Genomic DNA, 72,089 nt, shown 5'->3' on the forward strand with positions numbered 1-72,089 from the left:
ACAATCTAATCTTACACCTAGATGAGCTGGAGAAAGAACAGAAAAAAAGCCTACACCAAGCAGGAGAAGAGAAATAAGAAAGAATAGAGTAGAAATCAATGAAATGGAAACCAAAAGAACAATAGAACAAATCAATGAAATTAGGAGCTGGTTCTTTGAAAGAATTAATAAGATTGATAACCCCCAGCTGTACTCATCAAAAAGAAAAGGGAGAGGACCCAAATAAATAAAATCTTGAATGAAAAAGCAGAAATCACAACCAACACCAAAGAAATAGAATTATAAGAATGTATTATGAGCAATTATATGGCAACAAATTAGGCAACCTGGAAGAAATGGATGTATTCCTAGAGACATATAAACTACCAATACTGAAACAGGAAGAAATAGAAAACCTGAACAGACCCATAGCCAGCAAAGAAATTGAATGAGCAATCAAAAATCTCCCAACAGGGGCGCCTGGGTGGCACAGTGGTTAAGCGTCTGCCTTTGGCTCAGGGCGTGATCCTGGCATTATGGGATCGAGCCCCACATCAGGCTCCTCTGCTATGAGCCTGCTTCTTCCTTTCCCACTCCCCCTGCTTGTGTTCCCTCTCTCACTGGCTGTCTCTATCTCTGTCAAATAAATAAATAAAATCTTTAAAAAAAAAATTCTCCCAACAAACAAGAGCCAGGGCTGGATGGCTTCCCGGGGGAATGCTTCCATACATTGAAAGAAGAATTAATAGCTATTCTTCTGAAACTGTTTAAAAAAATAGAAATGGAAGGAAAACTTCCAAAGTCTGTCTATGAGGCCAACATTACCTTGGTATAAAAATCAGAGAAAGACCCCACCAAAAAGGAGAATTACAGACTGGTACCTCTGATGAACATGGTTGCCAAAATACTCACCAAGATTCTAGCCAATAGGATCCAAAAGTACATCAAAAGGATTGTTCACCACGACAAGGTGGGGTTTATTCTTGTACTGCAAGTCTGGTTCAGCATCTCCAAGTCAATTAATGTAATACACTACAAAAACAAAGGAAAGGACAAGAACCATATGATCTTCTCAATAGATGCAGAAAAAAGCAGTTGACAAAGTACATCCTTTTTTGATTAAAACTTTTCACAGTGTAGGGATAGAGGGAACATGACTAAATATCATAAAAACCATCAATGAAAAGCCCACAGTGAATGTTATTCTCAATGGTGAAAAACTAGAGCTTTTCCACTAAGGTCAGGAATATGGCTGGAATGTCTACTATCACCACTGCTATTCAACATAGTAGTAGAAGTCCTAGCCTCAGCAGACAATAAAAAGGCATCCAAGTTGGCAAAGAAGGAGTCAAAGTGTCACTCTTTGCAGATGATATCATATTCTGTGTCAAAAACCTAAAAGACTTCATCACCAAATTGCTAGAACTCATGCAGGAATTCAGCAAAGTGATGGGATATAAAATCAATGCACAGAAATCAGTTGTATCTCAATACACTAACAAAGAGACAGAAGAAGGAGAAATTACTCATTCAATCCCATTTACAACTGCACCCAAAACCATAAGATACCTAGGAACAAACCTAACCAAAGAGGTAAAGGATCTGTTTTCAGAATACTATAGAACATCATGAAAGAAATTGAGGAAGACAGAATGAAATGGAAAAACATTCCATGCTCACGGATCAGATTTAAAATGTCTATGCTGCCTAGAGCATTCTACACATTCAATGCAATCCCTGTCAAAATACCATCAACTTTTTTCACAGAGCTGGAACAAGTAATCCTAAAATTTGAATGGCACCAGAAAAGACCCTGAATAGTCAAAGGAATGTTGAAAAAGAAAGCCACAGCTGGTGGTGTCACAATTCCGGACTTCAAGCTCTATTATAAAGCTACAGTCATCAAGACAGTATGGTACTGGCTCAAAAACAGACACATAGATCACATAGATAGAGAACCCAGAAATGGACCCTTAACTCTATGCTCTGCTAATCTTTGACAAAGCAAGAAGGAATAGCCAAAGGAAAAAAGACAGTCTCTTCCACAAACGGTGTTCAGAAAATGGGACAGCCACATGCAGAAGAATGAAACTGAACCATTTCTCTTATGAAATAGAAATATAAATACAGGATTTGTGGAAGAGGGATCCTATTGCACACATGAACAAGTGGCTGCCTTGCTGTTGAGCCCTCATTAGATCTTCCTGAGAAGTTATCTAACCTCATTGGTGAATGGGTCCTTCCCTGTGATCAGTTTTTGGAGCATGTCTACCAAGCAGTTCGGTCTATCGATGGTGGCTCCAGTGTGGAGAGCCATCACTCAGTCTGAAAAGTAGCTGTATAGAGGCTGATTGATTGAAGAGGAAAATATAAATCCACTCAGTGTGTTAAGAGTCCTGTTTTTTTTTTTTTAATTTAAAGATTTTATTTATTTATTTGACAGAGAGAGAGACAGCCAGCGAGAGAGAGAACGCAAGCAGGGGGAGTGGGAGAGGAAGAAGCAGGCTCCCAGCGGAGGAGCCCAATGTGGGGCTCAATCCCAGGACTCTGGGATCACGCCCTGAGCTGAAGGCAGAAACTTAACAACTGAGCCACCCAGGTGTCCCAAGAGTGTTGTTTCTTGTGGTACCATAAGAACTGGATTATAGCTATAGTGATACAGTATGGCTTTTCTTAGGTTTGGGCAATAGTCAATGGACTGGCAGCGCAGTCTGCAGCAGGGACTTGGATGACTGGAAGATGTGGGAAACCTAGGGTTATATCAAATAAAGGGTCTGAGTGAAAATTAATTCAATAGCAAGAAGTAGTTGCTGCTAGAAAGGGAGCCATTCTATCAATAATAATGTAACTCTTATTTGGTTTAATATTGGTTTAATTGGTAGGATTAATTTGATTTCAGCAAAATCTGTAATACTGATATTGACGATCACATGTATTAGGAAATTGAATCAACATTTCCCATGATGTTCATCCAAGGAAATCTGATTGGTTAGAGGAGGAACTAGAATTAGTTAACAATTAGTTAATTGATACACTAAGTCTACGTATTCATACTTTGCATACAAATTTAATTTCAGTAGTTAGAGGAGATTAAATAGTTCTCTAACTGGTGCTTGATTGTGAATAAGGCTGTGGTGGAATATTTGGTTAACTGAAATGCTTCTTTCTTTATTTTTTTATAATAATTTTTATTATGTTATGTTAGTCACCATACAGTACATCTTTAGTTTTTGATGTAGTGTTCCATGACTAAAATGCTTCTTTAAACAATATACATCTCTTATTTGATGCTAAAAGATATTAGCACTTTGCACTTGATCTATTGTTTTACCTGTTCTATAAATCGTGCAAAACATGCAGGAGAAGGAATGATTATGAGTGTTTAGTCTTGACCAAGAGTGAGAGGGTGGACTGTTTAGGAAAGAGTTATTTTGCTACTCAATAGGAAAGTCTTATCTCTGGTTATGCAGGGCTTTGATCATTGGCTAGGATAATACCAGTGGGATTTTTGGTGTATTTTTTAAAGTCCTAAACTCCCTTGATGCCCCCAAAATCATTTTTTTACTGATGGTCTTTACTTCACATAATTGACTTGACCGGAGGGACACAAACAACTCATAGAAAACTTCTTCCTTGATCTCCCCTGAAACCAAGACTTATCTCTTTTTTTTATACTTTTTTAAAATGTTTTTTTATTATATTATGTTAGTCACCATACAGTACATCCCTGGTTTCTGATGTAAAGTTCGATGATTCATTAGTTGTGTATAACACCCAGTGCACCATGCTATAAGTGCCCTCCTTACTACCCATTACCAGTCTATCCCATTCCCCCACCCCCCTCCCCTCTGAAGCCCTCAGTTTGTTTCTCATAGTCCATAGCAAGACTTATCTCTTGCTGGTCTTGGTGGTTCAACTGGAGATGAAGCTTGCTTGTCTATGTGAACAAGGACTCTTGGGATATTGTTTGGACATCTCTTGTATCTTCAGTGCTTACCTGTACTCTGTTTCTCATTTCACAGTATCATTGGTCTTCAAACAAAAGCATTATGTGATTAAGCTTTGTGATTTTTTGTGAGTTCTTTCCAGCATTTAAACTTGTAAATCTTTATAGTTGATGTCTCCACTAGAACTATTTTTAGGGCTAGTTTGAATCAAATTAGGTGAACAGTGATGCAATTCCACAATTTTAATCTTTACCATTTCACAAAAATTTTCCCTTGTGTTGCCCGACACAGATCATCATTATTTGTTTAAACTTATATGTACTGAGGGAAGCTAATATTGATGCCCAAGACACAGTATCTTCAGAATTAAACTGAAAATATGTATTTCTAATATATTTTAGGGTGGATCATAACTTCATCCCAACTGCAAGTGTAGCCCCAGTACCAAGTGCCAAGGTCAGTCCTTTGATTCTTTTCCTATCAGAGTTTAGGATATCTGCCTGGGTGTGTGCCCAAAGATGTGTTAACACAGCTTCTGTTATAGTCAGTCCTGTGGAAAAATGGAGAAATAGTATGGCTGAGCTGGAAAATCTGATGATACAGAAAGATTCTGGGACAAAAGTAGTAATAAATAGAAACTGGTAGAGGCACATATTAGTGGATCATGATTCCAGAGCAGAAGAAAATCATGCTATTTTCAAGGGACCACTTTGGAACAAGAGTTAGTACTATTACCATCTCTTTCATATGTCACTGATGAAAGACTGACTCTAGAAAAATCCTGTGGACTTGTTTTCTCCATAGTAGGGAATTTGTCCTCCTGCAGATTTTCAGGCTTTGCCAAAAAACTCCCAACTGGATAATTTGGAGAAAAAAAGTGAGGTTACACATTGATGACTCCATTCAGGATAGATGACTACAGGTATAGTTTGGCTTAGGTTATTTGTGGCTATATTTACCATGTGGTCATTTTTCAGATGACCTGAGAAACACTACCAATGAATCATACAGGAGATAGAATGTTGAATAATAGACCTTCTGTGTGGCCACAAATGGGTAAGATAAGTTGCTAATCGGACTGATATGATGGGAGGTAGATTCTTGCTGACTTCTAGAGCTGGCAGAGCCTGATTTGTTCCTTTGACTATACCAAATGTGGAAGTAGAATGAATATGCTTAAGGAAAACAGATATAAAACCTAGACAGGCTTCAGGAAGGCCAAATTGGGTTTCCTTTAATGGCCCAGTATTTCTGACTTTTCTCCTCTGGTGGTATGTAAATGACATTTTAAACAGAGGTAAGTTCCACCGATTGAGTCTTAAAGAAATAAGGACCTAAATTCCTGCCTCAAGAACACATAAATGAGTGAGTAGATCAGGACATTGTTCAGAGAAGGTGCCCAAGCAACATTGGCTGTCAACATCAGCATCCTCCTTATTTTTACATTATCCTATTTCATCCCAACTTTCTTGGGAACTACAGCTAGATCTTTAAAAGAAAGTTTGATATTTTAGACATACTGTTGCTTGCATATATGTAGAAGCTGGTCACTCAGGAAATTATGGCAAAACAAATGAAGGGGGGAAATCAGAGGGGGAGACAAACCATGAGAGGCTATGGATTCTGGGAAACAAACTGAGGGTTTCAGAGGGGAGAGAGATGGGGGGAGGGTTAGCCTGGTGATGGGTATTATGGAGAGCATGTATTGGTATTGCAATAAGCATTGAGTGTTATATGCAAACAATGGATCATGGAACACTACCTCAAAAACTAAGGAAGTACTGTATGGGGACTAACATAACATAATAATAAAAAAAAGTTTAAAAAATTATGCAAAAAAACAACCACCAAGAAAGAAAGAAAGAAAGAAAGAAAGAAATTACTATTGAAGTGTAATTGACATAAAATTTGTGAAGTTTTAGGTGTACAACATAGTGATTCAACAGTTCTCTTCATTATTCAGTGCTCACCAAGATAAGTGTAATCACCCACCTGTCACCATAAAACAGTATTACAATATTATTGATTATATTCCTTATGCTACACTTTTTAATCTCTTGACTTATTTATTTTATAACGAAGTTTGTACCTTTTAATCCCCTTTACCTATTTCACTCTTTTCCCCACGAGCACCTCTGGCAACCACCACTCTGTTACCTTACTTAAGAGTCTGTTTGTTTGTTTTGGCAAAATGTTTATTTTTAAAAGGCCTTCAGGTAGAGTGAGATCTAACCTGATATAAAGTCCTGAGAACATGAGAAATGTCAGCATCACATGATATTCAAATCCCTGGTTGTGAAATCACCTTCTGAAGACAAGTTTCTGAGCTCTTCCTCAGGAATCCCAAGCCCTGTACAGAAATAGGCCTGTTGGTGTCTGGCACTGGGGTTTCTCTTCTCCTCCTTCAAGAGGACCAGAATGGGATCCATCATTAGTGAGAGCTTTTGAAATAAGTTCTGCTCAGACATCTCACTGTTGCTCCAACCAGCTCCCCCATTTCTTACTACAGAGATGTTTATGGGCACTTGTATCTCAGACTGGGGAGTAGGTGGTGGGCTAGCTTTTAGTGTCCATAGATCTGCTCATAAGTTCCATTAGATTCTTGCCAAGATAGTAGTAACTCACCACTATGCTGCCCCTACTCATAAGCAGATGCCAATTATCACTTATTTTGAAGTAAAGTGAGGCTGGCACAGATTTTTGGTCCTCCTTGATCATGGTTAGTGAATGATGGTTAGTAGTGGTATTCTTGGGCTCCTCTTATCAGCAACTGTTGTCCCTTGTATACTTTCTGTGCTGGTGACATCTCTGAAGGCTGTAACCATGTCTGAGCAATTTCACTAATTTTTAGCTGATTCATTTTTTTCAATCTAAATAATTTAATTCTTACAATTTAAGAGAGTATGCAATGCTATTTCCATTTTACAGATTAAAAAAAAATCAGTATAGTATGAAGCTCAATAGTTACATTGACAAGGCTGATTAGTTCAGGACACAAGATGAAAAATCAAGCCTATTTGATCCAAAGCTCTTAATCTCTGGCTTCAAAGCATCTATTTCTAAATTTTCTAGAATTTCATTATATACATGTTATGATTTATTTTCTGTAATCCAGATCTGTGGTCAATGTTGTTCAATTTTGTGACATAGACTTGTTCTTACAGCACTGGTAATTTCCTGCCCCAGCTGTTCAGACTCTTCCTTTGTCCACCTCTAAAATACAACTTTAACATACAGATGTTTTCTGCCTTAACTCTACAGACTTGATCAATTATTTTTGTTTTGCATCAGCCAATTCTGCCTCTAACTCTTTCTGTAGACAATTTTATACTACAGGGAATAGTGGTGATGTAATTTTTAAATTGTACCTTTGTGTGCAAGTGTTCTCTTCTTGAGATTGTGGACAAGTAAAGATATTTTTATTTCTGTGGAGGGGGAATATCTATTAACCTCTCAAATTTAGGAAAATAAGAAAAACTTATTTGGGTGGAAGTACTTCTAGTATACTCACTGGATTTCTATATTTTTTTGCATATATAGTATTCTTCCTCTTTAAAAATAAAATTTCATTCTAGCTGTAGTGCAGGTGTAGAGTGTTGAAAATATTGCTGCTGAACTGTTTCATACACACAATCAGGGCAACATCATGACTTTTGTGGCACCTTCCTGCTTTGTCCTCATGAGTCCTTCTCCTCCATAAAAAAAAGTTAAAGATTATATTTTATGAATGAATTGGTATAATGATGACTATACTCCAAGTTGGATTTGGATTAGGATTATATTCATTTTCTCTTCTTATTTTAAAAGAAATTAACCATTTTGAAGGATCCTAAAGTTATTGTGGGCTCTGGGCACCGTGCCTACTGTGCCGTAAGGGGTACATTAACCCTTCCCACAGTATATATGCTGCTGAAGAAAAGTGATCCAGACAGGATAATTGACTGTCCCAAGTTTAATCAACTAAGAGGGGGAATAAATCTCTCTAGAGTATCACTAGATATTTTTGTGTAAATATTCTAATCCCAAGATTCATTTATCACCAGTTTTCATTATTTTCCCCCAGAGTTTCTTCATGACATTTTTCACTTCTGCATTTCTGAGGGTGTAGATTAAAGGGTTCAACATAGGAGTTACTAGGGTACAAAACACAGTCACAGCTTTGTCAGCAGGAAAGGAGGTCATGGGTCTCAGGTACAGGAATGAACAAGGTACAAAGAATAAGATGACAACAGTGATATGAGAAGCACAGGTAGACAGGGCTTTGCGACGCCCTTCAGAACTACGGTCCCTCAGAGAGCGCAGAATAACAATGTAGGAGGCAAGCAGCATAGAAAAAATGAGCAGACATAGTGACCCACTGTTGGCAGCAATCAGGGGCCCCAAAGTGTGAGTGTCTGTACAGGCTAGTTCCAGGAGAGAGATTAAGTCACACATAAAATGGTCAATGACATTGGGGCCACAGAATGGTAACTGCACCATGAACAAAACCTGGATCCCTCCATGAAGAAAGCCTAAAGTCACAGCCATTCCCACCAAGAAAGCACAGACAGGTCTGCTCATGATGGTCATGTAATGTAAGGGCTTACAGATGGCTACGTAGCGGTCATAGGCCATGGCAATTAATAAGATGATCTCAGCTCCAGCAAAGAAATGTTCAGCAAAGAGCTGAGTCATGCAGCCATTGAAGGATATGGTGTTCTTGTCAGAGATCAAGTCAAAGATCATTTTGGGTGCTATGGAAGAAGAGTAGAAACCATCTATAATGGACAAGTAGGACAGAAAAAAGTACATGGGAGAACCCAGGGCTGGGCTGATGAAGATGGTGACCGAGATGAGCAGGTTACCTGCCAGTGTGGTCAAATAGGTGATTAAAAACACAGCAGATAAGAATTTCTGCAGTTCTGGATTCTGAGTCAGGCCCAGCAGAATGAATTCTGTTACGTTGTTCATCCTTTCCATGGAGTCAGCTTGGGTTATGAGCACATGTTCCATCTGGAGAGGTCACAGAAATTCTGAGTAGTCTTTTTAATTCAACACTGAAATCTTCCATTACCACTTTAGTCCTGCATCTGGGTTTGATGGAACCACACGTTCTACTGAACTCTACCACTTTGGAGACAGTTATAAAAAAGAATAGATAGAGGTTAAATTTCTCTTATTCATCTAAATTGAATATTGACAGTATGCTACAAACACCAGAAGAAAAGCAAGGTGATATTATGACTGTTGACTTATGATTGATTTCCAAACTCTGGCTCTAAAACCTTACAGATGGCTTTCATTCACTCTTTTTAGGACAAATTTCATCAGTAACAATTATTTTGAAGTTATATTTGCCCACTGGCATGAACATTTATAAGTATATGAACACTATATTCTTCAAAATGTCAAATGTGTATAAGATAGGAAAGTGTCATCCTTAATATATCTATACCAGCAGTGTTCTCTGAGCTAGAATTCCTTTCTGTCAAATGAATGCACATAACACAGAGCTGCAGATGGAGTGATTCCCCTTTAGAATGCCAAGGAACTCTATTTATAACAGTTCTCTGAGGCACATTCACTGAACAGCCCTGGATGTTGTGTCTGACTCAACACGACTAATACACACTCACTCTTCTTACATCTTTGGATGCAGATAAGTAAGTGGTCCAAAATCCCCTGAAAACTCAATATTTCTTAAATGAATTTTCTGTGCAATTAGTATTTATCACATACAGAGTGATGCTCTGAAATAGATTTATAATCCTAGTCACATTTTGTAAATGGAATTAAATGAGACATGGAGTTTTCCTGAATATCTAATTGTTGAGACAGAAATGTTATCTAAGATAATATAAGTTTTTCTTTTGAAACTAAGTTTAATCAAATAAGTTTTCATTGACATGCAAATGGCTACCCAGTTTTCATTGCTTGGAGTTTTCATTGCTATTTGGTGGAAAAAATGAATATATACAAGAATATATACTTTTTTGAATGATCCGTACATGGATTTTCAATAGTGAGTACATGTTACACATGATGATAGGATATTTTATTCCTTCTCCCTCTCACTTTCTCCTTTCCCTATACCTGCTAAAAAACATAATGACATAATTTTCCTCGAAAGTTTCTAAACGCAGATTTCAGCATCATGACCTTTCATCTTCAGTTAAGTTTAGGAAAGTATCTTTTGTTTTCCAGAAAGCTCAGTCTCTTCAGTTGTTTCTTTTTTATCCATGGCTGATATAGGTGACAACTATGTGCTTCATTATCTTTAATAGATTTAATACACAAATTCTAACCTCAGTGTGGCAACATGGAAGTCATGAGAACAGGAACAAATTTGTAATAATCATGTATAGAAACCTACCGAAGCAATCTATTTCTGCATACATGTTAACCATGATTTTTAAAAAGTGACTTTAGTAATTTTCAACAGTATCATCTGTGGCAGCATTACAGATGACATTTTCTACTGATATTTTTATGTCATTGTGTTCAAATTCATTTTTAGAGAAAAAGTTTACCTTCAGTTCACAGAATCTAGCTATAAAAACTACTCTGTGAAAATAACTTTGGAAAATTAAGTTAATCTGTTTAAAATTTGTGGGAAAAGATTTAGTAATTACTGACCTGGATCTAGTTGGTTGTGGATTCCACTGTTTTTAGATTGCACCCAGTCATTTTTTTTTCCCACTAAGAGCATAGCCCTACAGCTACAAATATAGTTTGTGAACTAACAAGTGGGATACTGCAATTCTCCCTCAGACAGCTCTCCCAGCCTTGGTTGTTTTAATTTATTTTGGTTCCCATGATCAGTCTGAACTTACCCAGAAAATGAGCTGTTTTAGTTAGGAAACTTCAATACTCTAGGATTTAATTTCTACTCACTTTCTTGGCCTCCTATGAAAGTATAAACACATTTTCAAAATAGATACATTTTTCAGAGATCCAAAGCATATTTAATCTAAAGTAAAAATAATAGGAACAAAGAAAAAATTTCATCAGAAAGTTAGTACATGGAACTGTAACATATAGAAGTACAATCACTTGGATATTTTTTTTTTCAAATCCTGCCAAATTTATATTTCCCAACAAGTTGGGAGTGCCGTGAAGAGAATTCTTTTTATTCCTCCTTTAACCCGCTAAGCTTGAGAGCAGTATCTCCCGTATGAATCTTAAGCTTGTTGGTATATGCTCTGCCTCTGTCATTTAGTTAAATGTCCTGTAATTCTTTCTTCATAGATTGTAGAGAAATATTTAAGTAGACTTTCACGAAGTGCAGGATTTGCTAATGCATTGACCTCTTAAGTCCTCAGAGGATTAGTAATTGGTCCTGTTGGAATCTTTGCTGGAAGCCTCAGCCACAGTCTTTTGCTTACTTCCGCTTGGTACCCACAACCATCATTAGAGGTCAGTTTTAGAAATGCAGTTGAGCTTTGGTTAAACACGTGTGTCTGGCTATAGTTTATGGTGAGAGTTTGTTAAGATGAATTGGAAAGCTTCATGACAGGGCTTTGTTGTCTCCCCTTCCCTGTTGTTATCTCCCCTTCCATTCTGAAACAGCCTTGCTGGATAAAGTATTCTTGGCTGCATGTTCTTATTTAGTATCCTGAATCTATCTTGGCAGCCCTTTCTGCCTGCCAGGTGTCTGTGGATAGGTCTGATGTTATTCTGATGTTCCTCCCTCCATACATAATGAACCTCCTCTTCCTCGCTGTCTCAGGATAGCTTCTTTTTCTGGAAGATTTGCAAGCTTCAGTACTGTATGTTGGGGTGTTGATCTTTTTTAATTGATTTTGGAAGGGGTCCTCTCTCCCTCTTGGGCATGAATGCTTTTTTCCTTTCCCAGATTAGGGAAGTTCTCAGCTATGATTTGCTCAAATATACCTTCTAGCTTTATCTCTGTCTCTCCAGCCCCTCAGGGATCTCAATAATTCTGACATTGGTTTGTTTCAAGGCATCATTAAATTCTCAAAGCCTTTCTTCATGGACTGTTGTCTTTCTCTCTTTTCCTCACCTTCCTTCCTTTCCAACATCTTGTCCTCTGGATTTCTTATTCTTTCTTCTGCCTCATTTACCCTAGCTGTTAGACCATCCAATTTAGACTGCATCTCATTCATACCATTTTTTAGTTTGGCCTGATTAGATCTCATTTCTGCCCTTAGATATTCAGTACTATCATGTATGCTTTTTTCAAGCCTAGCTATTAACTTTATATTTGCTATCCTGAATTCCATCTCTGACATCTTACTTATAACCATATCGTAAAAAAGCCAAAATGAAACCAAACAATAAAAACGGGGTGGGGGGGGGAAGAGACTATGATCTCGCAGGTGAACAAAGCAGGTTGGCCCCCTTGTTGCTGATTGAGTTTTGGTCTGTATGTTAGAAGACACTACACCCAAAATTGCAAAGAAAACAAAACATTCATATATATATATGTATATATATATATATGAAAAAATAAAGGTTAAAAAGTGACCTAAGAACATAAGTTGGTAAAATAAGAATCTAGTTAAAATGGGGAAAAAGGTAAGAAAGAAAGAAAGAAAGAAAGAAAGAAAGAAAGAAAGAAAGAAAGAAAGAAAGAAAGAAAAGAAAATTTTAGACTGAAGAAACAGCTAGAGCTCAGTGTACTATTTTATTCTGGTATTGGAGTTTCACAGTCTCATGGGATCCATAAACTTGTCATTCATCTGTTCTTCCAGTCTATCTTCTGGGCGAGGGGGCCTGCTGTGCTTCTTCTCAGGTGTCTTTGCCTGGGCGGAGTTGCCCCACCCCTCCCCTTAACAGGAGGAGGGACTCAATGTAATCTGGTTGTCTACATGGCTTTTTTTCCCTGGTGGATTTTTGTGCCTCTTCAGAGGGTCAGAGCAAAAATGACCCTACCTGGATCTCTGGCCCAGAGCTGGAAGATCGAGGTCCCCCTTCTTCAATAAACCCTTCTGGTCAAACAGTCTCCACTTCTGTGTGGACCAAACTACCCAAATTCCTGCGGTTCACGCCCACTCCAGTCCTCCTGTGGGAGTCCCAGGGACCTGCGAGTGTCACTCTGCTTTGTATCTTTGAGGCTGCCAGCAGTTGTGGGCTTGCACACGTACCCTGCTCTGCTGCTGCCAGGTCATGGCTGCATGCCACCCTACTGTCTTTTCTGGGGCTTTCACTGCCTTGAGTGCTATTGCCCAGTTCTGGGGCACGGCTGTTTTCTCCCTCCCATGGGATGGTAAACAGCCTGTAGTTCCAGTCCTCTTCAGGGCGCTCAGGCAAATAGCAGTCTCTCTACAGGCCCAGCTCAGGGTTTATGGTGACTGGAGCTGAGAGTCCCTCCTGGGCTTGCTGAACATCACCAGTTTCCCCGCTCCACCGTTTGAGCACTGTATCAATTCAGGCACCCCAGTTCTTTCTGTCTCCTGGGATCCTGAGACCATAATGATCCACCAAGAATTCTGACCTTTTCATCCCCTGAACCCCTATCAGAAAGGGATTTTTCTCACTGGAGCAGATTTCTAAGGGTTCTGATTTTGTGCTCGGGTGCTCTATCACTTTCTGGTAGCCAGCTTATGGAGGCTCCCTCCCCCCTATATTTATCTACTGATATTTCCCCACAGATTCCCAACTCTACATCTCCTACCTTGCAAAAAGCAGTCATTTTTCTGCTTGTAGATTTCCAGATATATTTTCTTACATCTCAGGCTGAATTCCTGTATGTTCAGAATGGATTGATAGCTATCCAGCTAAATTCGAGGGACCAGATGAAATCAGGTCCCCTACTCTTCTGCTATCTTGCCTCTCTCCTTTGCTTTGTGGGTTCTTGTAAATCCTTTCAAATATGCAAACCTGTGAAATCTTTGCAGCTGATGACTCCACTAGAAGTAATTATAGGGTTAGTAGGATAAAATGAGATGAACAATGATGCAATTCCAGAATTTTATATCTTCAACATTTCATAACATTTTTCTTTTGTGTTGCCTGACCAAAAGAACATCATTATGTGTTTAAACATATGTGTATGGAGGGAAGCTACTATTGGTGCCCAAGACACAATATCCTTGGAATTAAATTTGAAAATATGTATTCGTAAGATATTTTAGGGTGGATCAAAACTGCATCTCATGTAGCCAATTTAGGGATAAGTACAAAGGTAGCCCAATTACCAAGGCACAAGATCAGTCCTTTGTTTCTTTTCCTATCATGCCCAAAGATGTGTTAACACAGCTCCTCTTATAGTCAGCCCTGTGGAAAAATACTATGGTGAGCTTTTAGGGTCCTGGAGATGATTTAAAATAAGAAGGCTCTGGCAAGCCATGTCTTAGGAACTTTTAGTAGCTATTTCATCCCTCACCCAATGAGAGTGGGGCAGTGTCCCATTCCAACACACCCCAACTCAGAGTGCCTTTGCTAAGGTTCTTATCACTGAATTTCTTCAGCCTCTTCCAAGTTTCCCCTATTTTCAGCATCTTTCCATCATCACATGGAGTCGGTAGAGTGGTCCATGGTGCTCATAGTGTTTAGACACACAATCCCTAGAGGTCTGCACATTGGAGAAATGGTTTTCTCAGGGTTCCATCAAGTGGCCTGTGTCTGGCACTTCAATCTGTATATCTTAAGGTTGAAAAATAGTAGTGATTGGAGGAGAAGTGTTATACTCAACTACATAAGAATATACATGTATTTAGAAGTTTGAAAGGATGTAAAACTGTGTGTATGTATGTTTATAATGGGCATGAAAATAGCTCTGCAAAAATGGACCGTGCTTCTATGAACTCTCATTTTCACCCAAGAGCAGAGAACTTAATTTAGTCAAGTCGTTTTTCTAATCTTCTGACTTCAGTTTTAAAACTGTTCTATCCAGGATGGAAACACTTTCTCTTGGGTGTGGCATCCTTTTACCCAAAAGGTAACTCCTCAAGGCTTAAGTACCCTGCGTCCTGAGCTGATGGGTAGGCCCACCTGTTCCTTGCCTCGCTTTTGTTATGTTCTAGTTCTTTGCTGTAGATGAAACTCATCTCATCTATCCCTCAGTATAAACCACGTACAGTGTTCCACTGAAAATTGTGAATGAGAGCCAGGAGGCACCAACTCAGCCTCATTATATGCGATAGTATGAATTAGTTGATGAGAGGTAACTTTATGTCTATTCCTTTCCCAGCAAGGATTGTCCAGCCCAGGCTTTCATTCACCTTCCTTTTGGCTCAGCCCCAAACCTTGGAGTCATGTTGACTCTTCTCTATCTCTCCTCCTTCCTCCCCCCTCATTTCATAGCTGATCCATGGCAAATCTTCTTAGCTGAACTTCAAAAGATGCCACATTGGGAAGTGCTCCAGTTGCAGACATGATGGAGTAAGTACAGTCTATCGTCTTCCTCCCATAGAGATGCAGCTATGATCTCTAGAGAGAATGCGCACAGAAGCCATCTGAACACTTTGAAGAGTGAATGATAGTAGGCAATTGGGAAGGAGTTCAGATTTGAAGGGTTAGCTTTTTCCTTCTCCTTCTCCTTCTCCTTCTCCTTCTCCTTCTCCTTCTCCTTCTTCTTCTGTATCACTTGTTCTGGACTTAAAAGCCATCCAGACCTGGAAATGTGTATTGTGTAATGGAGGAAGATCTCCAAGAGCACATTTCTTGTGTTGGTCTGACAAGTAGGCCAGAGAATGAAGGGGTGAATCTCTGCCTTTCATTTTTCCTTTTCTCCTCCTCTCCCTCCTCTTCCTCCTCCTCCTCCTTCTTTCTTCTTCTCCTTTCTTCTCCCCCCCTCCTTCTTCTTCTTCCTATCATTCCCCTCCTCCTCCATCGTCATCGTCTTCTTCTTCTTCCTTTCTCGTAGTTGTCCTCCTCCTGCCCTTCCTCCTCCCCCAACTCTCTCTCCCCCTACCCTTCCTCCCTCTTTTTCTCCTTTCTCCTGTCCTAGACCCCAGTCAGTCTTGTCACAGAGAAGCAGTGACAAGGGCAACAATGGTGGTGGGACAGGTACCTTAAACTTTCAGAGAGGGAGATTTTTTATCTTGACTATTAGAGCTGTGATCTCTTGAGCCTGGGACAAATCTTTTTATTCTTTGTTCTCCTGAATCTTGACATTGACACAGACTCAGTTGTGGGGAGTGTGCAGCACAATAAGAAAACTAAAGCCATGTTTCCAGACCCAAAAAGAACCAGGGAGATCAAAGAGAGGAGGGCACTCAAGAGAGTCATCCCATTAAGTTGTGTATGAATTCCAGGGCTCCCTGCCTCAGAGCTATGAATGTGTGAATCTGAGCTCAAACAGCAACCAAGGTCTTTGAGAATGGGATTATAAGATAGACCACCACTGAAGTCCTAGACTGGCCACTGGGTGGCATACACATGGGCAAGAGGTGAAGAGCACTGCAAAGGATGTGCTAAATGAACTGACTCTGGAATCACAGCCCACAGAAGATGGGTTGGAAATTGCAACCTGAAACTAGCAAGGTTACTTGTCTACTAAAATTAAAAGTGCAACATTCTCAATTTAAAAAATATCAGGTATCCTTACCTAATATTCAAAATATCCAGGATACAATCCAACATTACTCAATATACAGAGCAGCAGGAAATCTCAACCTGGAAGGAAAAAACAATGATGAGCAGATGCAATGACACAGATATTGGAATTTTCAGACAAAGACTATAAAGGAACCATTATAATCATGATCCTATCAGTAAAGCGAGCACACTCGAAACAAATGGAAAGTTAGAAAGTGTCAGCCAAGAAATAAAAATTATAGAAAAGAATGCAATTGAAAATTGTGAACTGAAAGTTTCAGTGGCCAAAAGAAAGAATTCACTGGCTGAGCTCAGTGGTACAGTAGGAATATAAAAGAAAGATAAAATTGAAGATATATCAGTAGAATTTATCCAGTCTGAACCATAGAGAAAAAAATGATTTACAAAAACTGGACAGAGTCTCAGGGACTTGTGGGACAATGTCAAAATGTCTAACATTCATGTTATTAGAGTCTCAGAAAAAAGAGGAGAAGGAATGTAGCTCAGAAAGGAATTTTAAAAACCTAATGGATGAAAACTTCCCAAATTTGGTGAAATATATAAACTTACATGTTCAGTAAGCTCAGCAAATCTCAAACTGGATGAACTTAAATCCACCTGAGACACATCATAATCAGAAAATTAGAAAGGCAAGACAAAGGAAATCTTCGATTGATAAAGTGGGACATCTATAAAACCAGAAAGCAGTTCAAGAAGTAGAACATTTCTAGGCCTCCCAGGATCTCTTCTAGCCCTGCCTTATATCTCTTTCCAATCATACCTGTTTCTCTTCCCTTGTAGGTGAAACCTAAGGTGACTTTTGTGGTAAAACATCTTTGCTTTTCTTTGTACTTTTATACATTTACCGCCTATGTACACATCCCTAGGGTGGCCTCTTTTAAATTTTAAATAATGCAGTCATATATGCAGTCATTGTGTCTGGGTTCTTTGGCTCACCACTGTATTTGTGAGATCCATTCATGTTGTGATATCTGTCATTCACTTATTTTCATTCTGTTAGTCTGTTGTATAAATATACCAACATTTTTTACCCATTCTATTAATTATTGACATTAAAATTATCAGTTTTATGGTATTACAAATAGCTCTGTTAAGAGTCTTGGTGATGTATCTTCCCATGCACAGCTGCATACATTTCTCTTGGGTTTATACCTAGGAATAGGGTTTCTGGGTTATAGGTTATAGGCACATTTATTTATATCCAATGTATATTTGGAAAACCTTTATACGTTTGCACCAGCAGCATATGAGAGATACCATTCCTCAGAATCGACAATAAACACTTGATATCATCCATCCTTTTAATTTAGGAGAAGCATTGCAGTAGTATTTTGTTGTGGTTCTATATCCAATTTTCAGATGATAAAACAGGGGAGCCCTACTCTTTTAGACATTTACTGGCCATTGGGTATCTTCTTTGCTGAAGTGCTGTTCCAATCTCATGTGGTTGTTTTTATCTTATTGATTTGCTAAGTGTTCGTATTTTCTACATCAGTCCTGGTTCTGAGAAGCAGAAGTTATGACAGACCTGTGCCTATTGCACAGCCTCTGACAGGTTGTTGGCATCTGATGAATGTTGGTGCCCTTCCCTGCCAGTAGGCAACAGAAGAAGAAAGGCTGGAAATAGTATAAGCTTCCAAATTTTAAGCACTGTTGAAAACATGCTGTGTAGTAAAAACAGAAGTGCACTAGAGAATTTTATTCCACAGCTTATTGTGACATGGCTACTAGCAAGTTACTTATAGTTTTTCACCTCTCTTGAACTTTCTTCCCCCAGTGAAGTGTTTTTTTTCTTTTTTAATGGACGACCGTAGGATGAGCACATAATCATATCAAAAATATTTGTTATTTATTTATCAGGAGAAAGTACTCTTATATAAGCCACAGGTCTTTACTTTATTTCCAAACTATTGCCAATGGAGGAGAAAATAATTTCAAAGAAATTTCCTGTTATGTGGGAATCAAAATATTCATGGAGTTACAAATTACTGACTAGTCACTTGCTGCTTCTTTGCAGACTTGTGCATTTTCAGCCTGGCCATTCTATGAAAGCAAGTCTAGCTACACATTTGTTCAAACCATGAAGGTGAGGGGTGCCTGGGTGGCTCAGTCGTTATGCGGCTGCCTTCGGCTCAGGTCATTATCTCAGTGTTCTGGGATTGAGCCCCGCATAGGGCTCCCCGTTTGGCAGGAAGCCTGCTTCTCCCTCTCTCACTCCCCCTTTTGTATTCCCTCTCTCTCTGCCTCTCTCTCTGTCAAATAAATAAGTAAAATATTAAAAAAAAACAACAACCATGAAGGTGAAAGGGTTTCAAGAAGAAAATTCCAAAGATTAGAGAGAAATGTAAAAATTTTTGTTTGTTGTCTGGTTATAGTAAGCAGCTACAAAGTGGGTTTGTTAATGCTCAAAGGCTTTGGGTCAGACAGGCTTAGATTTGAATTCCGTTCAGGCAAATTTTAGCTAATTGATCTTGAGTTATATAATTAACCTCTCCAACCCATTGTTTCCTAATTCATGAAATGGGGAAATCAGTATCCTTGGAGTTATTGGGCTGTAATAAGAATTGAATAACAAAAAATTGTGACTACAAAGTACTTTGCACCTGTAAACACTCAAAGAAAGCTGTCACAATTATTTATACTAGCATTGTTTTTATTGATTATCACACTATCCTACTGGGAGTTTTCCCATAATGTCCAAATACCAAAATGTTTTAAACCGAGGTAAGTTCCCCAGGTTTGAACTTACATTAATGAAAGTAATATGGACGGAAATGTACTGCCTCCAAAACGTACAAATGAGTGAGTAGGTCAGGACATTTTTCACAAAAGGTGCTCGAGAAACATTTCCTGTCATCATCACCATCATGAGCATCTTCATCCTTATTTTTACAGTATCATATTTCATCCCAACTTTCTTGGGAACCATAGCTAGATCTTTAAAGGAAAGCTTGATATTTTACACATACTATTGCTTGCATAGATTTAGAAGATGGTCACTTAGGAAATTATAGGAAAACATCTATTTTTAGAATTTATTGAAGTGCAATTGACATACAATTTCATGTTAGTTTCAGGTGTACAACATAGTGATTCAACAGTTGTATACATTATTCATTGCTCACCAAGTTAAGTGTAGCCACCCCTCTGTCACCATACAACGGTATTACAATATTATCGATTATATTCCTTATGCTATACTTTTTTAACCCCTTGACTAATTTTATAACGAAGTTTGTACCTTTAATCCCCTTTACCTGTTATACTCTTTTCCCCACAACTACCTCTGGCAACCACCACTTTGTTCTCTTAGTTAAGAGTCTGTTTGTTTGTTTTGGCAAAAGATTTATTTTTAAAAGATCTTCATAAAGAGTGAGATCTAACCTGATATAAAGTCCTGAGAACATGAGAAATGTCAGCATCACATGAAATTTGAATCCCTGGTTGTGAAAGCACCTTCTGAAGACAAGTTTCTGAGCTCTTCCTCAGGAATCCCAAGCTCTGTACAGAGATAGGTCTATTGGTCTCTGTCACTGGGCTCTCCCTTTTCCTTCTTCTGGAGGACCAGAATGGGATCCATCATTAGTGAGAGCTTTTGAAATAAGTTCTGCTCAGGCATCTCACAGTTGCTCCAATGGGCTCCCCCATGTGTTACTGCAGAGATGCTGAAGGGCATTTGTATCCCAGACTAGAGAGTTGGTGGTGGGCTAGCTTTTAGTGTCCAGAGAATCTGCTCACAGGTCCCATTAGTTTCCTTTCTGAATAGTAACTCACCACTATGCCGTCCCTACTCATAAACATATACCAGTTATCACTTATTTTGAAGTGAAGTGAGGCTGGCACAGATGTTTTTCCTCCCGTGGTCATGGTTAGTGAATGATGGTCCGTAGTGACGTTCTTGGGCTCCTCTTGTCCATAACTGTTGTTCCTGGCATACTTTCTGTGCTGGTGACATCTCTGAAGGCTGTAACCATGTGTGAGCAATTTTACTAATTATTAGCTGATTAATTTTTTCAATCTAAATCATTTAATTCTTACAACTTAAGAGAGTATGCAATGCTATTTCCATTTTACAGTTTAAAAAAATCAGTAGAGAGATGAAGCGCAATGCTTACATTGACAAGGCTAATTAGTGCAGGACACAAGATGAGAAATCAAGTGTCTTTGATCCAAAGGTCTTAATCTCTGGCTTCAAAGTATCTGACTATCTATAAAAATCTCCCACAACTTCATTATGCACATGTTATGAATTCTTTTCTATAATCCAGATCTGTGGTCAATGTTGTTCAGTTTTGTGACACAGACTTGTTCCTACATCACTGGTAATTTCCTGCCCCAGCTGTTCAGACTCTTCCTTTGTCCACATCTAAAATACAACTTTAACATATAGATATTTTCTACCTTACTCTACAGATTTGATCACTTATATTTCTTTTGTATCAGCCAATTCTGCCTCAAATTCTTTCTGTAGACAATTTTATACTACAGGGAATCATGGTGATGTCATTTTTAACAAGCATCAAATGTGCAAGTGTTCTCTTCTTGGGATTGTGACAAGTAAAGAGGCTTTTTGTTTCGTTTTTTGTTTTTTTTTTTTTTCCCTGTGGTGTGGGAACATATATTAACCTCTCAAATTTGGGAAGATAATAAAAAGTATATTTGGATGAAAGTATTTCTTGATGACTTCCTGGTTTTCTGTACTTCTTTGCATATTTAATACTTTTCTTCTTTTAAAATAAAACTTCATTCTAGCTGTAGTGCAGGGTGTAAAGTGTGTTGAAAATATTGCTGCTAATCTGTTTCATACCCACAATCAGAGCAACAGCGTGACTTTTGTGGCCCATTGCTACTTTGCTCTCATGAGTCCTTCTCCATAAAAAATATTAAAGATTATATTTTATGAATGCATTGTTATAATCATGACTGTACTCCAAGTTGGATTTATATTATATTCATTTTTCTTCTTTTTTTAAAATAAATTACCCATTTCAAGGGCTCCTAGTATTATTGCAGGCTCTAGGCACTGTGCCTACTGTCCCTTAATGGGTATGTTGTACCTGCCCAAAATATATATGCTGCTGAAGAAAAGTGATCCAGACAGGATAATTGACTGTCCCAAGTTTAATCAACTAAGAAGAGGAATAAATCTCTCTAGAGTATCACTAGATATTTTTGTGTAAATACTCTAATCCCAAGATTCATTTATCACCAGTTTTCATTATTTTCCCCCAAAGTTTCTTCATGACATTTTTCACTTCTGCATTTCTGAGGGTGTAGATTAAAGGGTTCAACATGGGAGTTACTAGGGTACAAAACACAGTCACAGCTTTGTCAGCAGGGAAAGAAGTCAGGGGTCTCAGGTACAGGAATGAACAAGGTACAAAGAATAAGATGACAACAGTGACATGAGAAGCACAGGTAGACAGGGCTTTGCGACGCCCTTCGGAGCTATGGGTCCTCAGAGAGCATAGGATGACAATGTAAGAAGCAACCAGCATAGAAAAAATGAGCAAACAAAGCGATCCGCTGTTCGCAGCAATCAGGGGCCCCAAAGTGTGAGTGTCTGTACAGGCTAGTTCCAGGAGAGGTATTAAATCACACATAAAATGGTCAATGACGTTGGGGCCACAGAATGGCAAGTGGACCATGAACAAAACCTGGATCCCTCCGTGAATAAAGCCTAAAATCACAGCCATTCCCACCAAGAAAGCACAGACAGGTCTGCTCATGATGGTCATGTAATGCAAGGGCTTACAGATGGCTACATAGCGGTCATAGGCCATGGCAATTAATAAGATGATCTCAGCTCCAGCAAAGAAATGTTCAGCAAAGAGCTGTGTCATGCAGCCATTGAAGGATATGGTGTTCTTGTCAGAGATCAAGTCAAAGATCATTTTGGGTGCTATGGAAGAAGAGTAGAAACCATCTATAATGGACAAGTAGGACAGAAAAAAGTACATGGGAGAACCCAGGGCTGGGCTGATGAAGACGGTGACAGAGATGAGTAGGTTACCGGCCAGTGTGATCAAGTAGGTGATTAGAAACACAGCAGATAAGAATTTCTGCAGTTCTGGATTCTGGGTCAGGCCCAGCAGAATGAATTCTGTGACGTTGCTCATCCTTTCCCTGGAGTCAGCTTGGGTTATGTTCTTTAGGGAAAGACCACATGGTCCATCTGGAAAGACTACAGGATTTCTGAGTAGTGTTTTTAATTTAACACTGAAATCTTCCATCACCTCTTTAGTCCTGGCCTCTGGGATTGTTGGAGCCACACCTTCTACTCACCTCAACCACTTTGGAGACAGTTTTAAAAAAGAATAGAAAGATGTTAAATTTCTCTTATTCATCTAAGTTGAATAGTGACAATATGCTACAAAGATCAGAATAAAAGCAAGGTGGTATTAGGACTGTTGACTTATGATTGACTTCCAAACCCTGGCTCTAAAACCTTACAGATGGCTTTCATTCACTGTTTTTGGGACAAATTTCATCAATAACAATTATTTTGAAGTTATATTTGCCTATTGGCATGAATAATATGTATAGGAACACATTATTGTTTAAAATGTTAAGTGTATATTGGATAGGAAGGTACCATTCTTACTGTATCTATACCAACAGTGCTCTTTGAGCTGGGATTCCTTTCTGTCAAATGAATGCACATGCACACTGATATACTGAGCTACAGGTGGAATCTTTCCCCTTCAGAATGCCAAGGAACTATCTTTATAACAGCTCTTTGAGCCGCATTCTCTGAATAGCCCTGGCTGGTGTATCTGACTCAACAAGACTAATACACACTCTTCTCACATCTTTGGATGCAGATATGGGAGTGGTACAAAATTCCCTGAAAAGTGCTCAATATTTCTTAAATGAATTTTCTGTGCAATTGCTCTTTCAGCACATATAAAATAATGGTCAGGTGCAAAAAAGGTGGTTTTATAAAAGAATTGAGACATGACCTCTGTCCTGAAAGAGCTAGTGCGCCTGAGTTGTGAGGGGTGGCTAATTATATACTTGGGAGTTGGGGGAGGTAAAGAAAAGGGAGATTTCAAAGGATTTTCGTATGTTAAAGACTCACAGGATGCTGGAAATCTTGCCTTTTTCAAGTTAATATTGTTTTTCCCTTTAGCAAGGCATTAACATTAAGACAGTTGGGATTTTCCTGTATGAATGTCACCCATATCCCACCTCTGAAATAAATGAAAAATCCTAGGCACATTTTACCAATGGAATTAAATGAGTTATTAAGTTTTCCTGCATTTCCTTTTGTTGACACAGAAATGTTATCTAATATAATACAAGTTTTTCTTTTGACACTAAGTTTAATCATTTAGGATGAACTTCAAGTTTTCATTGCTAATTGGTGGAAAAATGGAAAATATACAAGAATACATTCTTTTTTTGAATGACCTGTACATGGATTTTCAATAGTGAGTACATGTTCCATGTGATCATAGGACTTCTTATTCCTTCTCCCCCTCTTTTTCTCCTTTCTCTATCCCTGCTAAAAAATATAACAACATACTTTTCCTCAAAACTTTCTGGACACAGAAGTCCGCATCTTGACCTTTCAGCTTAAATGAAAGTTAGGAACGATATCTTTTGTTTTCCAGAAAGCTCAGTCTCTTTAGTTTCTTCTCTATCCATGGCTGCTATAGGTGGCAACTATGTGCTTCACTATCCTTTAGATTTAATCCACAAATTCTAACTTCAGTGTGGCAATATGGAAGTCATGAAAAGGGGGAGTAATTTCAAATAATCACATAGAAATGTGAACCACAATTTTTTAAAAGTGACCTTAGTAGTTCTCAACAGCATCTTCTGTGGCAACCTTATAGATCATGATTTCTACTGGTCTTTTCATGTCCTCCTGTTCAAATTCATATTTAAAGAAGAAGATTACCTTGAATTCACAGAATCTAGCTATAAAAACTATTCAGTGAAAATAATTTGGGTAAATTAAGTCAATCTATTTAAAATTTGGGGAAAAAGATTTAGTAATTACTGACCTGGATCTAGTTGATTATGGATTCCACTGTTTCTAGATTGCACCCAGTCATTGTTTTCTTCCCCTGGGAGCATGGTGCCACAGCTGCAAATGCACTCTCTAAGCTAACAAGTGGGACACTGCAGTCCTTCCTCAGACAGCTCTCCCAGTTTTGGTCATTTTAGTTTATTTTTGTTCCCATTATCAGTCTGAACTTACCCAGAAAATGAGTTGTTTTAGTTGGGAAACTTCAATACTCTAGGATTTAATTTCTCCTCACTTTCTTGGCCTCCTATGACAGTATAGACACATCTTCAAAATACATATATTATTCAAATCTCAAAACTATATTTAATCTGAAGTAAAAATAATGGGAAAAAAACTTCAATCAGAAAAAGTTACTATATGGAACTATAGCATGTAGAAGTGCATCGAATCCACTTGATTGGATACATCTTTTTTCAGATCCTGCCAAATTTATGTTTCCCAAGAAGTCCATGAGCAGTGTGGAGAGATTCTTTCATTCCTGCTTTTAACCCACTGAGCTTGGGAGCAGTGTCTCCTGTATGAATCTTAAGCTTGTTGGTATATGCTCTGCCTCTGTCATTTAGTTAAATGTCCTGTAATTCTTTCTTCATAGACTCTAGAGAAATATTTAAATAGCCATTTACAAAGTGCAGAATTGTCTAATGCATTGACCTCTCAAGTCCTCAGAGGATTAGTAATTGGTCCTGTTGGAATCTTTGCTGGAAGCCTCAGCCACCATCTCTTGCTTACTCCCATTTGGCACCCACAACCATCTTTAGAGGTCAGTTTTAGTAATGCAGTTGAGCTTTGGGTATAGTTTAGGGTGAGATTTTGATCAGTTAAGTTGGAAAGCTTCATCATAGAGCTGTGTTGTCCATTTTGACATTGTTGAGCCTGGCACAGGATAGGAGGTGGTTTTACACATAGGTCAGAGTTCAGAGAATGGATTTCTCTCTGCAAATGTGATTGTTCTAAGTATATAGTTGTCCTGAGAATGGAAATGCCAGATTTCAAGGTTATGTGCTATGTTAGTCTGGGAGACTGACATTTTTATTAGTGGGTAACAAAGGAGACTCCGTTGGCAGAATTCTCAGCTGCCAAAGATTGGATAATTTATGAGTCATAGATCCATCAAGTTCCTTTGGTGTGTGTATCTAGACGAAAGATTATCGTGATGTGTTTATGGGAATATAGCTTTTCTCTTTATCACACATAGAAGGAATTGTGGAGATTTACAGTAGAGAGCAGTGCTTGCACATGGTAGGTGTTGAGAAAATCACACTGAAACAAATATTATATGTAAAGACATTCAGAGGTAGAGGATGGAAACACTAGAGAAAGGAGGCTCCGCTACAATCTTTTCTCCCTCAGCCTCTGAGGTGTTGAGGAGCTGGTTGAAAACCTGCACAGATTCACCTTGGAAAAATCAACCTTTACCTTTAAGGAAACTGCTACACTGCTGAAATCCCAAACCAGAAATGGAAGTAGTACCTTCAGCCCTGTCCTTAACTTTTAACAATTTTGCTCACTCACATTCTGTCCCTTTCCCATGTTTTTTTTTTTTAATTGTGGTAAAATACACATAATATAAAATTTGCCGTTTTAACCATTTCCACATGTACAGTTCAGTGGTTTTAGGTACATTCACATTGCTGTGCAACCATCATCACCAACCATCTCCAGAACTTTTTCATCTTTCCATACATAAAATCCATATCCTTTAAGCAATCCCTGCCATTTCCTCCTTCCCCCAGCTTCTGGAAAACACTTGTTTGCTTTCTGCTTCTTTGAGTTGGACTATTTCAATATTTCATGGAAGTGGAATTATGCAGTGTTACTTCTAACATTTGCTTGTTTTATTTAGAGTAATGCTCTCAAGTTTCATCCATGTTGTCACAAATGACAGGATTTCCTTCCTTTTTAAGGCTAAGAGGGTTTTATGTCTTTATATACTGCATTTCTTATTTTAAAGATAAGCATCTGTTGATGGACGTTGAGGCTGTTGCCCCATCTTAGCTCTTGGGAATAATGCTGAAATGAGCATAGGAGGGCCAAGAATTCCTTGAGATCCTGATTTCAGTAGTTTTGGATAAATACCCAGATGTGGGATTGTTGGACCATATAGTATTCTATTTAAAATTTTTGAGGAACCTCTATCCTGTTTTCTGTAGTGAGTGTATGAATTTATATTCTTACCCTCAGTGAACAAGGGATCCCTTTCTCCACATCCTTACTAGTACTTCTTATGTCTTCTCTGTTTGATACTGGCCATTTTAACAGATGTGAAATGATATATCACTGAGGTTTTGATTTGTACTTCCCTGTCATTAGTAAAGTTGAGCACCTTTTCATTTACTTGTTGGCCATTTGTTTATTTTCTTTGTGGTGATATCTATTTGAGTCTTTGGCCTATTTTTCAATTGGGCTATCTTTGCTACTGAGCTGTATGAGTTCTTTGTCTATTTTGGATACTGACCGCTTACTAAATACATGGTTTGCAAATATTTTTTCCCCATTCCGTAGGTTTCCTTTTCACTGTTAATTGTTCCTCTTTTGTACAGATAGTTTTTAGTCTGATTTACTCCCATTACTTTTGCTCTTGTTGTCTGTTCTTTTGGTGTCATGTCCAAGAAATCATAACCCATTCCAATGTGATGAAGATTTTCTGCTATGTTTTCTTTCAAGAGTTTTACAGTTTCAGGCCTTCCATTTTAAGTCCATTTTAGTTGATTTTTAAAAAAGATTTATTTATTTATTTATTTATTTATTTATTTATTTATTTATTTATTTATTTATTTGACAGAGAGAGAGACAGCCAGAGAAAGCGGGAACACAAGCAGGGGGAGTGGGAGAGGAAGAAGCAGGCTCATAGAGGAGGAGCCTGATGTGGGACTCGATCCCATAATGCCGGGATCACGCCCTGAGCTGAAGGCAGACGCTTAAGGACTGAGCCACCTAGGCACCCCCATTTTTAGTTGATTTTTGTGAGGGTATAAGATAAGAGTTCAATTTCATTCTTTTGTATGTGGATATCCAGTTTTTCCAGCACAATTTACTGAAGAAATTTTTCTTTTTCCATTGTATATTCTTGACACCCTTGTCAAACGTAGTTGAGCATATATATATGCATGGGTTTATTTGTGGGTTCTCTATTCTGTTGCATTGTTCTCTATGTCTGTCTGTATGCCGATAGCATTCTATTTTACTTATTATAGCTTTGCAACATAGTTTAAAATCAGGAAGTGTGATGTTTTCAGCTTTGTTCTTCTTTCTTAAGATTGTTCTGGCTATTTGGGTTCTATTGTGATTCCATATGAATTTTAGGACTGTGTTTTTCTTTTTTTAAGGATTTATTTATTTATTTTAGACAGAGTGTGAGTGTGAGCTAGTGGGGGGAGCAGCAGAGGGAGAGGGAGAGATCCCAAGGAGACTCCCCACTGAGATGGAACCTGACTAGGGGCTTGATCTCATGACCCTGAGATCATGACCTGAGCTGAAACCAAGAGTTGGATGCTCAACTACTGAGCCACCCAGGTGCCCTAGGATTGTTTTTTCATTTCTGTGAAAAATTCCATTGGGATTTTGATAGGGATTGTACTGACTCTAGATCACTTTGGATAGTATGTACATTTTGACAATGTTGAATCTTACAATCCATGAACACAGGATGTCTTTCATTCATTTGCTGTTTTTGTTTTTACTTTCATTCATAAATGTTTTGTCTTTTTCAGTTTACAAATCCTTAAACTTTTTAGTTCAGTTAATGTCTAAGTATTTCATTCTTTTTTTTTGGTAACAGTAATTCTGGCCATATAAAGTGAGTTCAGATGTGTTTTTTAGTTTTTAAATTTTTAGAAGTGTTTGAGAAGGATTGGCATTTATTCCTTTTTAAACACTGTATTGTAGATTTCACCAGTGAAGCCCTCTGGTCTTGGGCTTTTCTTTCTTGGGAGGTTTCTCCTTATGGATTTAATTTCCTTGCTCATTATTGTTCTGTCCAGATTATCTATTTCCTCATGCATCTGATTTGATAGATCGTATGTTCCTAGGAATTTATCTATTTCTTCCATGCTATCCAATTTTTTAGTGTGTATTTGTAGTAGTTTCTTACAATCCTTTTATTTCTGTGGTATGAGTTTTAATGTCCCCTCTTTCATGTGTGATCTTCTCTCAGTCTAGCTAAAATGTATAAGTTTTGTTTTCCTTTAGAAAACAACTCTTAGTTTCATAGATATTTTTTATAGTTTTCCTGGTCTCTTTTTCATTTATTTCTGCTGTAATCTTAATTATTCCTTCCTTGCTAACTTTGGACTTAGTTCTTTTTCCCTTTTCTTGAGGTATACTGTTAGTTTACTTGATCTTTTTAAATGTAGGTTTTCATTGCTATAAATTTCCCTTGTAGCATTGCTTTTGCTGTATCCCATAGGCCTTGGTGTGTAGTTTTAAATTTTGTTTGCTTTGACATGTTTCTAATTCCCCTTTCGATTTCTTCTTTGACCAATAGGTTGCACAGTAATGTGTTATTTAATTTATTTAATTTCCATGTATTTGTGAATTTTTTAGTTTTCCTTCTGTTGATTTTGTTTCACCTCACTGTGTTCAGAAAGATACTTTGTATGATTTCAGTGTTCTTAAGTTTTTTAAGATTTATTTTGTGATGTGACATATGATCTATCTTTCATAATCTTCCATGTGCACTTGAGAAGAATGTATTTTCCACTGCTGTTGGATGGACTATGCTACATATGTCTACAAGTTCCATTTTGCAACAGTTTTGTTCAAGTACATTGTGTTCTTACTGATTTTCTGTCTATATGTCTATCCATCATTGAAAGTGGAGCACTGAAGTCTGTTATTATTATTGTGTTGTTGTGTACTTCTGGCTTTATATCTGTTAATATTGCTTGATATATTTAGGTCTTCTGATGGTGGGTACATAAATATTTATAATTGTTATATCTTCCTGGTAAACTGACCCTTTTATCATTATATAAAGTCCTTATTAGTGACAGTTTTTATTTTAGAGTCTATTTTGTCTGACATAAGTATAGTTCCTGCCCTCTTTCAGTTGCTTTTTGCATGGAATATCTTTTCCTCATCACTTTAGTTGAAAGAGTATGTATCCTTAAATCTTAAATGAGTCTCTTGTAGACAGCATATAGTGTGATTTAAAAAAAATCCATTTAGTTATTCTATATCTTTTGATTGGGGAGTTTAACCCATTTACATATAAATTAAATATTTGTAGGTAAGGCCTTAGTCTTGTCATTTTATTTTCTGTGTGTCTTGTAACTCTTCCGTCCTTCTTTTCCTTTTGCACTGTGTTCTTTAGTATTTTGTTGGTCTTTTGGCATTGATATGCGTTTATCATTGTCTCTCTTTCTTTTGCAGAACTTTTGCCCTGGGTCAAATCTGGATCTCCTTTTATTTGGGTTCTTTCTCTTAGAATAGCACTGTGTCTGTATCTCAGATTACTTCCCTGCATTGATTTTCAGGATGTACCTAAAATTTCCCAACTGGATAATTTGGAGAAAAGAAATGAGGTTACACATTGACAACTCCATTCATGGATAGATGACTGCGGCTATAGTTTGGCATGGGGTTTATAGGATGTATTTACCATGTGGTCATTTTTCAGATGACCTGAGGAACACTACCAATAAATCATACAGGAGATAGAATGTTGCATAATAGACATTCCATGTGGCCACAAGTGGATATGATAAGTTGTTAATCTGACTGATAGAATGGTAGATTCTTACTTACTTCCAGAGCTTTCAGAGCTTCATTTGCTCCCATGAATATACCACATGTGGAAGTGGAATGACTGTGTTTAAGGCAAGCAGAAATAAAACCCAGACAGACTTGAGGGAGGCCATCTTGGGTTTGCTTTAATGGCCCAGTGTTTCTGACTTTTTTCCTCTGGAGGTATGTACAGGACATTCCTAGGAAGTGCTACACACTTCCACACCAGATGGAGCAGTATTTGTCATAGAACATACCCATTTGATAATCTCATAGGGCCATGCAATATTTTTTGGTAAAACCTTTTCACCAAACTGCACAAGTCCATCAATGTCCAATGGCAAAAAAGACCTGGTGATTTCATTAGCACCATTATGTAATTTCCACCTTGCTTTGTATTCTGCAAGGATTTTAGTTACTGGTTTTGGGGGTACTGAATCTATCCAAAATGATGTTCATAGAGGCTTATGATGAAAAAGATTTGCTCCCCCCAAAACGGGGCCACCAGAGGGATCTCTGTTTGCAGGAGATAGATTGTGGCTAGAAATTGACTTGGAATAAGGAAGGTATAGTGAGTGGAGAAAGTGGGTAATTGCTATAATGGAATACCATATCTATCACTGTTGATGGGAGAAGACCTGCCCCTTATGCAGGAAAGCATATTGGCTATTTTTATCATTATGTAATCCAATGTCTGTAAAGTCTAATGGCCAGGAGTGCTAGAGGCCCAAGGCCAAGAAGAAGTTTTTATAGGAACATTATGGTAAGCTTAATTTATGACAGGATGTTATTTCACAATGTGGCCTTTATTGTTTTATGATGGCCTGATACTACAGATATTTCTGTGAATTTTATCTTCCCTGTGGTTCAACTGGTTAGGATTGAACGGATAAAGGAAAAAGACTGTGTTGATCCTATTAGGGATTGAGTGGCAGATGGATAGTGTTTGTGGTGCATGGGAAAATTTGTTGGGAAGGAAAAGAGAATGATCCTGTAAGTTCATTAGTTTTATGGTATGTGGAACACTAATCTTCCTAACAGGGCTCTGGTGGAAGAGAGGATTTGTGAGTTCATTGATGAAAACATATTTTGGAATGTTGATTTCATGCCCACGATGGTTATAATACCTATGGAATTGGATTGAGAAAAAAAAAAGGTGAGTTTGGTTTTAGAGAGATTAAAACTGTGTGAAATGGCTCCATTAATAAGTAAAAACATTTTAAATAACTAGATAATGCAAGAAAAGCCTAACTGAGCTACAAAAAAATATTCAAAGTTTTTTGTAGGGATATGATCACTAGTGGTACGCTTTGCTTACAGAATTCATACTTCCTATTGAATGGGGCCACTCCTGGTGGTCATTGAAGTATTGATAGGCTTATTCTTCTATATAACTTATTGTTGAAAGTGTTTTGAGCTAACTTTTAAAAGATGATTGAGAATATGTACAAAGGAGATATTGATTGAGTTCAGAGGATGAACTGGGAAGCAAAGAGTTAGAAGCATGTTAGGAACACATTTTCCCTCTTTACCTAGGGATACCTCAGGCAAGAGGGTAAATTGATTAAGTTTAAAAACTTTAGAAACACGTTAATGAACTCTTGGGAAACACACTGTTGGTATTTACCAGGGGGAGAATCCTTGAAGCAGAATGCTATGGAATGCTTGAAGCAGGATGCATGTCTTCTGCCTAGGATCACTAATGGAAAGCAAACCTAGAATTCTGTGGGTTTATGGGCCATGGCTTTCTGGAAAATCTTTTTTTTTTAATTTATTTTTATTTGTGTAAAGATTTCATTTATTTATATGACAGAGAGATAGAACCAGAGAGCACAAACGGGGGGAACGGCAGAGGGAGAAGGAGAAGCAGGCTCCCTGCCTCGGGAGCTTGATGCAGGGCTCAATCCCAGGACTCTGGGATTATGACCTGAGCTGAAGGCAAACACTTAAGCCACTGAGCCACCCAGGTGCCCTGCTTTCTGGAAAATCTTACATAAGCTGTGTGGCTATTAGAATATAAAGTGTCATGACCAAAATAATTTCCTTTTATGTAAGTGATGGCTGAACGCATTACTTACGGAAATCATATGTTATGCATCAACCAGAGAGCACTTGGATGCAGTAAGAAAGGGCCTAGAGAGTGGTACTGCTAGTCCTGGACTTTTTCAGTTTTTACGGTGTCTCACAATTACTTGAATCTTTTCAATTATTATTGAAACTTGATACCAGATAAGATCTTTAATTTTTGTAAATCTGACCTTGCAGTCTTAGTGTTTTCTCAATCAATAAAGCCAGATGTTTATCCTTTGAAAAGACTTAAAAATTGAAGAATTATGAACAAGACTAGTCAAGAACCAAAAAGGGGAAAGAGAGAGAAGGAGAGAGCAAAAACAATGACCTAAATGAGAAATGAGAAAATTACTGTAATTTTTAAATTGAAAGTAAAATAAGAGGCTTTTATGAAAGCTTTATGACAATAAAAGTGCAATTTTAGGTGAAATAAAAAATTAAAGATCTTTTCAAAACCTATAAAGGAAGAAAAAAAATTTGGGACATTTCTCTCTATATTAACTTAATTCTGTAATTAAAACCTTACCTCAAAAAAATTTAGGCTTGATGGCTTCCCTGGTGAATTTACAAAATACTTAAGGAAAATTTTTCAAGAGAAAAGAAAAGGTTAGGGATGCAACCACGATGCTAAAACCTGACAAAGATTTTACAAGAGAGAATTACAGGATGATTTTGATGTAAAAATCCTAAACAAAAAAACTTGCCACAAAGAAAAACTCAGGCCAAGATGGCTTCACTTTGAAGTGAATTTTATCAAATGTTTAGGGCAGAATCAACACCAGTCCTTCACAAACTCTTCCAAAAAATAAGAGAGGAGGGAGCACATTCTATAAGACCAGTATTGCCCTAATTTCAAAACTAGACAATGATATCAGTAGAAAACGATAACCAATATCTCTTATGTAAAGACATAAAAATCCTCAATAAAATACTACTAAACTGAATTCAGTAGTCTATAAAAAGAATTATATACCAAGAGCAAGTGGGATTTATCCCAGGAATGCAAGTTTGGTTCAATATATGAAAATCAATCAATGTACTACACCACAAAGTAAGGGAAGAAGGAAAAGTACTTAGTAAGGATAGCTGCTATTGCATTTTTCCCAGTCTTCCATCTACTGCCTAGCCATACATTTAAATATAGCAGCTCTTCAATTCTCATAATATGTGATTTTAATAATACCTTTTCCTTCAGGCTGCAGTGTACTTGCTACGGTGTGTGTTTGCTAGATCATGGAACATACTTCGCTGTTCTGATCTCCACTATCCTGAGAATACTTTGTGTGAAGAAAATTTGAAGAAATCTGTTTGCCTAGGTAACGCTTCTATTGTCAGGTGGCCAGTGGAACACCTAGACTTCTAAAAAAAGTCATTGAAAAGGCATACAAATCTATTTTTTTAGATTTATACAACAGACAAGTTGGACAAGGATTTTTAACCTCCATTTGGTCTCCAACTCTAGATCTCACTCTGCCTGAAAATATATCAAGTCCAAACATTCTTATGTGTTTGTTTATAGTACAGTCAAGAGGTTGACTTAGTATCTCAACCTTGTATGGTGCCCTCAGCCAGGGAGGGTATTTCCTCAGGGATATGCAATCTCAGTGAAACCCTATGTTGTTTTTACAGCCTTTAGCATCCTTCATGCTCCATTTTGTGATACCCAAGGGCTGGGAGGAGGAGTGCTTTACCACATAATTTATAGACCAAGAATGTAGTCTGTTACTACATAGGCTTAAAGTGCAAGGAAAAGAGCCATTAAGGTGAAGATGTGTGTTCACAGATGAATTCTCTCAAATATTTATTTCTAAGGCAAAATCTTTAAAAAACAGAGATAATTAATTCCTGAGAGAGCAAAGCCTTAGATAGAAAGCCTTGATGTTCTCAGTATCATCTCTAAATATGATTCAAGAAGAAGCTGCTTTCTTTTTTTAAGGGCAGAATAAGAGGGAGGTATTAAGTGATAGAAATATTGGTGTCTATTTTTCTATAGCCATAGAGCTAGGTGCTGAAAATCAGAAGAGTCTCCTTGTACTTAAGGACTTTGAATTCCACATTCAAGATAACATTTTCTTTTCCTTTGACTTGAATTTCCAAGACATTGGAGCTTTGAAAATGCCATCATCCAGTCAGTGGGGACTTGCTAAATACATGTACATGGCATGGTGTTTGAACAGCTACATATAATGATCATTTCTTTTTCCTGAATACATTGGACATTCTCCTTAACAACAGAGGCAACCACAGTAAGTTAACTGCAATTGCTGATTTTTAATCCAGTTTCTTACATTTCCCTTTTCCATCAAGGGGTTTAAAACTAAAATCACTGAAGTATTGCTTTCTTTTTTTTCCGTGATATTTTATGGGGGACCACTTTGAGATGTTATAGGATATTTTGCAGAAATATTTGTTCTCCTCACTCTATATGGATATAACCATAATATATCAGGAATGATTTTACATTTTATGGATTCCTGAGTCAATTGCTAGGTTTTTGTATGTGGAGACAGTTCAGTAGGGCAGCAGATTGGAGCTGGATGGTCACTGAAGGGTTCACTTCAGGGCTAGGGCATATAGGGTGGTAGTTTGGCTAGCCAGAGATTGGCTTATGTGTGGTCACTCATTTCCTTGAAGGAGTGCTCTGAATTTGATAATTTCTAGGGATGAAAGAGGGGGAAAAATCTCTTCTAGTGATAGGAGCAGATATGAGAGGCAACTGAAAAGAAAGAAAGGGAAATTTGAGGTGAAGCCAAGACAGGCTGTGTGACTTTCACTGTGGTCAAGATAGGTCAGCATGGGAGAGAGGAGAAGGACAACGTTTGGATTCTGTTTCTTAAAGGAAATCTTAAGCCCTAAAACTGAGAACCATAAGAAGGATGCATTAATATATAAGATCCGGAAGAAAGAATGTACCTCCTGCTGGTTGGGAAACTATACTAAACTCCAGACTGAGGGGCACTTGTTATTCTGACTCTGTTAAACTTTCTTGGACTTTATTCTAACTTAGGTAAGACCTTATTTCTGCTATAATGGATGTAGTCCCAAGAATATGATGGGATTTTTGCATCCTTAACTCATACTTAGCCCTTTTTCTTAGAGGTTCAAGACAGGTATTGCTAAAGATAAGAGATGAAAGTTAATTCTCTTTGTCACCTTAGGGTGATTTTCCTTGTAAACATTCATCTTAAGGAAGAAGAGCTGTGATGGTGGAAAGAAAAAATCACTGCTTTGGGCATTAGAAGACTTTTTCCTCTGGTCTGATACTGAACAATTAGCTGTGTTTTCTTGGACTTTATCTCTCTGGGCCTCAGTGTCCTCATCTTAAAAGAGCATATATGTTTAAAATGTAAGGAACTAGAGCATTTTTAATGTACAACAATTTTAGTGTTCAGTGGACCTTTGAACTCATTAACATCTGACTCTACGTTTCATAGCTTAGCGAAAGAACTGCCATGGATTTTATATGGCCACAGGTGGTGGCTTTAGGTACCAACCCACTTGTCCAAACTCTGGCATTGGCTGATTCCCAGAGGTAAACCGGATCTGTACTGGAGAGGCACTTAGTGATAAAGAGCTAGAGACAGACATCCTAGGTTTAAAAGCAGTCCCCTCTTTTTTTTTTTTTAAGTCACTCTCACTTTGGACAAGTCATTTACATCCTCTTAACCAGAGTTTCATTTTATTTAAAATATAGATAATAGTGTACCCATGTCATAGCACTGTTGTGAAGATGAAGTGAAATAATGCATGCGAAGTACTTAGTATGGTGCCTAGCACATGACCAACACTCCTTAAAAGTTGTTATTGTAGGAACTTCAGAGTGTAAAAATAAATCTCCATATGCTATTAAGAATGGGGTAAAACAGAGCTGTAATAAAAGTTTCCATTTTGAAATGTTTGACTATGTGGAATTTAAGCAAGTAACAAAGATTTCTGTGCTTGGAAGAAGTTTGTCTGCTTAAGTCCTTATTTCAATTGCAGTCTGAGGGTTCTCTTATAGAAGATCAGGGTCATCCTGTTAGATCAACACTTTTCTCCATTTCTCATTTATCCAAAAATATGGGTGTTAGAGGGTTTGTGTAGTAATAGGTACACTGTTGGTCTTTGGACTACAGTACGAAAAAGAAACTGATCCTGTTCTTGAGTATGTCATTTAATAGAGGGCATCAAACACATTAATTTTGACATAAAGACCAAGTTTTATTTGTATGGTTGTTTCTGTATGGTGTGGGACAAAAAGGGGCAGATGAAAATTATAAAAGACAATCATTTAAAAAATATACTCAAATTACTTCAAGATTTGCAAAAAACAAATAATAAATAATGATAATGACTGAGTCAAATTTGGGGTTTTCTGTCTGATTTCTATCATAAAACCCAACTTTTGGCCTTGACCTTCAGGAAGCTATAAAAACATAGTCAGTTTTTGGTTCTCCCAAAGGCCATCTCTTCCAGAGAAGAGTTGGCAATTAGAAGTGCACTCACCTTTTGTCCCTGGAAGGATTCTCTGATGCATTGGGCTTCCAGAAGGGAGACCACTATCTTGGGTCTTGGACTCTAAGGCTACCTTCTCAGTGAAGCACTTATGGGATCATCTGGAAGAGGTGTTCTTTCCATGTGCCTCATTATGTAAGTTGCTCAAGTGTAACAGGGAGAGTTTATCTTACCCTTCACTGCCTTTGTGATTTAAGAATACATTGAGATACAGAAAATAAAGCAATCTGAGGTCCAGAAAAAAGTGAGAATTAATAATGGCAAAACTTAGCTTTAAATACTATATTAAAGTTTACTTGAGTGTCCACTAGGAGAAGTTTTGACATACCTATTTTGGACTACTTCATGATTTTATGGTTCCTTTTTTCTTTCTTTCTTTTTTTTTTTTTTTAAGGTAAAGCATTCCTTCCTGGAGTTTTTCTCACCCACACCACATAGATGGAGAATAAAAGAAATGTGACTGAATTTATTTTAATAGGTCTTACACAGAACCCCACGATGCAGAATATGGTGTTCCTGGGATTTTTGGTTCTGTACATGGTAACACTCTCAGGCAACCTGCTCATTGTGGTTACCATTACCACCAGCCAGGCTCTGAACTCCCCCATGTACTTCTTTCTGACTCATCTTTCCTTGATAGACACAATTTATTCTTCTTCTTCAACTCCTAAGCTGATTTTGGACTCCCTTCATGAGAAGAAAACTATCTCCTTTAGTGGGTGTATGGCTCAAGTCTATGCAGAACATATTTTTGGCGCTACTGAGATCATCCTACTGACAGTGATGGCCTATGATCGCTATGTGGCCATCTGCAAACCTCTGCACTATATGACTGTCATGAACCACAGGCTGTGCATTCTCCTGCTGGGAGTGGCCTGGACTGGAGGATTTCTCCATGCAACCATTCAGATCCTCTTCACAGTCTGGCTGCCCTTCTGTGGCCCCAATGTTATAGATCATTTCATGTGTGATTTGTACCCTTTGTTGAAGCTTGTCTGCATGGACACTCATACCCTTGGTCTCTTTGTTGCTGTCAACAGTGGATTCATCTGCCTTTTAAACTTCCTCCTCTTGGTGGTCTCCTATGTGGTCATCCTGTGCTCCCTAAAGAACTATAGCTTGGAGGGGAGGCGCAAAGCCCTTTCCACCTGTGTCTCTCACATTACAGTAGTTGTCTTATTTTTTGTGCCCTGCATATTTGTGTATCTGCGCCCAGTGACCACTCTGCCCATTGATAAAGCTGTTGCTGTCTTTTATACTACGGTGGTCCCGATGTTAAATCCCTTAATCTACACCCTCAGAAATGCTGAGGTAAAAAATGCTATGAGGAAGCTCTGGAGAAAAAAAGTGACTTCAGATAATGATTAAACAGAATCTTTGAGCATTACATATAGAAGTAATAGAAGTAATCTAGTGAAAACTTCTTTATCTATAGATGAGGACATCAGCTCTAACAAGGAGTTGGATAACACTTGCAGATAGCCACTTACGTGCAAAACTAAGGCTTGTGCTGGAATCCAGACTTACTGTCTCCCATCCCACAGTCTTGTCATCACAATTTACTGTTTCTTAATCCATAAATATTTACCTATTACTTAGAATCTCAAATATCTTTAGAAGCTAAAAGATATGAATCTAGAATATTGGATTGGTATTAAAATAATCTTATGTAGCAGTGAGATACTGGTTACTACTTCTTATTAAAAATAACAGGTTTAATGATATTCCTTTGGACTCTGGCACCAGTATAAATTCTTTCTTTTGTGAATTTTCGTGTTCACTAAATCTTGGTTGTATAGTAAAAAGAGATACTATTTATCAAATGCCTATAAAGCTGGTATTGTATTAGGTATTTTCCATGTTGTATCTCGGGGCCCAATTAGGAGACAGATAACACAGTAATTTGAACAGGGAAGGTTTACATACAGTTGTTCATTATAGCAGAGCATTAACTGGAAAGGGCTAATTATTACTCTAAAGAATTCCCTGGGACTAAGAGGTGAATATCAAAGGAAGGAATACATTTGAAGGTAGAATTCCTCCCCAAAGCTGGGATTCATCTTTTGAAGAAGGAGTAGCTGTTGCCCATTGGACAGTGAAGTTCACTAGGTTGTCCTGGGCCAGTTCTAGTTCATAGTAGCTGGAGAGAGAGACTGACAGGAATAAAAGGAACTAGTAAACTGGGAACTTCCCTCTGGGTTACTGGTAGCCTGAGGCTGGTGAACAAAGGACTACGGCCTGGACTGACAAGCAGGAAACAACACTCTAGGGTGCAGGTGGACCAAGGCTGGTAGAAAACACCCCAACTATGTTGCAGATCCACTGAATTGAGAACTTGATTTCTAAGTGCCTGTGAGACTCACTAGAATCTGCCTGCAGAAGTGTCACTGAAACTCATTGGGAAATCTTTATCCATGGAGGTGGCAGTGTCAGCACCACCAGATGTCTCTCCAGCCTCCTCCTCCAAGCACGCACTCTTGGAAGCTACATAGAGCAAGCTGAGATAAGAAGCATACCCAAGAAATTGTTACCCAGACCAATGTCAATAAGCTTTTTTCATATGTTTCCTCCCTATGTTACAGTTTCAGGTCCTACATTTAAGTCTTTAATTGATTTTCAATTGATTTTTGTATATGGTACGAGATAAGGGTCCAATTTCATTCTTTTGCATATGAATATCCAGTTTCCCCAAAACCATTTTTGAAGAGACTATCCTTTCCTCATTGAGTAGTCTTGATATCCTTGTCAAATATTAAATGGCTGTATGTGCAAGCATTTATTTCTGGGCTCTCAATTCTATTCTATTTATGTAGGTTTTTATGCTAGTACCATACTGTTCAGATTACTACAGATTTGAAATATAGTGCTTTGAAACCAGGAAATGGAAGTGTGATGCCTCCAGCTTTGTCTTCTTTCTGGGGATGCTTTGGCTATTCAGGGTCTTTGGTGGTTCCTGCTGTATCTTAGGATTGTTTGTTCCATGTCTGTGACAAATGCCATTTGAATTTTGATAGGCATTTTATTGTATCTATGGATGGCTTTGGGTAATACAAACATTTTAACAATATTAATTTGTCTAATCCATGAACATGGGATCTTTCCATTTACTTGTGTCATTTTCAGTTTCTTCCGTCAGTGTCTTATAGCTTTTGGTGTGGAGAATGTTCACTTACTGATTAAATTTAGTCCTAAGTATTTTTTTTTCTTTTTGATAATATTGTAAATGGAATTATTTTCTTCATTTCCTTTTTGTATAGTTTATTGTTAGTGTAAAGAAATGCAAATAATTTTTGTATGTATTCTGCATCTTCAATGAATTCACTTACTAGTTTTAATATTTGTGTGTGTGTGTGTGTGTGTGGAAGTTTAAGGATTTTCTATATATATGATCATGTCATCTACAAACAGATAATTTTACCTTTTTCTTTCCAATTTAGATGCCTTATTTATTTTTCTTGTCTGATGGCTCTTGCTGGTACTTCTACTACTTTGTTGAATAGAAGTGGCATGGGCTTCCTTGCCTTGTACTGGATCTTAGAGGAAAAGCTGTCAGTTTTCTCCCATTGATTATCATGTTAGCTGTGGGCTTTTCATAAATGGCTTTTTTTTGCATGGGTGTTGAGGCAATTTCCTTCTAAATCGATTTTGTTGAGAATTTTTATCATGAAAGATTGTTGAACTTTGTTAAATACAATTTTGTGAATCTATTGAGATGATCATGTGGTCTTAATGTGATGTATCAGATTGATTTATTTGCATATTTTAAACCTTGCATTATGGGTTAATCCCATTTGGTCATGGCGTATGATCTTTTGAATGTGTTGAATTCAATTTGCACAGGTATAATTCTTGGCCAGTAAAATTTATGAGTCTTTGCATGTCTGAAAATGTATTTATCTTCATATTTTATTCTCATATTTTATCTCATATTCTCATATTTGAATTTGAATATTTGAATTTCAGTTTTATTCTCATATTTGAATTCTGTATTGCATGATACAGAATTAATGGTTACAGTTTTTTCCCTTGAGAACATTAAAGATTTTTTTCATTAACTCTCAATTTCTACTTTTGCTGGCAAAAATATCCTGTTTGATTTTTAAAAATTCTTTCATAGCCTGTTTTTATTTTATTGATTTGCTATCCTACTCAATTTCTAATAATAGACCAATTGACATTTTTAGAGTTCTATTTTAGGATCAATTTTTTTGTTTGTTTGTTTTCTTTCTAAAAGTGTCAAAATGGCTATTTGATAGACCACTGAAAACCACCCATGCTGCCCAAATCACACTCTCCATAGCTGATATCTAATATTTTTATGGCTTTAATTGCCATCTATATGCTCAAGTTTTCTTCATTTCTGTGGCCTACATATTTCTGAGGATCAGAAACATATTATTAATTGTACATTGTTATTTAAATGTCATCCAACACATTAAAAAGCATTAATCTTTTCTCTGTTCCATCCATCTGGTAGTCTACACTAGAAACTTGGTATCATCCATGACTCCTCTCTCAAATCTTTACCCTATATCAAATGGATGGGACTGGAGGAGATTATGTTAAGTGAAATATAGTCCTAAATATTTCTTGAACACCTTTCTATCTCTGTGTTAGTTTGGGTTCCCTAGATGCAGACTCTGAGATGGGGATTTGGCACAGTCATATCCACCAAACTCTGCATCCTCACTGGCACCACCAGAGTTCAGACCTCCATCCTTTTGCACCCAAATCATCACTGTGACCTCTAACTACTCTCCTGTTGCTGGTCTTATCCCCTTCAATCCATTTCCCACACTGTAGCCAGAGTTATCATTCTAAAACTCAAAGTTTTTTTTTTTTTTTAAAGATTTTATTTATTTGACAGAGACAGAGAGAGCACAAAGCAGGGGGATAGGCAGGGAGAGGCAGAGGGAGAAGCAGGCTCCCCGCTGAGCAAGGAGCCCCACGAAGGACTCAATCCCAGGACCCAATCCCAGGACCCTGGGATCATGACCTCAGCCAAAGGCAGATGTTTAACCAACTTAGTCACCAAAGGCACCCCTCTAAAACTCTAACTGCACCACTCACTAGCTAAAACAAACTTCTAATGTTTTTGAATTAATTAGCCATATCAAATTGATTAGGTTTCCTGTGCACTCTTTTTCACCTCCTGGCCTTTGTTATGTATTCCATCTTCTAGGACACTCTGCCAACCCCATGCCTATTCACTGTACCAGATGACTTATTTCCACCTTTAGGTTCTGTTTTTTTGCCTTTTCATCTAAAAATCTTCTCCTGATCCTGTGTGTCCCTGCAATGTGGTTTCATGACACCTGTGATTCTGCTATCTTATCATTTATAATACTTGTTGTAATTTTCTGCTTCCTCCTGGGAGCCTTTCATGGATTCTAAGCTCTATGGAGGCAGAACCTGGTTCTCTTTTTATTCACCACTGAAGGCCCAGCAACTGTCAACATGCCTGATACATTTCTTGGGCTCAAAAATATTTGCTGATTAATGAAGATAGGACAAAAGGAATGAATGGAGTATATTTATCCTGAGATTGCTTTTTGTATAGAAAGAGCCACATATTTTAATAATGACATGGTACCAAAAAGTAAACTGATTAACACAGAAACATAACTTAAGCAGGCCACATTCATAAGATAATAAAATGTCACAGAAAGCAGGAGAATATTAAGGTAAACTGTTTGCTCATATGCTGTGAGTTGTAGTTTCAATTTCTTTTTCATCCTTAGTATAAGCAAGAGTGAAAACAAATTGTAGTTCCCCCAAGAGGTCTAGCCAGAATTCTCCTTAGAGTTGAATCATATAAAAATGGGAAAGAATTCCCTAGCCTCCAGTATTACTTTCTTGCTCTTTATTTTTGAATTTATTCATCTTCCTTTATACTTTTAATTAAGTAGTTAATTAATTAATTCAATATTTATCATGCACCAGACATTGTGCTACCTTGGAGGGACTATTGTTACGCAGTAGGCAAGTACTTTATAGAGTATGACTGTATATTTAATAAACAGAAATTTCTCTCTGACATCAAAATTTTTAAGTCATTACTCCTTCTGATGGGGTATCAGCACAATGTGAGTGATATGAGCAATACAAAATGGTTCTGAATCCTACAAGGGAACTTGGAAACATGGCCTAATCTTCATTACCTACCCCTGAGAGGTTAAATGGCTAATGCTTTTATAGCCCTAAATAGTTGCATACCATAATGTTATAGGCAACATATATAATCAATTACGATATGTAAAAACAAGCAGTTATTCATGAAAAAATATTGAGCTTTGTTATAGATATTGAACTAATATATACTTTGTATCCAGTACAGTCTCTGGCTCAGTAAATAGTAACTAGTATATTCACCTTATCTTTTGATCATTGTTGCCTGGCAGTTAACAGCAGTTAAGGACATGATCTGGGAAATCAGTCAATTCTGGTTATTGGTTTTCCAATGTATCTGTTTTGGTACCTTCCCCTTTCTATCAGTTTTCTCAGCTGTAAAGTGGTGATAATATCAGTGGCCTACCTCCTTGGATTGTTATAGAGATTATTGCTTGACAGCAATAAATTCTAATATTTCTTTAAGTTGTTATTAGAAGGAAAGTCTATGAATCCAAATATTTGGTTGCGTAGAATTTTCTGAATATGCAAAGTGGTCCTGCATTATGTGTTCTCTCTTTTCTTGCATTCATTTCTGTTACCCTCAATGCAGCATTTATGATTCATAGTGATTAATTTATTTCTCCATCCCTTAAGTATTCCTTGCTGAAATCATCCAAAATGTCCTTTTGACCTTTGTTTCCATTGAATCAGCATTGAGCTCCAGGCACATTTATTTCTCACCTGAAATAGCTTTCATACTACACAATTTCTTAATGGCGTTTTTCATTTGGGCATTTCTCAAGGTATAGATTAAGGGGTTTAGCATGGGAGTTATAATAGTATAGAACACTGCAACTGCTTTATCAACAGACAAAGTAGCTGCGGGTCTCATGTACACAAATATACAGGGCACAAAGAATAGAACGACCACTGTGATGTGGGAGACACAGGTGGAGAGGGCTTTGCGTCTTGCCTCCAAGCTGTGATTCCGGAGGGAGCGCAGAATGACCACATAGGAGACCATCAAGAGGAGGAAGTTTAATAGACAGATGAATCCACTGTTGGCAGCAACGAAGAGCCCTAGAGTGTGGGTATCAGTGCAGGCAAGATTGAGCAAAGGATTCAGGTCACACATAAAATGATCTATGACATTAGGGCCACAGAAGGGTAATTGGAAGATGAAGAGTATCTGTATGGTTGCATGAAGACAGCCTCCCACCCACACCACTCCCATTAGCAGGCCACACACTCGCCGACTCATGATGGTTGTGTAGTGTAAAGGCTTGCAGATGGCCACATAGCGGTCATAGGCCATGACAGTAAGCAGGATGCCTTCAGCACCTCCAAAAAAATGTTCCCCAAATATTTGGGTCATGCATCCATTGTATAGGGTAGTCTTCTTTTCATGGAGGGAATCTATGATCAGTTTGGGAGTATTGACAGAGGAATAACAGGCATCAATAAAGGAGAGATAGGCCAAGAAAAAGTACATGGGGGACCCCAACAATGGGCTGGCAGTGATGGTGATCACAATGAGCATATTACCTACCACAGTGATGGTATAGATGACAAAAAACACGACAAATATAATTTTCTGCATCTTTGGATCCTCTGTAAGCCCCAGTAGAACAAACTCAGTCACATTGTTCCTATTCTCCATGTGTTTCACCTAATAGTTAATTACATTGCCTGAAAAGAAAACAATTTTTATTAATGTAACCCTGTATTTACTAAACTTTCCATTCTAATATATAATACATTCCTGGATTCTGTTGAATTGTGAATTCTTTTAAGGCTGTGTGTGTGTTGGAAATAAAGATTCTGAGTTCTTGAAAATTAATCAAATTGCCCCCACTGAAGTCTTTGTTAAGATTATGGACATGAGGAACTTTTGTAAACACATAGGCGGGAGACCATATGTGCACTTAGTCATCCCAGATGACCAAGAGTCTACGTTGGAGTCGTAGACTGTACATGTTGTGGTAGCCAAACCTGAAAAAGTGGTAGTGGATGGATGTAGTCTCTAAAGCAAAGCTTCAGAATATTCCCTTTAATCTCTAGGAAGTGGGGAACCATGGAAGATAATTGAGAATATGAGTGGGAGGATGAAGGAGACTGTGAAGGGGGAATCTTGAATATTATTCTCATAAAGATCTTTGCGTGCTTTGGCTGAAATGGGTTGAGGTTCTGTCATGAAGTGGAAGGAAGGCACAAGAATCCCAGTAGCAGACTTTTCACAGTAGTTGAATAAAGAGTAACAGGGCATTGGTGATAGGAATGTAATGAATGGGCACAAGAACTACTTAAAAGTAGTCGTAATGCATGCTTCCTAAGTCCTAATAACTTTAAAATAGCTAGTAACATATACTTTTGAATGATTGATTGCTGTGTGCATGGTATGTAGCAAATGGTTTGCATGCGTGGTTCCTTTTCATATGATAACCTGTGTGGTTGGTATTATATCATTCATTTTGCAGATGAGGAAACAATCTCAGAGACTAATGTTATTAATTATAATAATAGTGGTAATATTAACTAAAGCTTACTGAACACTTAGAGGGCTCTGTTTTTTTGCAGACATTTGGTTATTTAATCCTCAGTACAAACCTAAGGAATGGTTACTACTATCATTTTTATCCCTATTTTATACATTAGGCAATAGATGCATAGAGAAGAAGCTAAGGATCTTGTCCAGGACGATTGAGTAGCTAACAAAGACTCGAGCCAAGAAAAGTCGGGTTATACTTAATTGTTTTACCTCCAAATTTTTAATCCGTGCCCTATATTGTTACTTTATAATAAACAATGTTGAACTAGTAATCTTTTTGATATGACCATGATACTTGTAATTACTTTAATACTACTTTAGAGGCAAGCTTCTGTGGGGCAGTTCCATCATCAGACACACAGCACACACAGTGGCATACTGGAGCTCTCAAATATTAAGAAAAATGTGGGGGCACCTGGGTGGCACAGCGGTTAAGCATCTGCCTTTGGCTCAGGGCGTGATCCCGGCGTTTTGGGATCGAGCCCCACGTCAGGCTCCTCCGCTATGAGCCTGCTTCTTCCTCTCCCACTCCCCCTGCTGTGTTCCCTCTCTCGCTGGCTGTCTCTATCTCTGTCGAATAAATAAATAAAATCTTAAAAAAAAAAAAAAGAAAAATGTGGCACTGCTCTCATTGAATAACCCTTTTATCTTGGCCTCACTCCTAGCCCTAAGTGTTTCTTACTGTATCTCCCTCTAAAAAATGGGGTGCCAGACTCTGCAAAATATCAAAACAAATTATCCCAGTGGTTAATTGTATTGGTTTGAAAATCAGAAAGACCAGAGTAGAATCCTTGTTCTTCCACTTGCAGTTTCTTTTATCTGGGGTACATTACTTTAGACCTTACATCCTTGTTTCCTCATCTGTAAAGCAAGAAGGATAATATCCACCTCACAGGTTATCACGACAATTGTTTGAGACATCGACCACATTATTTGGGATGTACACAGGACTGTCATTTAGTTTTCTGACCGTGAATGCCTGTATGAGATAGGAAGATTTGACAATTCAGGCAATAATACAGAAAAGCATTCAACTATGAAGTTGAACTTAGAAAGGCTCATCACCAATTTTACTCTCAAAGAAACAATAGAGACTTATGCAATACATAGCAGTGGATCCCAAGAACTGTTCTTCATGTTCATGCTTGGATGAAATAGCTGGTGATCTATATCATTTAATTTTCATATTTGTGTGTTTGAAATGTAGTAAAATTTTGTTTTCATTCTCATGATTTTTCTTCATTATTAGGAGGTGTCTCATGGCCAAAGCATGGTGTCTGGTGTCAGAGAGCTGGGTCCTACCATTTGCTTAATCTCTATAAGCCCCCAACTTTTTTAACTGTCCAATTTGCTAATGATATTCATGAATTATCTTTTGAAGCATTGGGATAAGGATAAATTATTCTATTACTATGTCTGAAAAGTTGAAAAATAATGAATAGTATATGTGTAAAGCAACAATCTTTAATAAAGCATCAGTGGTATTCAAAAACTTACCTCAGCTGTCTTAGATGACCTTAATGATATTTGGGGGTATTCAGAAACACTCCCGTCTTCAAACTGACCTCTTCTTGTAGTAAGTAATTTTCAGTATGAGAGATATGTCACACTTGGGAAGAGCCTATTCAGATAATTCACTATCAACTCAACAGTTATTTAGAAATTGTATAATTAATTTGTGCAATTTTGGGGGGTATATAATTTATACCTCAGTGAGTCTACTAAAATAAGAGTGTTCTTATGAGTCCAAATCTTTCCATCTAGCCTAAAGCCTCAAACCTTTTTCACAGAAAATCTGTTTGAAATGTGTTTTCTGGTTTTGAATTTAGAATGGATTCACTTGAGACACTAAGGAGAAATGATCTATACATGGCTCTGGTCCTGCAGGGCAAGAGGCAAACGGTGTGGAGAAATCACATTCAGGTCGTTCACTCTGCCCATGATGAATCTTGCTCTGGAGAAGTGGTGAACAAAAACATTTTCACCTTGCCCTCTATGGATATTTAAAGAGGTTTCCATCAAGGTTCAGGGAACTTGTCTTGTAGTTCCTGCATCCTCTCCCAGGAATTAATTATCTTCTTTGATGGAAAGGCTTTGTCTTAGAAACAGTATTCTAAAGAGACATGTTGAGAAACACTCATTCTTATGTGGGGAATTGTATTCCCTACACTTGGAACCTAACCCTGTGAGTCTCCTTCCTCTATGTCCTGGGTTGTTAAGAAAGCTGAATGTCATGTGAATAGCAAGATGCCATATTCCAGTGGAGCTGTGATGGAGTTTCCCTATAGCTAATGTCACAGAGGAGTTTCTCTTTTCTTATCAATACTAAACCTTTATTGCAAAACCACTTCTGATTGCTTGAGAGCTAGAGCAGTGAAAGCAACAGGAAAGCATCTCAGGTTCTTGGCTCTGATAGCTCTTTTTCTTTGATTTATTGAAGAATCATGAACAAATAAAATTTTGTGTATTTAAGATGTATAATTTGATATGTTAACAAAAGTATACATTGTGAAATAATCATCACAACCAAGCTTTTAACATTTTCATCACTCACAGTTACTATTTGTGTGTGTATGTGTGTGTGTGTGTGTGTGTGTGTGTGTATGTGTAGTGAAAACTTAAGATCCACTCTTCTAGTAAATTTCAAATATACAGTACAGTATTGCTAACTATAATCACGTTGCTGTACGATTATCCATCTTGCATAAACGAAACTTTGTTCCCCTTGATCAATATCTATTTCTCCCTCCCCCAGCCTCCGGCAACACTCATCCTATTTTGCTTCTGTAAGTTTGACTGTTTTAGATTCCACATCTAAGTAAGATAATGTAACATTTCACTTTCTTTCTCTGGCTTATTTCACTCAGCATAATGTTCTGTAGGTTCATCTATGTTGTCACAAATGGCAAGTTTCCTTTCGTTTTAAGGCTGTATATTCCATTGTATATATATATATATCACATTTTCTTTATCCATTCATCCATCAAGGAACATACAGGTTGTTTCCATATCTTCCATATCTTGGCCATGATGAATAATGCTTCAGAATACATGAGTGCAGGTATGTCTTTGAGATACTGATTTCAATACCTTTGGTTCTAAACCCAGAGGTGGGATTGCTGCATAAAACCTAGTCCTTTTTTAGTGTTTTTTGAGGAATCTTCATACTGTTTTCCATAGTGACTGTGCCAATTTATTTTCTCAATTGCAGTGCATAGGGGTTCCCTTTTCAACACTTGTTATCTTTTGCCTTTTTTGATAAGTACCGTTCTTAAAATTGTAAGGTAAAATTTTTGGCTTGCATTTTCCTGATGATTAGTGATGTTGAACACTTTTTCACATACCTGTCAGTCATTTATCGATCTTCTTTTAAGAGATGTCTATTGTCCTTGCCCATTTTAAAATGTCCTTGCCCATTTTAAAATCAGGAAGTTTGTGTTTTGCTTTGAGTTGTATAAATTCCTTACATATTTTGGATATTGACTCCTTATCACATATATGGTTTGCAAATATGTATGGTTTTCTCATATTTGTTGGCTGTCTTTCATGCTTGATTGTTTCCTTTGCTGTGCTGAAGTTTCTCAGTTTGATGAAATCTCACTTGTCTGTTTTTGCTTTTGGTATCAAAGCTAAAAAAATCATTGCCTAAACCAGTGTCAACAAGATTTTCCCCTATGTTTGCTTTAAGGGGTTTTATAATTTCAAATCTTAGTTTAAGTCTTTAATCCAGTTGATTTTTGTATATCATGTAAGATAAGAGTCCAATTTCATTCTTCTGCATGTGGTTTTCCAGAGTTCCTACAGCACTTATTGAAGAGACTCTCCTTTCCACATTGTATGTTCTTGGTGCCTTGCCAAAGTTCAGTTGACTGTATGTTTTTGGGTTTAGTGTATGGGTTTATTTCTGGGCTCTCCCTTCTGTTCTGTTGGTCTATATGTCTGTATTTTTGCCAGTACTTACTGTTTTGATATAATAGCTTGGCAGTATATTTGAAAATTGGGAGTTGTAACAGGTCCAATTCTATTCTTCTTGCTCAAGATGGCATTGGCTATTTGTATTCTTTTGTTTTGTGTGAATTTTTACGTAAAAGCTGTTTTTTCACTTTTCTGAGAGGGCTTTTGAAGTAGCCAGAAATCTTAGAAGGCTCTAGATTACAGTTATTTCTGGCACTTATGGGCTGGTCAGTATGGAATACTAGTCCATGGATTGCACTTTTATTTTTAAAAATGGCAACACGTGGGGTGCCTGGTGTTCAGTCAGTAGAGCGTGCCACTCTTCATCTCAGGGTCATGAGTTTGAGGCCCACACTGGGTGTAGAGATTACTAAAAAATAAATAAACTTAAGTGGCAACATCTGGTAAGAAGATTTAAAATTTTGATAAGGTCAAATTCTGTATTTTCTTATATTTCATACTTATTGGATCATTTCTAATAAATATTATACCCCAATTTTTAATAGATATTATTATTTTTATTATTTTTAAACAGCTTTATCATTTAGGTCTCTGGCTCATTTTGAGTTAATTTTTGTATATAGTGTGAGGTAGTGGTTAGTGTTTATTTTTCCCATATAAATACCCAATTGATACAACATAATTTATTTAAAAGTCTATTCTTTAACCATTTAATTACCTTGACATCTTTGTAAAAAATTAATACATTTGAGCTTATTTATGAACATTCTGTTATGTTTCTGGATATATCTATATGTTTGTCCTTATGCCAATAAGGACACAATATTGATTATAGGAGTTTAAAAGTAAACCTTGAAATTAGATGTAGAATAAGTTCCCAAATGTGTTCTTTTTTTGAAAGTGATTTGCTATTCTAGGCATTTTTGAATTTCTACATTTCTGTATAAACTTCAGAACAGATTTATCAATTTTTTCAATAATCCTGTTGTGGTTTTGATTGAAATTGCATTGAAAACTTAGAAATAAAATGGTAAAAATATTGGATTTTCTATTCCATCCACATGGTACATCTCTCCATTTATGTATTTAATTTTCTTAGCAGTGTTTTCTAGTTTTCATACACAGATATTGAATATATTTTAAAAATGTAACCCTAATAGTTCATTTTTAAAAATATTATTGGACATAATTTCAATTTCTAATTATTTAATGCTATTAGAGAAATATAGTTGATTTTTTTACATAGACTTATAATGTATGACTGCTAAGTTCACTGATTAGATCAACTATTTTAGCACGCTTAACATTTTCTCTGCACACAATTTTGCCGTCTGCACAAAAACATTTTTACAATTTTGCTTCTTCCTTTCTTATTTGAGAGAGAGAGAGAGAGAGAGAGAACAAGTGGTGGGGTGGGGCAGAGGGAGAGAAAGAGAGAGGGAAGCAGACTCCCTTCTGAGTAGGAAGCCTAATGTGGGGCTCTGTTCCAGGACCTGGAGATCATGACCTGAGCCAAAGACAGATGCTTAACTGACTGAGCCACCCAAGTACCCCAGCTTCTTCCTTTCGAACCTCTATGTGTTTTATTTCTTTTTCTTTTCTTGTTTCAATGGCTAGAATCTAGTGTACAATATATGATAGTAATGGCGAGTGTATATCCCTATCTTTCTCCAAGATCGAGAGTGGCATGCTCTTAGGGAGAGAGTATTCATCATTAATATGATGACAGTTGTAGATTTTATAAAGATGTTGTTTATCAGGTCGAACAAATAATTTTCTGTTGTTCATTTGCTAACTTCTACAAGAAATCTTAAATCTGGTTTGAAATTTATCAATTTTTATGCATCTTTTGACATGTTCATGTAGTTCTTCTCCTTTATTCTGTAGTGACTTATATTGAGTGATATTTGAATGTTAAACCAACCTTTTATTCTAAGGACAAACTCTGTATGATTATGGTGCATTATTATTTTTAGAAATTACTGATGGATTTGATTTACTGGTGTTTTTTTAATGTCTTTTGCACATGTTCATAACAGATATTTGTCTGTCAATTTCTTTCTTGTAATGTCATTTGGTATTTAGGCAGTGCAGGGTCATATGATGAGTTGCATAGTGTTTTCTCCTCTATGCTTTAAAAGAGTTTATATAGGATTAGTTTTATTTATTTGCTTACTTATTTCTTCAGTCAGTCAGTTTTTATTGGACATGTTACAAAAAAGGTTTAGTCAAAAAGACCAAAGCTCACGTCGTCATCACACCCCTCAGATTCTTCTTTCTCTGTTTGCACTTTCTTCTCAGCTGGGGCAGTGATGGCAGAGAGAGAAGGACCTCCTTCTGGTGCAGTGGGAGCTGCTGGGAAGGTTCACCAGCCCTTATGTTGCAGGTGAGGCTCCCGCTGTTGATATTGGCCAGGGCCTTTACAAATAAGCCTGGCCAGAAAGGTTCAATTGACTGCTTTAATGATATCATTGATCTTTTCCCCCTTAACATTCACCTTATTGTGGTGCAGAATGAGGGCTGAGTAGACGCGGGTAAGGTTTGAAACCAAGGTGATCGTGTGGACATGTGCTGGGTGGGTCCTGCTGGGCTTGGTGGTAGTTGCTGCATGAAGTTAGGGACTCACCCCAGTGTAGACTTACCTTCTTCTGAAGGACTGAGAATCTTAGCAGCAGCTAAGGAAAAGCAGTATTACTTATTTTTAAAAAATATATGTAATTTAAAAATGTGTAATTAAAAATGAAGCCATTGGGCCTGGAGTTATTTTTGAGAAGGATTTTAACCACAAATTCTATTTCTTTAACTGATACAGGACTATTCTGGTTTTCTACTTCTTCTTCAGTCAGATTTTGTAATACATTTCAAATAATTGGGTTTTTAAGTTGTCAAATTTTTTGGCTTTGTCATATTTTCTACTATCCTGTTAATGTCTGTAGAATCTCTAATGCTGTATTATCTTTTATTCTTTTCTTTTGTTTGAGAGAGAGTGTGTGTGTGTGCATGTGTGTGTGTGGGGGGGGAAGGGCAGAGGGAGAGGGAGAGAGAGAATCTTAAGCAGGCTCTACACACAGCATGGATCCTAACCCCGGGCTCGATCTCACAATACTGATCATGACCTGAGCTGAAATCAAGAGTTGAACGCTTAAGTGACTGAGCCACACAGGCACCCTGTCTTTTATTCTTGATATGAGTAATTTGCCTCTTTTTTTCTCTTATCCTTTCTCACCCTTCCTCCTTCCCTGTCCCCTCCTCCTCATTATTCTAGCTCAGACTTTGTCAATTTTATTTAAGCTTTTCAAAGAACCAGCTTTTTGTTTCATTGATTTTTTCGATTGTTTTTCACTTTGTTTCATCAGTTTTTGTTCTTATCCTTATTATTTTCTATCTTCTACTTTCTGCTTACTTTCCTATTTTTCTACCTCTGGAGGCCAAAATCTTTGATAATTGATTTGAGACATTTCTTTTCTAATATGTACATTTTATGGTCCAGATTTTCATCTAAGGACTTTTAGTGCTCTTAGATATTCTGATATGTTGTGCTTTCAATTTTACTTCTTTCAAAATATTTTTTTTGTCTTGTGATTTTCTTTTTTTATTGAGGTAAAACTCATATATCATGAGAGTTACCATTTTAACCATTTAAAAATTTACAGTAGTACATTTACAGTGTTGTGCAATCATCACAACTACCTAATTGCAGACATTTTTATCACCCTATACCAGTTAAATAGTCAATTTCTATTTCTCCCCTTCTCTAGCCCCTGGTAGCCACCACCCTGTTTTCTGTTTCCACAAATTTTTTCATTATGGTTATTTTATATGCATAGAATCATACAGTTTATGGCTTTTTGTGTCTGCCTTCCACTTAACATAATGTTTGCAAGGTCCATTCATGTTGTAGCATGTAACAGTATTTTATTACTCTCTATGGCTGAATAATACTCTATTGTATGGATATACTACAATTTAGTTATCCATTGATCAGTGGGTAGAAATTGGGACTTACCTTTTGGCTATTGTGAATGTTGCTGCTGTGAAAATTTTTGTACAGATATGTTTGAATACCTGTTTTTAATTCTTTTGGGCACATATATATATATAGGAGTCGAATTGCTGAGTGGTATGATAATTTTATATTTAATTTTTGAGGACACCAACTGTTTTTCCACATCTCTAGACCATTTTTATTTTTTATTAAAAAATATCTTATTTGTTTATTTGACAGAGAGAGAGTGTACAAGCAGGGGGAATGGCAGAGAGAGGGAGAAGCAGGCTCCCCCTGGGCAGAGAGCCTGAGATGCAGCTCAATCCCAGGACCCTGGGATCAGGACCTAAGCCAAAGGCAGATGCTTAACCGACTGAGCCACCCAGGTAACCCTCTAGACCATTTTACATTCCTATAAGCAATGTACCAGGTTTCTAATTACTCCTTTCTTGTGAACACTTATAAATTTACTTTTTTGGAAAAAAAAATTATGGCCTCTTAAAGGATATAAAGTGGTATCTTACTGTGATTTTTATTTGCATCCCCCTGATTTGCAAATACAGATAGTTGTACTTCTTTCTGTTCAATTTGGATGCCTTTTATTATTATTTTCTAAACCTAATTTCCATGGTAGGATCTTGTAATTAAATGTTGAATAGAAGTATTTAGAGTAGACATTCTTTCATTGTTCTGACTTTATGAAGGAGGCTTTTTGGTGGGGTGTAGTTGCTTGTTGGTTTAGTAACTTTCTAAACTATTTTTGTAAAGACTGGAGGTCTTACTGCAGTAAAGAAGAAAAAATGATAGAGTTTGGAAAGGAATTAAACTATGTATTTCCAAAGTTTGTGGTTTTGTATGTAGAAAAATCATGACTGATAATAAGTGAATGTAGCCATATTGCTGTATAAAACGTCAATATGTGAAAATATGTTCTCTGCACCAAGAATAAAAACATTGGAATATTAAATTGAAAAACACTATTGACATTAGATAAAAATGAAGATACTTAGGAATAAGCCTAATAGTTTATGCAAAAGAGCTTTGGAAAGTTTACACTACCTGATTTCAAGACTTCATATAAAAATACAGTAACCAACATAAGATAAACATATAGATATATAGCACGGAATAGAGAGTCCAAAAATGAACCAGCACACACAGAGTTAATTGACTTTCACAAAACACTATCAAAACAGTTATGGAGAAAGGAAAAGTCTTTCCATCAAAAGGTGCTGGAATAAGTAATATTCATATAGATAATAATGAACCTCAGCTTTTAAGTCACATCACATAAAAAATTAATTTGAGATGAATCACACACCTAAAGATAAGAGTAAAAACTATAAATCTTCTAGAAGAAAGCCCGAGCATATCTATGAAGACTTGGGTTTAACAAAGATTTCACAGTTAACATCAGTTAGTTTCAGAATTTAAATATCAATAGCCAAACATCAAATATTTTAGAAGAAAACATGGGTGAATATCTTTGTGACCTTGAGGTGTGCAATTTTTTTCTTAAAGGAAACACAAAACACTTCTTCATAAATAAAAGATATATAAACACCAATATTTAAACTACAAAGTGGTGTTAATGGGAATAACCTTAAAATAAATGCAAAGACTAGAAAACATTTGCAAGACATTTAAGTTACAAATGATTATTGCTTACAATGCATAATGAGCTTCTACAAATTGAAAATAGAGACAAATGCAAAAGGGGCCAAAGATACTAACAGGCATTTCAACCAAAAGAAAGATGTAGTGAATAAACATGTGGGGTAATAATCAGCTTGTTAGTAATTTTGGAAATGCCAAGGAAACGCACAGTGAAATAACATTCTACATTCACTTAATTTGCAAAAATTAAGAAGTTTGAGACAGCCGTGTAATGTGGAGGATATGAACCAATGGGATGTATTTTACATTGCTGCTGGAAGTATAAATTAATACAATTACTTTGGAAAATAAATAGGCATTGTCTAGTAATCTTGAACTTCCCATAACCTTGATTCATAGGTTCCACTCCTAGATACACACTCAAGCAATAGTTGGCATGTGCACATTTGGAACTGTGTACCAGAGTCTTCACAGCAGCCTGTCTGTAATACTGAGAACGTGGAACTACCCAGAAATCTGTCAACCAACATCAGCTGTGAAGCACCAGCAGGAGCATTTTGCCTGTGCCCAAAGAATGTACTTCAAGATACAACAGCTGCAGACTTGAGCACTGGAGGTCTGCAGAGCAAGTGGCTTGGGAAAGAGAGGGTGAGCATGTTAGTTATTCTGTGATGGGAAATAATTCTCAGACATGAAAAATGTCTGAGAGGGTGATTTCTTTAGTCATTTGAAAACAGAGTCTCACAATTTTGGTGGAAATTTCATCTCAAGTTTGAGGGTTGTTTTTTTTTGTTTTGTTTTGTTTTGTTTTTTTAGAAACATGACTTCCAAATGTCTACAACAGCCAAACTGTGGAAAGAGCGGAGATGTCCATTGACAGATGAGTGGGTAAAGAAGATGTGGTATGTATGTGTATATATATGTGTGTGTGTGTATATACATATATATGTATATATGTATATACACACATGCATACACACACACAATGGAATATTACTCAGCCACCAGAAAGGATGAATATTTATGATTTACATTGACGTGGATGGAACTGGAGGGTATTATGCTGAGCAAAATAAGTCAATCAGAGAAAGGCAAGTATCATATAGCCTTACTCATATGTGGAATATAAGAAACAGGGCAGAGGACTGTAGGGGAAGGGAGGGAAAACAGAATGGGAAGTCATCAGAGAGGGAGAAAAACCATGAGAGACTCTATAAACAAACTGAGGGTTGCTGGAGGGGAGGTTGGTGGGGGGATAGGGTAACTAGGTGATGGGCATTAAGGAGGGCACATGATGTGATGAGTACTGGGTGTTATATGAAACTGATAAATTATTGAAACTACGCCTGAAACTAATGATGTACTATAAGTTGGCTAATTGAATTTAAATTTAAAGAAAGGAAAAAGAAATATGGCTGTCATTCACTCATTCATTTATTCATTCCTATGGGTCTCTTTAATCCTCAAAACAATAACATGTATTATTAGTCCCTTTCTGAAGATTGATTAAATCTGAGAAAGGTAAATAACTTATTTCAAAGTAAGAAAACATTTGGCACTGCTGAGTTGGAGGCTGCTTAAATGTGAGGTCCAGGCGCTTTAAGTTGTCTTTGCTCCTCTTTCAAACAAGCCAGCTATAACTGGGGTTTTTCAGTTGCTTGATGTATTTTAACTCTTCTGCTTAAGTAACTTTCAGCTCATTGATAGTGACAATGAAAGGTTATAGTCAACTTGAACATGAGATTGTAAAAGTACAATTGATTGGACTCTAACAGAATGGAACCACAAATGCTCTTGGTGGGCTCGCACAGAGATGATCTTCATTGGTCACATTCACCAAATGCTATAGTCTGGCTCAATGCCCTCTCCTATGTATCTAATCTCGACCTTGGGTGATGTTTTTATTTGGCTTCAACTTCAACATCACTTTGTCCCTGAACATTCCACCTTCACCCCAGTTTAAGACATGTTCCCATTATGGCACTGTGTTCTTTTTTATAATGCTCATCACTCTCTTCTTTTCTTAATAGTTGAATTCTTGCATATGAGGGCAGAGACACTATCTGGGCTGTGGGGGCAGATATGTATTTAAATTTTAGTTTTATGGGGCACCTGGGTGGCTCAGTCAGTTAAGCCTCCAACTCTTGATTTTGGCTCAGGTCATGATCTTGGGGTCCTGGGATTGAGACCTGTGTTGGGCTGTGCACTCAGTGGGGAGTCTGCTTCCGGATTCTCTCTCTCTCTCGCTTGACCCTCATTCCACTTGCACATGCCCCCCTCGTCTCTAAAATAAATAAATAAATAAATCTTTAAAAATACATAAATAAATTTTAGTTCTGCCACTACTCACTTCTGATCTTGAGTAAATTACTTCTACTCATAGTGCCTCAGTTTCCTCATTTGTAGAATGAAAATAATAATAGTGCCCATCACAAAGCATACCTCATGTAACATGTTTAATACAGGGCCTAGCATTTAGCACTCAGTAGTTAGTTATTGTCATTATTATTATTGAACAGCACTGTGCCTGGTATATTTTAGATGTTCCATGAACATTTATTGGGGACAAAAAAAGAAATGAAGAGTCTAGGTTCTAACTGTAGCCTGATAATTATTCCTATAGATCAATTCTAACCATTGTCAAAAATGTCCTTCTGTGGTCAAAGGGACTATAGGAGGAAGGGAGAAGCATTTTGCTGCCATTTTGGCAAAGGCTGCTAAAATTAACTACTCTTCCTTTGGGAAAATAGCATAGAAGTGAGTCACCACTTAAATAAAACTGGTGCCTTTTTCTTGTGAGAACTGAAGGAATTGAGAAGCAGGACTGTGAGGATTCCTTGGCAGAGTGAAACTCAAAGGCAGTGCCTCTCCCTGACTATGTCTGTGGCTAGACATGGGGAGCTAGTGAAATGATGGGAGAGAGTGGGTGCATCCGAGGATCAAAGTATGTAGCTCAGCACTGAGCATAGATGTTCTGAAAAAAGGCTCAGAAGAATTGGCTTCAAGGGATTCCTCATTCCAGAGACTTGTTATCAACTGCTGATGTTTTGGTAATTGGATTTTCTTTTCTGGCTCTAGAAATGGCTGCCATGCTCTTAGGGTCTATATCAAGTCTCTCACACTAAGTTCTACAGAAAAAACTTAAAAACCTATAGATTTCTATGAATACCATAGAAATAGAAATGTGCTAAGCTGCTAAAATCTCCCCCACTCCTCCCAACCCAAATTCCTTTTAAATACAAAGTGAATGTGTCTACTATCTGGGATTGTTTATTATATGAACGAGTCAGGCCAAGGTGAGAAGTCCCAGACATACTAGATATGGGGAGGATTGGTGTGTATGAAAAGCACAATTTTCTTCTTTTTGGTTTTACTTCAGAATTTTGTTTTCTGGAAACACTTTTTTTTTTTTGAACAGTAAATTTTAATAAATTAACATGACCAAGACTCTGGTTTCCTATACCGTGGATTGAAAAAAACTTTAATGGAGTTTAAGTATGATTGAGTCTGCAAAGGACCAACTGTTGACAAGACAGTGGTTTACAACCCTCAGCACTGAGTTAGGCAAAAATAACTTTTTTCTGACTAGTTTGTGTGTAAGGACAACCTATGGCTTCTTGATTTGTCAGCATTTTTCTGTGATCCTAAGGGCCATAATCAGCAAGAAAGTTTGATAAAATGTTCAGACTTCAAGTGCTGTGGTTGAAGTACAATACACTTATTAAGTCTTTCTTAGATGGCTTTGTCGTGTGTCCGTTTTTCTCCTCTTGCCTTTTTTTCTCTTTTCTTTTTTGGTTTTGCCTTCTCCTCTCCTACCTTTCTATCTCTACATCCGCTTTGCTGCTCTCTCTCAAATGCTTTCTAATATCTAATACCGGCTATCACCGTGGATGTAAAATTGCATAGGGTTATCAAACTAGTAAAACACAACACTGTACAAAGCATTTATTTGAATAGTGAACAGGATTTACATTTAGTTTCCTGTTTCCTGGAAAAATCCATAGTTGGTCACAGAGTCAAATTTGGAAGGAGTACATTAATTTATGTTTAGATAAGTCTTCGGCAAATCAATTAATGAATAGACAATAAATCCCACAAACAAAGCTAGCAAATTAAACAAAAATTATTTATATTAAAGATTCTTTTATCACTTGCTGTAAAATTTTTCTATTTTTAAATCCGGTGACCTTTCTTTTTGACATTTATCACTGTTTTTCTTATTCTTTTGTTTCTTCTCACTTGTTTAGCTTACATTTTCAGAATCTTTGCCTTTGGAGATGTTCAGAGACAAGTTTGAAAGATCACTTTGGTGATACTCCTGTGAGAACAGTAAAATCATATTAACAACAACAGTAAATTTAAAATGATTTAATCTTCACAACACTCCTAAATACAGATATATTTCATCCCTACTTTAACAGATGAAAAAATTGAAGCACAGAGAGATAAAATAAATTGATGTTATAGAGTTAATCAGGGGTACATCCCAGATTCCAAGCTAAGTCTTTGGATTTTAAACCCATTTCTCTTTGCTCTTTTTCCTTTCTTTCTCTCCCTCTTTCCTTTGCCTCTTTTTTTCTTCTCCCTCTCTCAGTGAATATTTTATGGTACTTTTTGGCCATCACTGGAAATACAAAAATGAGTAAGATTACAATTTCAGTAAGGCACATTTTTGCCTTCAAGGACACACCCTGTTGAAGAACAAGAGATGAGTACGAGACAACATGGCAAGTGCCCCAAGGGCCATTTACCACCTTCTCTGAGATTGGGAGGAGGTAGCAACACCATTTTTAGTCCTGAGGAAGCTGAGGAGCTACCAGACAGGTGAAGTAGGAAAAAGTATGGCTTGTGAAAGAATTTTTATATGTCTTTGAGTCTTTTCATGTGACCTCAATTAGAACAAATTAGATTTTTCACTGGTAAACATGTCCAGCCATTTTAGAGCTAAAATACATAAATCTCTGGGTATATGTGAATGTGCCACATGTATGGCTATATCATGAATTGGCTCTTCCCAATTGATGCTTGGTATTTTTATTTTCCGATTTTAAACATTACACATTTTTGTTGTAGAAATTAAAACAAGGGGCCCCTGAGTGTCTCAGTTGGCTAAGCCTCCGACTCTTGTTTTCAGCTTAGATAATGATTTCAGGGTCCTGGAATTGAGCCCACACTGGGTGTGCAGACTGCTTAAGATTCTCTCTCTCCCTCTGCCCCTCCCCTCCGACTTGTGCTCTCTCTCTCTCAAAAACAAAACAAAACAGGAAATTATAAAGAACAAAAAATACCACCTATATTGTCACTTATAAGAATATAAAAAAATGAAACAGTTGATAGGGTTTTGTGCTTGTTTTTGCCTTCTGTAAAACTAGAAAAAAATAAGGCACTCCATGAATATTTGTTCATTAGGTAAAGGTGTCATTATTGAGGATGAGTGTGACTTTCTTTTCAGCGAAGTCCTTTGTCACCTGAACTGAATCGATGGATAAGATGAATAATGTGACGGAATTCATTCTCCTGGGCTTGACTCAAAATGTGGAACTCCAGAAATTCTCATTTGTTGTGTTTTTAATTGTCTACTTGCTCACCTTGACCGGCAACTTACTCATCATGACCGCCGTCAGCACCAACAGGGCCCTGGAAACCCCCCGGTACTTCTTCCTGTCTTATTTGTCCCTTATAGATGGCTGCTGTTCTTCCTCTATGACCCCTAAAATGCTTGCAGACACTCTTACTGTGAGAAAAATCATCTCTTTTAGGGGATGTATGACTCAAGTCTTTGCTGAGCATTTTTTTGGTGCTGCTGAGATTATCCTTCTCACAGTGATGGCCTATGACCGCTATGTGGCCATCTGCAAACCCTTGCACTACACAACCATCATGAGTGAACAGGTGTGTAGCCTCCTTGTGGGAGTGGCCTGGGCTGGAGCCTTTGTCCATGCAACCATTCAGATCTTCTTCACAATCTGGCTGCCCTTCTGTGGCCCCAATGTCATCGATCATTTCATGTGTGACTTAAACCCTTTGTTGAAACTCGTCTGCATGGACACTCATACCCTTGGTCTCTTTGTTGCTGCCAATAGTGGGTTCATCTGTTTGTTAAACTTCCTCCTTTTGGTGGTCTCCTATGTGGTCATTTTGCACTCCCTAAGGACCTATAGCTTGGAGGGGAGGCGTAAAGCTCTCTCTACCTGTGTCTCTCACATCACCGTGGTCGTTTTATTCTTTGTGCCCTGCATATTTGTGTATCTGCGTCCAGTGGTCACCTTTTCCATTGATAAAGCTGTGGCTGTGTTTTATACCATGATAACTCCCATGGTAAACCCTTTAATCTACACCTTGAGAAATTCAGAGGTGAAAAATGCTATAAAGAAGCTCTGGATCAAAAGGTGACTTCAGTGGAGAAATAATCACCACAGTGTAAAATGACTTCATCTTTTAAATGGTAAAGAGAAAATAATATAATTTCTGTGGTTCAGGGCCAGGTGAACACTATATGTGAACACTATATATAACAGTATGTTGATGTTGGCATATAAGTCCTCTGAGGAAAGGCCCAGGCAGGGAGTTATTTATCATTTAAAAATGTCCCATTTAGATTTGTTTATTGCCCATTTAGTTGTCAAACTTTGATGACTTTCAGAATCAATTGGAATTCTGCCAATTGGCATGTGCCGACACAGGCACGTTGCCAGAATATAGACTCTAGAGATTCTAATTCAGCGGGACTGTCCCTCGATTGGCATATTTGCATTTTAAACAAATTATGCAGATGTTTCTAAGCAGATAATATATGCATACACTTTGAGCAATAATGCTATAGATTATGTTTGCACCATTGACCTATTAACAGATCACTTGTTAAAGCATTTCTTGGGAAGTATCTTTCATAGCAGATGCTGTGAGCATCATGAAACTCAATTCTTCATAAGTCATGCAATGCAAGCTCACTACCTTTGTCAAAAATGTACTATTTTGTGAAGGTGGAAAAGCTTTCTGTATTTTTCATCTTCACTTTCTATGCTTTTGAATCTTTTGTTACATCTGGTCTGATTCTCTCTTTTCCTCTTTTACTTCCAAAGGGAAGGTCTATTCTTGCTGGATTATTTGGAATAAAATTCATTGTTATTGTAATAGTAACTAGTCATTTACATTGAGAACATTATTTTCATGATTTTTCTATGTGCAGGAGATTTTATATATCATTTTTATATGAACATTTGGAGGAATGGGTTTAGTATATCATTATTGTTAAGAGAATAGTTCTGAGATAGTTGTGAGATCAAAACTTAGTTGTGAGATCAAAACTTAATTTTGCCACATACAGTGTGAACTTCAGCAAACCACAACTTCTGCGAGTTAAAAGAGAGTGATAGAGATATTATCAGGGTTAATAAATAATTCTTGTAAATCTTTTAATACCAGTAAATTCTCGATAGCTGTTAGCTAGTATGAAATTTATTACTGGAGTCTGTATAACATTACAGAACCACTTAATCTATTTTTGAGCATTAGAATGGATAATACGCAGTGTCTTTGTACCTTCTGTGAGGAATAATACTCTGAGCTCACTGGCCTTGTAAAATTCTTGGGGGCTGGAATGTTTCCCAACATCCTTGGCCATTACTTTCCCACACTTTCCTGTTTTTCTCATTTACCTTGTCCTCATGCTTCCTAGGCCTTGGGGCTCATCCACTTACAGGTATGAGTTTTTGACAGGTCTGAGTTGAAGGGCCAAAGAGGTCTTTTTTTTTTTTTTTTTTTTTAATGGACCTGAGGTCAACAACAGCAGGCAACTGGAGTGTGAACAGAATTAAGTGAGGTATTTCTTTAGAGGAGGTGGTGTGGTGCGGTGGTGAGAATAGATTCGAGTCAGATTTGCTGGGTTTGAATGTATCCTGGGGAAGTTATTTTACCTTTCTATAATATTTTCTTTATCTGTAAAGATGGTAATAATAAATACCTATTTCAGAATATTTTTGGGCTATTTAAGTGGGCTTATATATGTTAAGTGCTTGTGAAAGTTCCTGGCACATAGTAAACATTAAAAGGAAAAAAACCCGGTGCTGACCCTCCTCTTAATACAGACAGATTTGTGCTTATATCTCTTCTTGAACTAGGAAGGCCCTCATTATGAATGGATCAGGACCTCTATGGATGGATCTTGCCTTGGTCCCTGTCTCCTTAGGTGAAAAAGGCAGCTCCTTGTATGATCAATACCACATCAGATAACTTTTCCCTTGAACTTTAGGTAAGAGCGTTATTGACTTTTAGGTTATTATTCAGTCTCTGGAAGTTAGTATTAGTGGCAGTTTTGGGTGATGTCGAATAATTTGCGTCGTGGAGTAAATGGAATTAGTATTGAACTCTGTCTCATTAAGTTTATGTAACATTGTGAATTTCATCAGCTCTCAGGATCTTATTTTAATCTTAGTTCACATGGACAATGACATGGTAATACATTTTTTATACGGTAGTTTCAAGCATTAGTTGAGACACTACATGCCAAATATTCATGACGATGCTTGTCACTCAGTGGGTACTTAATAAATGTCTTTGTCTTTGTTGCCTGCTCATTTCTTTGTTAGTGTTCTATTTCTATCTGACGTTAAAAAAAAAAAACCCTCTGATTTATACATTAAAAAAACCTCTGATTTATACATGTTATTCAACTCCATGTAGATTTTTAAAAAAATTTTTTTATTATGTTATGTTAGTCACCATACAGTACATCCTTAGTTTTTGATGTAGTGTTCCATGATTCATTGTTTGCATATAACACACAGTGCTCCATGCAATATGTGCCCTCCTTAATACCCATCACCGGGCTAGGCCATCCCCCTACCCTCCTCCCCTCTGAAACCCTCAGTTTGTTTCCCAGAGTCCATAGTCTCTCATGGTTCATTCCCCCTTCTGTTTACGCCCCCTTCATTCTTCCCTTCCTTCTCCTACCGATCTTCCTACTATTCCTTATGCTCCATAAATGAGTGAAACCATATGATAATTGTCTTTCTCTGCTTGACTTATTTCACTTAGCATAATCTCCTCCAGTCTCGTCCATTTGCTGCAAATGTTGGGTAATCGTTCTTCCTGATGGCTGAGTAATATTCCATTGTATATATGGACCACATCTACTTAATCCAGTCATCTGTTGGAGAGCATCTTGGCTCCTTCCACAGTTTAGCTATTGTGGACATTGCTTCTATGAACATTGGGGTGCATATGGCCCTTCCATGTAGATATTTCTGTTAAGAGGTCATGAGGTACTTCAAAATTCTGAGAGTAAAGCCCTCAAAATTATACAACATGGATAAGATACACTCTTTAAAAAATTCACCTTAAAAATGTGAATGTCTCCAAAGTTACAATTAGGTTAAGGAAGACACCAAAATTTAATGCACTTTTCATGACAAATAAAAAATCTATAGTACAATAATTAGTAATTGTAGTGAAGTGATTCCGACTTATTACAATTTGGCTGGTGCTACAAAGGCAAGTTACTGTTTAATCCCCTAAGATCTCTATGAAATAGATAATGTTATTCCTACTTTCTAGAAGAACTGAAGTGTGGAAAATTTCAATAGCTTACTGTATGTCACACTAGAGCATGCCCAAGATGGGATTTAGAACGTGCACTAATAAACACTATGATGTACATCATAATAATGACAGATCACATAACACTTTCTAGTGGAGGGAAATAGGCAATAAGTAAGTTAACATATATATAAAAAAGTTACATTCAAGGGGAAAAGTGCTTTAAAATTGAAGGAGGTGATGTGATAGTGAATTAGAAGGCAGGGGGCCTTTCTAAGTTTTGTATTCAAGGAAGACTCCAAAGCAAGAATTTATAGTGTTTATCTGTGTTCAGGTATGAGAGACAGTGAGCTGAAAGGTCATGAGTAAAACCACTAGAAAGGAGTTTCTGTATGTGTGAAGGAGATTTCTATTTGACATGAGTGAGTGTCATTAACTACTCTCTTCTGAGAACACCAAGCAAACTTAACCGTACAATTGCTTCAACTCTAATTAAAATCAGGATGAAGGGAGGTGAGCCTGGGTGGCTCAGTCAGTTAAACATCTGCCTTTGGCTCAGGTCATGATCCCAGTGTCCTGGGCTTGAGCCCCTTGTCAGACTCTCTGCTCAGCAGTGAACCTGCTTCTTCCTCTCCCTCTGACTCCCCCCCCCCCGCCAGCTCATGCTCTCTCTCACTCTACTCGCAAGCTCTCTCTCTCAAATAAAAAATTTAAATCATTAAAAAAAATCAGGATGAAGTGAAATAAAACATCTGTACTCAAGCAACTGTCTTTCCCCAGAACTTGCATGTGCTTTCTGGCAGGTGTTTTCTTTGGTGGACTTGGTGTAGCCAATGACATTGATCTCCACTTTGCCTCTTCACGGCTTCCTTAATTTCTACAATTTTTCCCCATGTGAAAGCATTTGCTTAACTTGTACATCTCCGTACAGTTGTCCCACTCAAGCACATCTCTTTGACCCTATCAAATTATTCTCTCCCTTGTCCACTAGCTCCAGCTGCAATGGCCTCATTTTTGCCTATAGGCCTTTGAACTAGTTCTTTATTCCCCTGTGGTTTTCCTCTAGACCTTCCTATGCCTGGATCATTGTCCCCACCCAGTCTGCACCTCGACTGCTACCTCCTTAGAGGTCTTCTTTAACCACCTTGTAAAGCCATTCTCTATTTCCCTGAATAATTTTGTCACATCACTCACAATTTCTCTATAGCATCTTCACCATCCGATTATCTGATTTACTTCTTTATTCTCTCTCTCTTCCAATTAGAATGTAAGCTCCACAAAAGTAGATGCATTGGCTGTTTTGTTCACTACTGTATTTCCAGCAACTAGAGTAGACTTGGCCATAGTAAATGCTTCATACATACTTACTGAATAAAAGGCCATCATCTCCACTTAACTCTCTTAAGAATAAATGCATTTTTAAAAGGTACCCTTGTTAACCAGAAACTCCTGAAATTGGTGACTTTCCATTCTTGGTGATAAATTGAAATGGAGAATTTTAGGTCAATTAATATATCAGCTGGGGTTCTTAGCTGATGATGCAGAATCTCTGTAGCTAACCTAAGTAGAAGGGAGATATGATATGCAATTAAATAGCTCATGGATATTTGGAAAAGTGGGAATCACAGGTTCGAGGGTGAGCTATCAGAAAGAGCTTGCAGAGGCACACCTGACTGGACTGGCATGCTGAGGGCGCTGCTGCCTGTGCCGTGACCAGGATCACCCTGACCTGGCTAGACTCCAGTGGTACACACACTGCTGACTTCAGAGCCACTCTGATGCTTGGAACCACCTGTCCCCAGGTAACTGACTTCCACTCCAAGACTTGCACACATGCTTTTGGTTGGTCGAACCCATCACATGCCTGCACACAAGTGGCAAGGTGACAGGGAAAGGAAATGAGGTTCTTTGGATTTTATGTTGGGAAAGTGGATACACATTTTGGAAACTAATATGTGCAGGTTGCTTTTAAGAGATTTTTGGACAGCCACACATTCTAGATGTGCACAGTGGGGGATGGGAGCTCACAAAATGGGTTTCATTTATCCCATCGTTTTTAATTTCCACAGAATTTAAGGGTGTCCCAGTCTCTATCCTACACCTGGGAGGTATAAGAGAAGTAGAAATAAAGGACCACAAGGAAGCTGAGAGCAGGAAAATTGTTGTTACCACTGAGTATTTCATATCATTTATTTTTACTGAATACCTGCTGTGCTAATAGTTGTGGTTAGGGCAGAAGTAGAAACACAAATGGATAGCATTGTCCTTCACCTTGCAGCATTAGCGTAGTGTAGAAATTGATGCAGTAGCACTTTTGAAATACCTCCTCTACCCTAATTTTGAACTGTTTATTAGAAGGAAGCATTTCTCAATAAGAAACAAAAATGCGTGTCTTACTTTAGTGACTCTAATCCTTTTTAAAAAAAATCACCCCAAAATGTATTGTATACTACCATGCATCTAGCACTTTGGAAACATTATATCATTCAATCATCATCATTTCTCGAAGTACATGTTATTCTCTTAGAGCTAAAAAATGAGGCTTAGAGATATTTAAAATAATGTTCTCAGAGTTATGCTATTGTAAATAATACGACGAATTATTCCTGGTCACCTCTCTCCAACATATTTGGAATTCTGTTTAAAATCCACAGTTGGCTAGGTTCAAAATGGCAGACTCATCCCATCTTGCCTCATATCTCTGTTTGGACCGTGGCTCTTAATGCAGACCCCAGGTCATCCAGCTGATCCGCATGCATTTGTGTGCTTCCTCTTCCTGGACACATGTCACCTTAAAAAATTAATAAACCTTATTTTTAGTAAAGTTTCCAGCTTCTGGCTATTTGAGTAGGAAGTACAGAAAGTTTCTGTATAATCCTTGTCCCCACACATGCAAGTTTCTCCCACTATGGACCTCTCACATGACAGTGGTGCATTTGTAACAACTGATGAAGCTATGCTGAAGCATTATTATCACCCAAAGGCCATACTTTACATTAGGGTTCTCTCCTGGTGCTTCACATTCTATGGTTTGGACACATGTATAATGACATGTACCCACCATTGTAGTATCATACAGAGTAGCTTCACTGCCCTGAAAACGCTCTGTGTGCTGCCTGTTCATCCCTCCCTCTCTCCTAACTCCTTGGCAGCCACTGATCTTTTCACAGTCTCCATACTTGTGCCTTGTCCACAGTTTCACATCGTTGGAATCCTACAGTGTGTAGCCCTTTGAGATTGGCTTCTTTCACTTAGTAATACACATTTGAGTTTCTTCCATGTCTTTTCCTGACTTGATAGCTCATTCTTTTAGTGCTGAATAATATTTATTGTCTGGATGTACCACAGCTTATTCATCCTCTACCAAAGGATGTCTTGGTTGCTTTCATGTTTTGACAATTATGAATAAAGTTGCTAGAAACATCAAGGTGTAGGTTTTTTTTCTTCTCAACTTAATTAAAATATAATTGACATATAATATTTTAAAAGTTTAACATGTGCAATATGATTTGGTATACATCTATATTGTGAAATTATTACCACAGAAAGGTAAGTTAAAACATTGGTCACACCTCACATAATTAACATTTTTTTTTTTTTTTTTGGTGAGAACATTTAAGATCTACTCTCGAGTATATAACACAGTATTGTTAACTGTGTTACCATACTGATTATTAGATACCCAGAATTTATTCATCTTAAGTTGGAAGCTTATAGTTTTTGATCAACATCTCCCCCCTTCCCTAACCCTAGCTCCTGGCAACCACTGTTCTACTCTGATTCTGAGTCTGACTTTCCTTCCTCACTTTTGAAGGATAATTACACAGAGCATAGAAATTCAGCTTAGTGTTTGTTTGTTTTTTCTCTCAACACTTTAAATACTTCACTCCATTCACTTCTTTCTGGCGTGGTTGCTGAGGAGAAATTGGATGTAATCCTTGCCTCTGCTCCTTGTTGTGGTGGTCCCAGACTACTGATGGTGGTGTTATTGTCCAGGAACGCCTGTGGCACTCACCTGGGCCTGTATTACTTGTAGTAGGTCCCCACAGACATCCCTCCCCTGCCCCCCCGCCGAGGCCAGTGTTGGGGCTGGACTGGCTCTCGTGGTTCTTATTATGATTGCAGGACACACTTGACTGCAGTAGAAATGATCAAGGAACTTCGAGGTACAAGATATATTACACACTAGTTTGGAGGGTGCACGGCCTATCCAAGGGCCACACCTGAGGTTGCAGGTGAAGAGAGCAAGAGAGCACAGACCTGGTGCTCTGCCTTTACTAGGGTCTGGAGGTGGTGGGGAGGTATCTAGGGTTTCGTGGGTTCTGTCTTCATTGGATAATTTAAAGTGTAAGAGTGGGAATTAGAGCATGGAAAGGGAGAAGAAGGGTCACTCAAGTGGTCAGTTATTGAAGTTACCCAGGGCTTTCTGCAAGAGAGAACTTCATGAATGGAGGTGACTTAATTCCTTATCCTGTTGCTTTGCTAGTAGCTGTGTCAGAAGCTGGCAGTGCATTTATTCACGATGGATGCCTTTTGAAATGGGTGCTTTGGCAATCAAAAACTTAATGTCAAGCACTTATACTACACAAGCTTAATGTCAGATACTCACTCCTCTATAGGTAAGACATTTTTTCCTCTGGCTGCTTTCAAGATTTACAAATTTATCTTTGATTTTCTGAAGTTTGAATATGACATACTTCTATATGGTGTTTTATTTGTTTTGTTTGGCATTTATCTTATGAGGTATTCTCTGAACTTCCAGAGAGTTGGTGTTTGACATTATTTTGGGGGAAAATTCTCAGTCATATTGCTTCAAATACTGCTTCTGTTGTTTTCACTTTTTCTTCCTTTTCTGGTATCCCCATTACATGTATGTTACCCCTTTGGTAGTTGTCCCACTGTTCTTGCATATTCTGTTCTAGTTTCTTTTTTCTGGGACTGTATAGTTCACCAGTGCTTCCAGTCCAACCTCCCCATTCTGTAATAGGTCTAAAAGTATATTTACATATAGATGTTCTTTTAAATTTTTAAAATTCGATGGAAAACTGCAGTGAATAGAATAAAGCAAGAGTCAGTCTTGGACATACTCCCAATTGCATGACTTGATGATATATCTGCTGAGAAGGTGAAAAGAGATTTGTCTTTACTGGAAAGAAGGTGTTATTCTCTTCAGGACTGTTGCAACTCTTTCAGGAGGACATTTCATGAATGTCCTCTCAAGATCTCAGTACAATTAGTTTTCCATATTAACAGAGTAAGATGTCCCCCAAATGGGAATGGTAAGAAGTTAGTTTCTAGGGAACTATTTCCCTTTGAAAAGAGTTCGTTATTGACTTCTTATGTTACATAGGTTTGTCTGCCTTGATAAATTACCCTAACATGGAAAATTTTTGTTTTTCTGTTTGCATCATGGGATTCCTTTTAAATAGATCTACAATCAAATAGTAACAATTTTCTGAAGTACTTCGAGAACTCTGTGTAGAAAATGGACAGACACAGTCATGTGAAGTCAAATATATCCTTAAGGACTAATGCAGCTTTTTGTCCTCCGTGGTGATGATGGAAGAGACATTTCCAGGTCTTTAGGAGTTAGTTAAAAAGCCCTCTTGCTGACTGTGAACAAGCCTTCCAACGGTAAGCCTATGAGGGTTAATGGTGGAAGCCAGACTTTTCAGTTGTATGAATTATTGTATTATGCAGGAAATTCTTCTAAACTAGTTTATAAGAATTGAAAAGTTGAGAAGTTCTTTGGAATCACAGGAGATTTGAAGTCAGACAAAGTTAGTTTTTAATTCCATCTCTGTCACTGAAGGGTGCATGACTTTGAGAAAATTAAGTGTCTAAGCCTGTTTCTTCAACTATAAAATGGGGATAACAGTCCTTGTACTGTAAAGATAAAATGTACATTAAATGTGATTCTATATGCATGGGCATATATAGATGTAGATGTGTATGTAAAGGTGTATGTATATTACACATACACACACAGTGAGTGTGGAAATAGCACGTGATATATAGTTGTGCGTGACAAATAATAGATGTTCTTCTTGCAGCATTTCCTGTCATTAAAATATTTTGTACCATGTAATGAGATGGAGGACATTTAGGAAGGAATAGTTTTATTGTAGGGAATTAAAACCTTACCTTAATAAATACTTAATAGATACCCATTTGGAAATGTCAATTAGGTAGTTGTATACAGAGAGCCATTCATAAATTGTTCTCCCACTTTGAATATGTAAATTACCTTAAGTGATTCTTCACTTAGGAATTACACTTCATGCATGACGTTATACATGGTGTATCCTCCATGGAATTCCCTTTCCATCCTCTCTTGTTCTCTCACTTCTCCTTTAAAACTCAGCTCACATACTGCTTTCTCTGGGAAGCCTTCCCAGATCTCATGTTGATTTATGTGTTCTGGCACAGGGAACCTGTAGTCTACATGAATATATGTATAGTGACACTTATTAAATTCGTCTGTAATGGTCTGCCCCCTATATATGAAATCACTGAGAGGAAGAAACCATGTTGTATTCAACTGGGTGATATCAATTATGATGGGTTTGACATAAATAGATTTTTCCAGGTGCATTTTTTATTGACTAAATAAAAAAATTAAGCTTATAATGTATTAAAAGTTTTTTCCCTTTGTTTTAAAGGTAAACTGTTTCTAATAACTTAAGTCAGCACCTATAAGGAATAGACAGAGCCAAGGAAATGGAACCAAAGAACAATGTTACTGACTTTGTCCTCTTGGGCCTCACACAGAATCCAAAGGAGCAGAAAGTACTTCTTGTTATGTTCTTGCTCTTCTATATTTTGACCATGGTGGGCAACCTGCTCATTGTGGTGACAGTAACTGTCAGTAAGACCCTGGACTCACCGATGTACTTTTTTCTTGCTAGCTTATCATTTATGGATGTCATTTATTCCTCATCTATTTCTCCTGAACTGATTTCAAATTTGTTCTTTGGGGAAAATATCATATCTTTCCAATCTTGTATGACCCAGCTATTTACAGAGCACTTTTTTGGTGGATCAGAGGTCTTTCTTCTGCTGGTGATGGCCTATGACCGCTATGTGGCCATCTGCAAGCCCTTGCATTATCTGGTGATCATGAGGCAGTGGGTGTGTGTTGTGCTGCTGGTAGTGTCCTGGGTCGGAGGTTTTCTGCATTCAGTAATTCAGGTTAGCACTATTTATGGGCTCCCATTCTGTGGTCCCAATGTCATTGATCATTTTTTCTGTGACATGTATCCCTTACTGAAACTGGTCTGTACTGACACATACGTTGTTGGCCTCTTAGTTGCAGCCAATGGAGGACTGATCTGCACTATTGTGTTTGTGCTCTTGCTCATCTCTTATGGTGTCATCTTGCACTCTCTAAAGGACCTTAGTCCAGAAGGGAGGAGGAAAGCCCTCCAGACCTGTGGTTCCCACATCACTGTGGTGGTCTTCTTCTTTGTTCCATGTATTTTCACGTATGTAAGACCTGCTAAGACCTTCCCCATTGACAAATCATTGAGTGTCTTTTATACAGTCATAACCCCCATGCTGAACCCACTGATCTACACTCTGAGAAATTCTGAGATGACAAATGCTATGAAGAAGCTCTGG

The 72,089-nt window shown here is 37.5% G+C and overlaps 6 protein-coding genes across 6 annotated transcripts in view; 3 read left to right on the top strand and 3 right to left on the bottom strand.

The window, feature by feature from the left end:
• Positions 1-7,955: 7,955 nt before the first annotated feature.
• Positions 7,956-8,900, bottom strand: LOC123785154 (olfactory receptor 4C45-like). Its single transcript, XM_045786867.2, has one exon. The coding sequence runs from the start codon at positions 8,883-8,885 to the stop codon at positions 7,956-7,958; it is 930 nt and encodes a 309-aa protein (XP_045642823.2). The 5' UTR covers positions 8,886-8,900.
• A 12,728-nt stretch (positions 8,901-21,628) lies between these two features.
• Positions 21,629-26,162, bottom strand: LOC123785155 (olfactory receptor 4C45-like). The gene is made up of 2 exons (XM_045786868.2): positions 26,152-26,162; positions 21,629-22,556 (listed from the first exon to the last, which is right to left on the bottom strand). Exons 1-2 carry the CDS (start codon positions 26,160-26,162, stop codon positions 21,629-21,631), a joined length of 939 nt encoding a protein of 312 aa, XP_045642824.2.
• An 11,032-nt stretch (positions 26,163-37,194) lies between these two features.
• On the top strand, positions 37,195-38,124 carry OR4C12 (olfactory receptor family 4 subfamily C member 12). Its single transcript, XM_045786869.2, has one exon. It carries the CDS (start codon positions 37,195-37,197, stop codon positions 38,122-38,124), a length of 930 nt encoding a protein of 309 aa, XP_045642825.2.
• A 5,473-nt stretch (positions 38,125-43,597) lies between these two features.
• On the bottom strand, positions 43,598-52,220 carry LOC123785157 (olfactory receptor 4C46). Its single transcript, XM_045786870.2, has 2 exons — positions 52,198-52,220; positions 43,598-44,582 (listed from the first exon to the last, which is right to left on the bottom strand). Exon 2 carries the CDS (start codon positions 44,525-44,527, stop codon positions 43,598-43,600), a length of 930 nt encoding a protein of 309 aa, XP_045642826.2. The 5' UTR covers positions 44,528-44,582; positions 52,198-52,220.
• An 8,193-nt stretch (positions 52,221-60,413) lies between these two features.
• LOC123785158 (olfactory receptor 4C12-like) lies at positions 60,414-61,325 on the top strand. Its single transcript, XM_045786871.2, has one exon. It carries the CDS (start codon positions 60,414-60,416, stop codon positions 61,323-61,325), a length of 912 nt encoding a protein of 303 aa, XP_045642827.2.
• Positions 61,326-71,177: 9,852 nt separating this feature from the next.
• LOC123785159 (olfactory receptor 4A47) overlaps positions 71,178-72,089 on the top strand; it is a 942-nt gene continuing 30 nt past the window's right edge. The window contains exon 1 of the mRNA XM_045786872.2: positions 71,178-72,089. This exon is cut by the window's right edge and continues 30 nt beyond it. Coding sequence (XP_045642828.2) covers positions 71,190-72,089 — 900 coding nt within the window. The 5' untranslated portion in view covers positions 71,178-71,189.

The sequence above is a fragment of the Ursus americanus genome, chromosome 24 (assembly GCF_024610735.1).
Source record: "Ursus americanus isolate L20-20 chromosome 24, mUrsAme1.1.p, whole genome shotgun sequence".
In the NCBI taxonomy this organism is placed as follows: domain Eukaryota; kingdom Metazoa; phylum Chordata; class Mammalia; order Carnivora; family Ursidae; genus Ursus; species Ursus americanus.

Excerpts from the sequence above, each read along its gene's own strand:
- LOC123785154 (XM_045786867.2), bottom strand. The coding sequence starts at position 8,885 with ATGGAAAGGATGAACAACGTAACAGAATTCATTCTGCTGGGCCTGACT.
- OR4C12 (XM_045786869.2), top strand. The coding sequence starts at position 37,195 with ATGGAGAATAAAAGAAATGTGACTGAATTTATTTTAATAGGTCTTACA.
- LOC123785158 (XM_045786871.2), top strand. The coding sequence starts at position 60,414 with ATGGATAAGATGAATAATGTGACGGAATTCATTCTCCTGGGCTTGACT.
- LOC123785157 (XM_045786870.2), bottom strand. The coding sequence starts at position 44,527 with ATGGAGAATAGGAACAATGTGACTGAGTTTGTTCTACTGGGGCTTACA.